The sequence below is a fragment of the Phalacrocorax aristotelis genome, chromosome 1, assembly GCF_949628215.1.
Source record: "Phalacrocorax aristotelis chromosome 1, bGulAri2.1, whole genome shotgun sequence".
Classification (NCBI taxonomy): domain Eukaryota; kingdom Metazoa; phylum Chordata; class Aves; order Suliformes; family Phalacrocoracidae; genus Phalacrocorax; species Phalacrocorax aristotelis.
In genome coordinates, this window is record NC_134276.1 from 161,969,184 (window position 1) to 162,038,369 (window position 69,186).

The 69,186-nt window shown below is 50.7% G+C and overlaps 3 protein-coding genes and 1 non-coding gene across 7 annotated transcripts; 2 read left to right on the forward strand and 2 right to left on the reverse strand.

Annotated features, from left to right (window-relative positions):
• Positions 1–2,088: 2,088 nt before the first annotated feature.
• RPL3 (ribosomal protein L3) lies at positions 2,089–21,199 on the reverse strand. Of its 2 annotated transcripts, none has more exons than XM_075077582.1 (10): positions 21,192–21,199; positions 8,129–8,321; positions 7,355–7,523; positions 6,316–6,451; positions 4,966–5,152; positions 4,391–4,551; positions 4,065–4,166; positions 3,477–3,572; positions 2,880–2,999; positions 2,089–2,197 (listed from the first exon to the last, which is right to left on the reverse strand). In XM_075077582.1, the coding sequence occupies exons 1-10, from the start codon at positions 21,192–21,194 to the stop codon at positions 2,153–2,155; spliced, it is 1,212 nt and encodes a 403-aa protein (XP_074933683.1). In that variant the 5' UTR covers positions 21,195–21,199; the 3' UTR covers positions 2,089–2,152. The 2 variants fall into 2 exon arrangements, with proteins under 2 accessions (XP_074933683.1, XP_074933693.1); XM_075077592.1 differs by lacking the exon at positions 21,192–21,199 and adding an exon at positions 9,650–9,728.
• Positions 4,758–4,849, reverse strand: LOC142052207 (small nucleolar RNA U83B). The gene has a single exon (XR_012658776.1). It is a non-coding gene; the product is annotated as a small nucleolar RNA U83B (small nucleolar RNA).
• SYNGR1 (synaptogyrin 1) lies at positions 13,134–29,901 on the forward strand. Of its 3 annotated transcripts, none has more exons than XM_075077599.1 (4): positions 13,134–13,378; positions 24,903–25,140; positions 26,578–26,723; positions 29,490–29,901. In XM_075077599.1, exons 1-4 carry the CDS (start codon positions 13,280–13,282, stop codon positions 29,706–29,708), a joined length of 702 nt encoding a protein of 233 aa, XP_074933700.1. In that variant the 5' UTR covers positions 13,134–13,279; the 3' UTR covers positions 29,709–29,901. The 3 variants fall into 3 exon arrangements, with proteins under 3 accessions (XP_074933700.1, XP_074933701.1, XP_074933703.1); XM_075077600.1 differs by having other exon boundaries at positions 13,137–13,378; positions 29,556–29,901; XM_075077602.1 differs by having other exon boundaries at positions 13,154–13,378; positions 28,223–29,901.
• A 9,717-nt stretch (positions 29,902–39,618) lies between these two features.
• TAB1 (TGF-beta activated kinase 1 (MAP3K7) binding protein 1) lies at positions 39,619–48,533 on the forward strand. Its single transcript, XM_075077573.1, has 11 exons — positions 39,619–39,760; positions 40,582–40,718; positions 40,911–41,064; positions 41,695–41,781; positions 42,315–42,453; positions 42,936–43,049; positions 45,358–45,469; positions 45,578–45,722; positions 46,132–46,354; positions 46,642–46,798; positions 47,838–48,533. Exons 1-11 carry the CDS (start codon positions 39,728–39,730, stop codon positions 48,043–48,045), a joined length of 1,509 nt encoding a protein of 502 aa, XP_074933674.1. The 5' UTR covers positions 39,619–39,727; the 3' UTR covers positions 48,046–48,533.
• Positions 48,534–69,186: the final 20,653 nt, after the last annotated feature.

A 69,186-nucleotide genomic window follows, 5' to 3' on the forward strand; every position in this document is an offset into this window, starting at 1 on the left:
CCAGGCCAGCCCCACCAGCAAGCCCTTGGGGACAAGTGTCCCAAACACCATCTACAGAGGGAGGAGCGCCACCTCCTGACGTTGGGTGTCCTCTTGTTCCCAGGATTCCAGGATGGAAAAGGATTAAAAACTGATTTTGTGGGCTTTTCCCCCCTATCCAGTGTTCTATCAGTCAGCAACCATCACTTCAAGAATAAACAAACCCAAGTCCGGCAGCGGGTCCCAAGCTGAAGCAGCTCCTGCTGCTAGACACCCACTGAGCGTCGTCAAGGACAATGTTTCTTCAGGACTGCTTCATTCTGCTTAGGTGCTAATTTGACTAAAAATTCTCTCCACTACCATTGCTGCTTCAAAGTACACTCACCAGCCCTCCAGCCTCCACTGGAGCCCTCACCACAAGGTTTGATTCGATAGAATAGGGTGCCTTTACCGATTTTCATCAAGGTGGCACATGGTTCATCGTGGATGCCCATCCCCAACCCCCCGCCTTTTATCCCAATAATCCCAGTTCCCCCTGACACACCTGACTGGTTTGACTGAAGCAGCAGCAGCAGACAGGGCTGGCTCAGAGCCAGGCACTTTCTAGCTAGCACATACGTGGTTTAAAATGTCCAGCTCGGAGCCAAGCAAAAAAACCACCTAAGGCTCCTGAATGGGCAGGAAAACCTCCATCTCCAGAGCTTCTTATAACACTCTGGCCTCAAGATGGACCAAGGTTGGAAGTTCCACTTTCCTGCATTGGGGGGAATATTAATTTGAGGCTCTTCTCTACCTAGCTGCTGATTTGAGACTTGTGAAAAAAACAAAACAAAACTAGTGGGTGAGACCTCTCTGGTTACACTTGGCTGAAATCAAGCAGCAGGTTCATGTGTTAGGCAAGGCTGTCCGGGAGCCAGCCTGCTTGTGCAGTCTCGGAGTCTGGTTTCTAAGGGAACAAGGTAAATGTTTTTCCTCCTTCTTGCCACCTTTTAACACTTAAAAGGTTCTCACAAATCACCACAGGAAATATTCTCTACATCCACCTTTCCCCATTTCAGTTACAGCAAATAGCATCAAACTGGGTCGGTCTCGGAGCAGCACTACACATCGGTGCGTAGATCTGGAGGGTTATTGCCTCAATCGCTGCCCTGTGTCTCCAATTATGGTCAGGGAAGGATACACCAGCGCAGTTATCTAAATTTACACAAGCCTCAGCCAGGCTATGGCCCGGAGCACAAGTGATCTCACTACTGCGGCTGGAGGCAGACAAGCGCTTGGGGCCGCCACTGCCTTTCTTGGTATAACGCCTCAGCAGCCCCCCTGACTGCAAGGCTTCAGTCAGGACTGGCGCTGCACTGAGCCTGTCCCACGCACAGGCGCGGCATCTCGCCTGCCCTTCACCGTCAGACTCTGCGGGCAACACCACACCGGCCAAACCACCTCCCCAGGAGCTGATGGAGCATTTTGAGCCCTGCAGTACACACCACCAGCAGCACTCGCAGCTCCACCTTGGAGGGTGTGAGGAAGAGGAGTCACCCTCCTCCCCTCCCAGGCAGAGCCTTTCAGCCAGGCTGGGAAATGGATTGAGGAGCTCCGAGCTGTTGCCAGGTAGGGATTTGTCACTTTGCTCTCAAGAACAATAACAAACTGCATTTGCAGACAGCCTGCAGGTTACATGCCCTCTGACATACAGACACTGGAGGGTTTCCATGGCAACAGCCAGCAGCAGCCACCTACCTAAGATTTAGTGACATTTCAACTGTCTGAAGTAGTTTCATGGATTTCAAAACCTGTTCGATTCAAAGGAGCTCTCTGGCCACCCAGCAGAGGGTTAACATGTGAAATAATACCTCAGTAACTGCAAACATATTGAGGACTCCTGCTGCTTTACTATTTCACACAACCAGGGGAGCCTTGCTCTGCCCCAAATATCTCTGCATGCCAAAACCAGCAATGGCAGCTTCTTCCTCATTACAGGAACCCGACTAGGAGTTGGACGCTCATGAATTTGAGCTTTACTTGCTGCTTTGGTTTGGTTGGTCCCATGCATAGCGCCTGCAGGGCAAGTACCAGGCTTGACACAGCTATGTATAAACCAAGAGGCAAAGGTAATGTCTTTAAAATATTTATTTTTTGGTCTGGGAGCACACAGGCCACAGGACTGTTCCACACATTAAGCTGTCTCCTCTTTTGCAATACGATCTTTCTTGAGTGGTCCCTGAAAAAAAAAAGAAAAGAAGCTGTGTGAACAGCAGTCTGGACCAAAGACCGCATCACATCCCGATTACGGAGCTGTAGTTCCTTCTCTTACTGCAAGGAAATGAAGGCAAAAAAAATCCCTTCAATGTTACAGCCCATTGGAAATCCCAAGCCCCATCTCCACAGCTACAGAGTTCAGGGGAAAGCTGAACTTGGCACAGCCACGTTGCACCAAATCGATGACTTCAAATGCAACTGAGAAGCAATGCTGGTGCCACCTGGCGGGGAAGCTCCGGTGCAGCCCCCAAGCAGCTGAACCGCACTCTGACCCGGCGAGGGCCTCACACCCAGCACTCCCCACAACCCTCCGGAGCGGAGAAGCGCAGTGCAGAGCCACTCCCTGTGTCAGATACGGTTCAGCTCACCACTTGTTCCATACCTCTTCACTGAATGGCTTGTGCCCAAACGTGGCAACACCCCTCAGGCATCAAGTGCTGCCAAGGAATGCAAGACCCCAGCCCCCCCACCATGCTTATAGCCAAGCTGGCAGGACCAACCCTCTCGACTGAAGCTACACACTTGGTTTCACAGAAATTTTGGCCCTGTGGCAAGCCCGAAGGTCAAGCTTCCAACTGCCATTAGCTGAAAGACAATACAGAGAGATGCAATACAAAGCTGCCAGCTTCAGAAAGCATCCTTACCATGAAAGCCTTCTTCTCCTCGGCTGTCTGGAAGCGGCCATGACCAAATTTGGAAGTTGTGTCAATGAACTTCAAGTCAATCTTCTCCAGGGCCCGGCGTTTGGTCTGCACCAGCAGGGACTACAAGAGAGGTGCCAGGTGAGCAGGCGGCAGCAGCACCCTTTCAGCCTGCCAGTACACTGGCTACTTCTTATCACCTCCACAGCTAACACCTCCCAAGTCACCCCAACCTCATACTTCAGCTGCTACTGTGTGCAAGGAGCACTTGCCAGTAAGCCAGACTGCACCTTCAGCCTTCGAGGCTGAAGACTGGTCAGCTCATACCAAGCAAACCCCAGGCTGCCTGCCAGCATCCTTACTGTCACCGAGGATTCCCAATGCTAAAGCGTGTCCTTACAAACCTACCTGGAACTGAATTAACCAGAGAAAGTACCTCAGGCTACCCCCGAGGTCATTAACATGAGGTGGGTTTCTGTGCCCGTCTACAGCAATGGTCTTCCGGGCTTTTCTTTCTAGCTGACTACGTGAATCCCCACAGCAGCAAGCAATACCTGCGCCAGAGGTAGCGCAGCCAGCTTAAGCTGCTGTGCTACTCACCTTGCGCAGGGTTAGGACCCTCTTCTTGGTCCCAACAACACAGCCTTTCAGCATGATGAAGTCATTGGTCACCTCACCGTAGTGGACAAAGCCTCCCTGAGCAAGGAGAGAACAGTCAGTGCTCTGTATAAAGCAGGACCAGTCATCACATCTGCCTACAGCCTGATGTTCTCACAGCACTTCTGGGTCTTGGGCCTTCCCACATTCATTGAAGTCCCCTTCCCATCACTACCTTTTGCTGGTCAAGTTTCTTGATACAATTTACTTGCTGCCTTAAGACTTTTGGTAAGAACAGCAGCCATAAGAGGAGGCCGACAAAACAGCAAAAGCTGCTCTCCCTGCTAGGTTAGTCCTTATTTACAAGTATAATTTCTAGGTTTGTAACATCCCTCTATACTATTCCCACACAAATGCAATTAGCAAGTTACACAAGTCAGTACGAAGAATGACTAAGCACCATCACCTCCCACAGCAGCCAAGTCTTTCCTCAAGAGCAATTCATTCATTTTGCACCTTGTACCAGGCTCATTTGCCTCTGAAGACAGCAACTCACAACCAGGCTCTCACCATACAGCTGCAAAAACTCACCAGAGGGTTAATGCTCTTGTCAGACAAGTCATAATCAGTTGATGCGTTGTTTTTAATCAGCTTTCCATCCTTGATTTGGTAACCCTGGCCGATCTTGTAGATCTAGAAGTGTCAGAGTGGAGAAAAATGTCTGTTGCACTTTGAAAACACAAGGCCATGCAAGAATTTTATGGTTATCCAACATAACGGACTATGATTGCTGCCCCCAAGATTATATCCAAACAAAGAGAGCAAAACTGCCAAAGCAAAACTCTCCATTTATTCACTGTCATGCAGCAAATGACCTTGGCCAGCTCACTTCCTCCCAGCAGTTCAGAGACACAAACCTTCTTATTGATTTCAGTCCGATGATGATACCCCTTCTGACCAGCCCGGGCCACCGAGAAAGCCACACGAGCGGGGTGCCAGGCGCCGATGCAGGCCACTTTGCGCAGACCCCTGTGAGTCTTGCGGGGCAGCTTTTTGGTGTGCCAACGGCTGGTAACACCTGAAAGAAACCAAAGCAGTGTTGCAAACTAATGTCAAGCTGAGATGTTGCCAAATTGTTTAACCAGAATTTAAGCCACCTTTCAAGCTGCTATCCCTGGACAACAAAAGGGAAGCCCAGACCCAGCATCCCAGGAACTAACCACATTTCCTGGTGAAGCACCCTGCCCCTGAACCGCCCATGCTCCCTCCCCGCTGTCCCTGGGTTGTGTTCTCAGAAGGAAGGCAGCATGGAATGACTCCTCACAGATGTCAGGCGCTGTGCCCAGCGCTCATTCCATGGTCTCATCATTGAACCATGACAGCACTATGGATTTACCTCCTCAGCTCTTAGCCCACACACTTGCCAAAACTCAAGGCTTGGTTTTCATTAAAATCTATATCCCAATCACAAAGAGAACTTCCATGTGTTTACCTTTGTACCCTTTGCCCTTGGTGACACCAATGACATCTATCATCTCATCCTGGCCAAAGACAGATGACACAGGCACCTGCTGTTCCAGCTTCTCCCGGGCCCAATCCACTTTCTCAGCAACAGTGCCACCGTTCACCTGGATCTCCATCAGGTGAGACTTCTTCTGCCTCAGGGGAAGCAAACGCATCTAGGAAGCAAAGGATAAGATTTAGCTCATGCTCTTCCAAGAAGGACCTCATTAACTAGCCCAGTATCATTCTAGCCCTGCACTAATCTGTTTTTCTTACTAAACATACCATTTTCCAAGATAAACAACTTCAACATACTGAAGTATAAGGCCCTACACTAAGGGGAAAGGCTGTGCTGTGGCTTAAATGACAAGTCACAGTATCTGGAAGTTCTTCAACACCCACAGGAATGCAGAATTAACAACTGTCTCTAATCCCAGAGCCTCCAACAAAACTCCATCCAGGAAGGACAGAAGATAACATGGGGCAATGGTTTTCAATTGAAAGAAGGTAGATTTAGATTGGACATAAGGAAGAAGTTTTATTATGTGGGTGGTAAAATGCTCTAAGAGGCCACCCAGAGAAGGTGTGGAGGTCCATCCTTGAAAGCATTGAAGATCAGGGTGGATGGGGCTTTGACAAACCTGATATGGTAAGACATCCCCACCCATGGCAGTGGGTTGGACTAGATGATCTTTAAAGGTGCCTTCCAACCCAAATCAAGCTACGATAAAGCCTGCTACTGTGAAGGACATGTTGGGCAGGGTCATGTTTACAGTTACTTGACCATATTTAGCAGACGGGCTGATACAATGAAAATCAACAGCAGCTACAATACTGCCTTTGCTGGCTAGTATGGGAAATTAATTCTAGTAGTATGTCTGGCAGACAACTGGTGTTTACAATAGACACCGCCACACCACTCAGCAGCGATACTCCTCTTTCAGCTGAGCAGAAGCCACCAAAGGCCTCTGAGTGTTTGCAGTCCCTACAGGACACAGCCCAAAACAATGCTGACCACACAAACCCGAGTTAAAGTTCAGGATGTAGAGCCCAGGTCTACATGGTATCAGCATAGGACTGAGTCCAAGAAGTTCCTATTATGGTGCAATCTCTCTCAAACTCTGCTTCAGAGGAGTGCCAGCAGTTGCCCTCAAGGCTCCTCAGGCATCCTGTGAGAACACGCTTTGTATAGGATGAACAGCATGATTATTTGTATAGTGTTTAACAGTTCATGTGAGGCTGCAGGTGAGGCCAGAAATCTCCCTGGATCATTGGATTGAGCCTTATGCTTGCTGTCTTAGTTTTTTCCACTGTACACCACAGTCCTGCAGTTGCTTACCTGAGTGTGAGCCATGACTCTAATAACCTGGCAGTACTTCTTCATGCTATTGAAATCTTTCTCCAACTGCTTTTTGCCTTCCTCATCCTGCCATTTCTTGCAGTACTTGGTGAAGGCCTTCTTCTTGGACTTGTGCCTTCAGGAGCAGAGCAGAGACAAGGTTTGGCTAAGCCCTTCATCAATCCCCCGGGAAGTGGGGACGAGCGGAAGGAGCTGCCACCTCAGCTGGTTTTGGCTCATTGCCAGCTTCTAAAGACTCTTTTCCACTGGCAAGCGGAGCCTGGAGCTCATCAGACAGAGGCAAAGTTGCCAGAGCTGAGCGGAGCTGCCATGAATTCGAAAGCACATTAACATTCACAGTACAGAAGACAAAAGACTGTAGAGAGATGTCAAACAATAACAGAAAAAAACAGATCTTTAAAGCAATTGTCAGATGACTGCTATCCACTTCAGAATACTGTTATTTCCCACCTTATAAGCCCAAGCTATGCCTGACAGTAAGGTTGTTACTGTAACACCTTTGAGATCATTATTGCCCAGCTCTGACGTCTTCTCAGCCTGCAAAGTTCATAAACAGGCTGTAAGCTCTAGACACGCTGGAGCCACACTTGGGCAAATGCACATACTTTGATTCACAACAGTGCCTGGAACAGTAATCAGAAGGAACACTTGTCTTCCCCTTTCCTGAGAAAACAGGGCTACAGTCAGGACTCGACATTCAACAACAAGCGCCACAGGCGATTTCCTTATGTCCGCCCGTCGAAGTATCATCACGTGTAGCCTCTTAAGCAGATCTCAGGCAAAAACCAACACCATCACCCCCATGCCAAGAAAGGCACTAAATAACATTATGCTGTCACCCTCCCAGAGCCATTCCTACGGCCTATCCCATTATTAGGACAGTTCATCAAGGCCAAACACTAATTGCTGAAAAGCCTCTTCAAAAAGCTGTACAAGGATAACCTGCAACCCAGCAGACAAAAAAAAACCCCAAACACCAGGGCATGAGATTAAGGCAACAAAAGCCCTGATTTCTTACCAGTTCTTGTAGAAGCGACGCTTACACTCATCGCTGATGTGCTCAGCAAAGATGGTCTTGAAGCTGCGGAGACCACGAGGAGTCTGCACATAGCCCACGATGCCCACAATGACCATGGGAGGAGTCTCTACTATTGTGACTGCCTCAACCACCTCTTTCTTGTTCACCTCTGGATAATGAGGACAGAAATACAGCACAACAATTAACACCTGCATCAGCTACTATACATCATCTGTTCTTTCTCACTCACAAATCCTTCATGTGAAAGTTAAATGGCTCAAGATCTTCTCACAAAGGCAAAGACGACGCATGATAAAGTGACCAACTCTAAGTTATAATTTAATGCCTTGCAATATTTGAGGCTAGCTCAGTGGGAAGCACAAAGCCTGATATGCAAAATGGACGGTAGTAAGAGAACTACATTCAGGACTCTACAATCAGCCAAAAAAAAGCCAAAGGTGATTTACTTATGTCTGCGCATTGTAAGCAGCCTGTTACAGTGCGGGTAAACCAAACCACCAAGTCACTGCGCATCTCAGAAACAGGACCATTAACAAAACAGCCACCGCTAGACATGAAGTCTTGCTGCTAGGACATCGCTCACATTGAAGAGGGAGGGGTTTGGGTACTTTATACCCCACCACTCAAGGGCTTTAAATAGGCTGAAGTCAAGCCAGAACTAAAATCCAGAGCTACTAACAAACAGGTCACCTTCCACCATTCATAAAGGAAAACAGAACTACCTCCTCTGTTCAGAGGAACATTAATACATACTGGATCCAGGTCTGTCAACTTCACGGACAATATGGGTCATGCCAGCTTTGTACCCCAAGAAGGCAGTGAGATGGACAGGCTTGCTAGGGTCATCTTTGGGAAAGCTCTTCACCTTGCCCCTGTGCCTGCTGCTGCGCTTGCGGGGCAGGAAACCCAGAGACCCGTGCCTCGGAGCTGAGAACTTGCGGTGAGACTAGAGAGGAAGAATAAACATTTAGTGTTTGCTATAGAGATTCGCTTATACCCACTTAAGGGCCAAGGCCAATTTTCTTCTTGCCTTGAAGCACGAATACCACATATATACAAGACATTTTCTGTTCTAGAAATTCGTCTCAGCATCTGCTACTTGGCTTCCGATTTCCATTATGTTTAAGAACATAACCCTCATGCCTCAGCCACATTCCTCCTAGATTCCTTCAATGTCCCCTCCCTCCCTTTCAAGCTTATTTTAAGACATCACCAAGTCCCATGCTAGTCAGGAAACCACACAAGCTGTGGTTTGGCCACAGCATGCCATGAGAATTTCAATGCCCCCCAGAAGACTTGAAAATGGACACGGCAGAGATAACTTTACAAAATGTTTCAACGAATCAATAACACTATGAAAACAAGCGTTATAAAAACAATCTCAGTTTGAAAAGCTGCAGTATTCTAACATCCACCTTTGCATCAGTCACTCTGGGTGGAAACCCATTTTTTCATCTGAGCTGTTCTCTTCAACTACCAGCCCTGCAGCCTCCCTCTGCAACCTGAGGGCCAAGGAAGGCTGGGCTCTACCCAGAGAACTCTCAGCCCAACAAAGAATTACCCAGCCAAACTTAAGACAAATACTGTACAGCTAAGCACGGAGCTAACAAATAACAGCTAAGAGATGTCTTAGCTTTCGAAAAATACTCAAGTTGCCTTAAGCAGAACAAGTTTACCCGCCCAGAAAGGGCGTTTTGTTAGGATTATGAGTCTCGTGGCAGGGCCCAGCAGAACTAAATTTTGACAGCTACATAAGACTGAAGGCTGCCAGCACCATACCTTATCATCTGAGTGACATAATTAAACACGAAATTGGATCCTACAAATGAAAAGCGGTTTACTGCCTTATGACACTGGCTGCTCCGCGCCCCGGGCCCACCACCCCAGCAGGGCCGAGCAGAGCAGCCGAGTCCGCTCCGGCCGCGCTCCTGGCCTTCAACGCGCCGTGCCCCAACTGCCAGGGCCTCTCGAGAAAAGACACCCCCTCCTCCTAAACCAGGGGAGAGCAAACCCCGCCGGGGACAAAGCGCCCTTCTGCGAGCACGCGCCCGCCCGCCCCACCGAGACCCCGAGCGCCCAACAGGCCCGGCCGGCGCCCCCATGGCAAAGCCTCGCCCACCCACGGCTGAGCCCCGAAATAAGCCCCACGCCGCCTCCCTCAGGGGTCAGGGGACGGCGGGAGCGGGGCCGGGCAGCGGGCGGGGGCGGGATGGCGCTGATACCCGAGGGATGGCGCGGCCGGGCCTGGGCGGCGCCGCCGGCTGTAGCACCCACCATCTTCTCCCCGCGCCGCACCGGAAGGACCGAGAGCTCCGCGCTCCAAGCTTTTATATGTGCCCCGCCCCCGGGCCGGTCTCGCGAGAGGTCGGTTGGGCGGTGCGCGCGTGGCGCTACGGGTGGGGAGCGGGGCCGAAAGAGTGCGGCGGCGGCTGCGCCGGTGCGGCTGGGCCACGGGATAAAATCAGCCGTAAAAGTTACTCGGCGGAGTTACTTGAAAATATAAGCGTCTGCACTTACAGGTCGTGACGGATACCGTTATAGTGGAGTTTAAAAAAGAAAAAGGAAAGGGAGAAACGCAATAAAATCCATGCAGCTCCTTACATAAGCATTTAGCTGCAGTTCTTCATTGTGTTACACAAAACCATGATGTCCCCATGTCGTCGTTCAGACATACATAACGTCAGAAACTGTCTCCTACTGCGGTCCTCCTCCTTGAGTAGGCTAGATGCTTCCATTCCATGACAGTGATGTGCTCAATGCAAGCCAGGGGTGAGCACCTGCCCGGACAGAGCAGCCCAGTGCAGCATTTAACTGGTTTTATTAAACTGCTGCAGGTGGTTGAGATGGTATTAGATATACCCACGAGGCTGTCTGTGGAAAATATCCAAACTGCTGAATAAAAAGATCCACCCCCATCACATCCAGAGGCTGAATAAATTGAGAATAAGTAGGTAGTTTTGTGCTGTTATAAGGAATTTAATCCACCGCTGCCTGTGGTACAGAAAGGGCTGCAAACCCGAGGCCATGAGGATGACAGTACCCGCAGCTGGGTGGGCTGGAGCTGCCCCCCAACACACACACAGCACCCAGAGTTTGCCCTCAGGATCTCCTGGGGCGTACAGAGAGGGATGTGTTGGACAAATACAGCGCTGTGGGGGAGATGGGTGCCCCCTGGGGACGACTCCTGCCCTGTGTCCTCCCTCCCCGCCAGGGACCGTGGCACTGCACAGAAACCATCTGAATTCCCGACGTGGGGGTGCTGACCTGTAACGTGCGATGTAAGTGCGGCACATTATGGTTATATCAAGTTATTGCAAACATTAATTAAACAGTTCAAGCAAACACCTACCTATAGAGCCAAATCCTGCTGCCAGCTGTGCAGCTGTAATGCAGCTAAGCCATTCAGTGTGGGGAGGCTAGCGTGAAATAATTAAGGAGGGCATATCTAAGAGTTAAACACGCTTAATCAACTCCCAGAAACCTTCCACCTCCCCTCCCCAACTCCAGTCCCTGCAGGTTAAGTAAAACCCAATGCTGGAGGCTTTGCTGGAGGGGCTTTGTGGGCAAACCTGCATGAAAAAGCCCATACAGACCGTGAGGGCTTCGTTTGGAGGACATTTCTTTGCCTGCCCTAACCTGGCGGATGGTGGGAAGGGAACCAGCACGAACCGGAGGGCTGAGGGTCCAGCTGTGCTGGCGCTGCAGCTCATCCTCCCAAAAGAGAACTGCCCAATCCCTGGAAAGATTCCAGGCCAGGTTGGATGGGGCTCTGAGCAACCTGACCTAGGCAAAGATGTCCCAGCTCACTGTGGGGGGTGGGTGGGGGTTGAACTAGGTGACCTTTAAATGTCCCTTCTAACCCAACCATTGTGTTATTCTATGGCTGGATGTGATGGGGAAGTGCCCAACCCCTACCTCCAACCTGCCCTCTCAGAAGATGCCCCACAAAGGATGGCTGCTCACTTTTTAGGGTGCTACTTCTAATGGGTGACCAACGGTGGGCTTTAAATGCTCTTTTATCTCCCCCATGCATTTGCCTCTAGCTCCTGCACTGAGATCTTGAGGAGCTGATTCATAGACTCTGCCAAGAAAATGAATTCAGACTTGGGCATAATGAAATGGTGCTAGAGGGGGTAGAACATATTCCCCATCCTGTTCTGCCCTTTGCTCCCTTACTGCTAACCTGACTCTCTGCATAGGTGTGACCCGGAGGCGAGCAGGATGTAAGCCACCCAGCCGGTCATTCTGCTTCGTCAGCCTCCATGCCGATGGTCGGGTGCAGCACCATCACCCCGCCTGGGTCTGGGGCGGGAGCAGCTGGTTTTGCTGCGTACCTGGTCCAAACCCTGTTCATCCAGAGCACCGGCGCATTTCAGGCACCTATTCAGCAAAACCAAACCCCTCCCCTCTTCATTTATCTCCCTTCTTCCATTCATCTCCTCCAGTTCATGGGGATTTAGCTTTCAATGGGGGACTTTTGTATTTCTGGGTCCTTTGAAGTTGTCCTGGCACTGTAAGACTTCACAGAGTGCTCACAGTGTTCCCACCTCACCTTTTTGCAGGCTGCTTCCAGCAACGCTGCTGCCTGGTTTGAGCTGAGTATCCCCATAATGAAGAGATGTCCTGTGGTATTCCCGGTAGAAATCCGGTGCATGCAGAGCATCTTGCTCAGCTGAAGCATCTGAGCAGTTGGGCTTCAGTTGTGTTCACGCTGAAGTGGAGGAGCAGACTCAAAACAGTTTTGGCTTCCATTGCCGAGCTTAGGGAACCATGTTACAACTCAAGGGTTTGCTTTTCATTTCAGTCCTATTGATATAGACTATCAGAGACTGCAGAAGGCAGCGGACCACTGGTATGGAGCTACGCTGCACAAAAGGCACAGGCCAAGGAGCTTGAGCCACCCCTCAGGCTGGGTGGCCTCTCCTCAGGCATCCCTTCCTGGCTGTGCCAGCGGCCACGGTGGATGCTGGGAAGCCCAGGTGACTCCCAAGGCTGTATCCTCAGGAATGTGAGGTTCGTATCTTGCAGTCTCTGCCTCACAGAGTCAGGGGGTCTCCGTAAAATCTGGACTCCCATGTTCACAAAGGACCTTTTTCCTGCTGCCCCCTCCCAGGGACGTGGTGTCTGGAGGATGAGGGATGTTAATAATGACAGCCCAAGGCTTTGCTGCAGCGTGATTTTGAGGCTCACCAGGCAGCGGTGCCCAGTGGGGGTGCCTGCACCCAGGGAGCACCACTGGCTGCCCCCTTGGATAGCTGAGTCTCACCCAAGGGTGCCAGCCTTACCCCTCTATGGGGGCTGCAAGTAGCGAAATACTCATGTTGGGCTGTGTGGCAGGGGGGTGACGGGAGTAGAGGATGTGAGTGGGTGAGGGGGCAGGCCCTGTACTTCTGCTAGGCCCTACTGAAACACAGCAGGGCTGAACACCTGCCTTCCTCTCCCTTTGTGGTGGTGGTGGGGTGCCTTTGTACTGGGTGCTGTTCACCCCCCCAGAGCACACCCCACACCCCCATGCTGCACCTGCCGTGCCCTCACCCTCCCACACCCCCACACACGCCCCCCAAGCACCCCTCCTCACATTCCTGCCCCACGGACACCCCACGCCTTCCCCTCCCACCACCCCCAGACATGTCCACTCCTTTCCTCCCTCCCACCCCCCGCGATGTGGCGTGGGAGGTGGCGGCGGGAGGAAGGGGGTGGGTGCGCGCTCCCGGCGCCGCGCGTGGCCGTGGGCGGGAGCGCGCGGCTCGTCGCCGCCGCCGCCGGGCTGCCAGGCACGGCTCGGCTCGGCGCGGCTCGGCTCGGCTCGGCTCGGCTCGGCTCGGCTGGGCTCGGCACGGCTCGGCGCAGCCCGGCACCGCCCGCCGAGCCCCCCGCCCGCCTCCCGCCCACCCCCGCGCCGCCATGGACGGGGGCGCCTTCGGAGCGGGGAAAGCCGGCGGCGCCTTCGACCCGCAAGCCTTCATCCGGCAGCCGCACACCCTCCTGCGGCTCGTCTCCTGGGTAAGGCCCCGCCGGCACCGGGGGCTGCCGCCGGCACCGGGGCGGGGGGCGTCCCGCCGGGCTGCGGGGGGCGCGGGGCTCCCCCGGGGCGGGCGGCCGCCGCCGGCCCTACCCCGACCTCACAACATACCTGCGTGTATATATATATATATAAAAATCATTACGTTATATGCCATTATATATTATTATATATTATAATAATTCTGTGCTATCATGTATTATATATTATTATATATTTTATATATGCTTGTGTATGCATATGTATCCACATATATAGCCGTGCATATGTCCATTGATATGTTTCCATGTACCCAGATCCATACACACACAGATACATATGTAAGCACCATAAGCATTTATGGATATATCTCCATATATATATATGCACATATGTTTGGATATATGGATCTATCTCTGGATTTATATGTCTCCATATGTATATATCTCCATATATATCCACATACATGTGCACACAGATGTGCAGCCGTGTGTACGTGTATATCTGCGTGTATGGATATAGGGCCATATATATATACGGCCATATGGGCTGAGAGTGTTCTGGTTTGGGGGTTCTTCCCTGGGGAGGGAAGGGTTGAGCTGAGTTGGACTGTGACCCTGCCTCCATCTCTGCTGTTTTGGGGGTGGTGGTGGGTCTTCTCCCCCACCCCATGTCTCCCCCATGCCGGTGGGTTTATGGCAGGCACGGGGAGGCAGCGGGATGTGGGGTGACGGGGGGAACTGGGGGTGATGCTGCACTCCTGGTGTGGTCCTCTGGCTGGTCGGGGCTTGGGGGGCGCTGGGCTCTGGCCCTGCTGGGGTGAGCTGGGGGCTGCAGGGGCTGGACGTCACTCTGTGGTTTATCCTCATCCTTCCCCCCCCCTACAGCCTCCTTTCCCTGTAATGCTTTCCTCCCAGTAATTTGTCACGAAGGCGGGCAGGGGAAAAGGGGGGGTCTAACGAGGGTGGTAGGGAGGGTGCGGGGTGCCAGTGGGAAGGTCTCTCCCTCTTCCCGTGACGCTGATCCCATGGCTGCCCGTGGGGCCGGCGCGTTTGTGCAAGAAGGTCATTGGGATTAAGGGAGCGAGAGCTACAGCGCAGAGCCGAGCCGGTGGGGGAGAGATTGAGGTCTCGGCCTGGAGCAGAGAAGGGAGGGCAGGGAGAGAGAGCGGAGGAGACACATGCGCACCGGGGCTGGGAGGAGAGGCGTCAGGCTGGCTTTGGGAAAATAAAATAAAAGCAGTGCCAGGTGGAGGAAATGAGGAGGGAAAGGGAAGGTGGCCCGGCTTGCTGCTGCTGGCGGGGAGGCAGCCCTTGTGCTCCTGGCCGGGTGGGTGGGTGATGTCCCCTCTGGGTGATGTGACTCGGAGGGCGGCTGGAGAGCCCCAAGACAGCTGAGGACGTGATTAATGTGGACAGGCTGTCTGTCTGTCCGTCCACCCGAGCTTGTTTACAGTACAGCACATCATGCTAGGAGCAGGCTGGCCGTGCCAGGGCTGCCGCTGCACGCCGGGTGAGGGGGTACGTGCGGCCCCCACTCCTGGGCGGGTGGAGAGGAGCCAGCCTGCATGGCCAGGGATGATGGACGTGATGTGACCTACAAAGGCTCTCCCGTTTCTAATCTCTGTGGCAGAATTTTCTCATTCTCTCTCTCCCTCTCAGTCTGGTGGGGGTTTTTTTTTGTCCCCTTCATCTGAGCACTGCAGGATTTTGGCTTCCCAGAGCTGCCAGGTGAGGGAGAGAGAACAGGAAATATGTTTATTTTTTGATTAGGCACCTATTCTGCTTTGGAGTGTCTCAGACACTATCGGCTGCTCGCCAAGCTCAGCTCTGCACCCTGCAAGGTCTCCCCAGGCAAGGAGAGCTTCCTGGGGACTGGCATCTCCTTGGGACCCAGTGTTGTATAGCCCTGCCCATCTGACCTTGACAGAGGACAGGACGGGATTTACCCCAGGCACTTCACTTGGCCATGGAAATTTAAGTCCTTTTGCAGGAGCTGGAGGCGCTCCAGGTGAGCGGTCCAGCACAGGGGGCTGGCCTGGCCATCGTGACACAAGGCTACGCACATACCTCTTCCCTCCCGAAATATGAGTTCCTTCTGCTTTTCTTTCTCTTTTACTGGCTTGGTCTTGTCTGTCCTCCTGAACATCTCTCCCTCTGCAGAGGTGGAGAGCCACAAGCTCTCCCCAGATATTTAATTGTGGTGTTGGTCTTTAACTTGAGACCAAGAGGGGACCTCATGGGTATTGAAGTCCTATCTCAGGCTGTCACAAGCATCAGAACCTTTATGGCCCCTTCCATAAATTGGTTGAACTTTGCTGAAAAAAAGACTAGTTCATGGGGTTTTTGCCCTTCTCACTCCCTCTGGGAGAGGGTTCAGTGGCTCCATAAGTCAGGGCCTTCCACCATAAATCTATTCATGGCTGGGTTTTTATCCATTTGCTTTTGTGCTCTTGTGCCCTTCAGTTTAAATGGTGCTTTTCCCTCCCTGGTGTTTTCCCCTGGGTGTATTTATAGACTGCAGTCACATCCGCACTTACCCTTTCTATCTCCAGGCTCTAAAAGCCAAACTCTTCCAGTGGCGAAGGGCTCTCCCTCCCCGTGGTCTCTCTGAGAGTCCTTCCTTTCACCCACTCTGGCATGCACTGGAAGCACCTTGCCTGCCATCTCCTGAGATCTCATTTGCCTTTATCCTGCTTGTGGCGTGGGTGGTCCATCGTCTTCCCAGGGCAAGCTGGAGACTCCTTTTGTCATGTTTCACGTGATGAGCTTTCACTGAAATTCTCATGATCACTTCCCCAGGCAGTGACCTTGTGCTCAGGTCATGATGCCTTTTTGCAGACTTTATGATGGCACGGAGGTGCATATGGCTTTCTACCAACAGGCAGCAAAACTGGCTCCTGCCCAGGGAGTTTGCAACCCAGTTGAGGTGGTGGCAAACCTCCAGGGAGAGCTGCAGGATCAGGAGCAGATGGGGTGACCAAAGATTATTTATGTTGCTCCTTGCTGAGGAGGATATGGGATAAGTTTGACAAAGAGGATGCTAAACTATGGAAAGAGGTTAGCAATTCTGGAGCATCTGTCCACTGTGACAGTGTTGCAAGGCAGCTCAGGTTTCTTGGGTGCTTCAGAGGCTGGGCACAGCAGAGTAAGTATGCATCTCCCCACAGAAAGGTTGCCTGGCATGGGTGCTGCCGAGTGGTGACGGTCCTGCAGAGCACTCGTTTCAGGTTTGGATGTTCTGGCTCACTGTGAGCCATTTCTCTGACGCTGCCAGCTCCAGATACACTTGTCTGGATGAAGCAGCACCTTGTAGCAGAGGGAGGCAGCCCTAGGGAGCAGTCCCTCCTGAACATCTGTGCTGAGGATGCCTCCAAGGGCATCTGGATCTTGCAGTGAGGGGACTTCTCCAATTCGGCTGGACTGAGGCTTGCTGACGGAAGCAATGCGCTGCTGGAAGATCCTGGACACTTCTCCACTTGTCTGTGGGAAAAGGTTGAACAACTACCTCCCTATTCCCAGCAGCAGCAAAGAGAAGAGAAGTCAAGCAACTTGCCCTGTTGTGATGGGTGGTTGGGGTTTACTTTCAGTCCTGGTCTTTCAAGGCATTGCTCCACGCTGTGCCGCTTTGCTTGCCACCAGCTGCAACATGGATGCGTGTTCTGAGCTGAGCTGCATCGCACAACTGGTGCTCCACAGTAGACAAGACATGGGTGCATGGGTGGATTTTTTACCACCTTGACTTGCAGACTTGCCTTCAGCCTTCTTATGTGACCCAACAGCTGGAGCTGGTGGAGCTGTGACCCACACTGAGCTAGAGCTGTGCTACAGTGCGTGATTCCAGGATCAATCTTGACATAAAGCAGGCAAGCGTGGGCACATCCCTGTGTAATCCTGTCACGCCCTGACCTGCAGTGGTCTCCGCAGCCGGCGCGGGGGAGCTGGGAGGCTCCTTTGCAACCCGCAGGCGTTGGATATACTGCTGGCTCCATAAATAAGTAAAATGCTAATTGAAACAGGTTGTTCCAGGCACTCCTGACTGCTTGGAAACCTGCTTGCTGGAAAAACTGAAGCGGTGCTTGATGTAAAAGCCTAACAAGGCAAAAGTAACTTGCTTTTTTGAAACAGGCCCAGCTAGGTGGCTTGAGTGAGGGTATTTCCAACCACAGCCACACAAGCAAAGCAGCCCATTAAAACTTGCCACATAGACTGAGACACCAAATCTCTCTCTGACACCAAGGGCACTGCCCCTCTGGAGGGAGGTTTAGTGAGGAGAGGTGCTGCCTGTCCTCCATCTCCTCCTCCATCACCTGCTGCCTTTGCCACCATGTTCCCTGGCTGGTGGGAGCATGCAGGTGTTCTGAGCCAGGATGAGAAGCACTGTCCCATCTCTGCAGGGATGGCACATCCCAAGCAACTCCAGCTGAGTGGACAGGGCAGGTGACGGATTGGAACCGCATCCCTGGTCTTGCCATGACATGTGAGGATGGGGACAAGTCCCGGCATGGCAGGGAGCCTCGTCTCCTGCCTTGACAGCGGGTCCTGACTTGCCGCACTGACGCCTTGCTTACGACACCCTTTGCCTCTTCCCCCCACACCACCTTTCACCGTATGGAAAGGACACCGGTGTGGGCTTGCGGTGGCACTTAAACCAAGCCTTAGAGCTCAGGGGCCACATTAGTCTGAAACCAGCTGCAACCTCCACCTTCTTTCTGTTCCAGCTAAATTTAGCTGAGACATTCCCTGTGTTCGGGGACCACAGCTCATGCTCTCTGCCTCTGCTCCTCCATGTGATTTTTGCCCCAGCCACCATGCTCGTTGGCTGCATGCTTGCAAGATACGTTGGCGCTTGATGAAAGAAACGCAGCTGTTCAAAGCAAGTGCTTTTGGTCAAGTCCTAGGTACAGTTCTTCATGGGATCCACTCCCTTGGGTCAGCTTCAAAAGAGGTTTTTGGAGTCGCTGTCACTAGGATTGGCTGAGAGGCCACATCAGAAGTCGAGCAATAGATGTGCAGAGCCAGGGGGTGATTCAGGGCTGGATACAGCAGGTCATGTTGTTTCCAGCATAGCATTTCCAGAAAAGATCTTGGAGCGGGAACAAACCTCTCATTAATGACATTTGCAGGTAAAACTCTCAGAAATAGCACACAGGGACCAAAGGCAGTCAGAAATATGAGAAAAAGAATAAGATAATTGTATGTAGTCTGCTATTTCAAAACATGAGAGGGACACAGGTGAGGAACAGAGAAACTGCATGGAGATGAGACATGGCTAAGGCAAACATTTGTGGCAAGACAAGGCAGCAGAGAGGACTAGTGTGGCTGTGAGAGGAGCAGATGCAGGTGGCAGTTAGATGTGGTCCTCCAAATAGGTTGGCACAGCCAAACCAAGGAGGGAGAAATGTGTTGCTAGGAAGAAAATGGAACTCTTCCTTATGGAAAAAGATGTGGCTTTTGGGTGGTCACTTCGCTGAGCAGCGACATGGTGATGTAGGGACCATCTGGAAAGCACAGAAGGAGCTGGATATCACTGCGGAGGTGTGGCCTTGGGGAGCTGACACTAGCAGTGGTGGGACAGAAGAAGCTGTTTGACCACAAGAAGAGCATGAGACCTGCGGGACTGGACAGAGCTGTCTGAAGTTGCCCTCTGGGACACAGCCTTCTGTTACACCAGTGGGCATCTTCCCCCAGCAAAGCTCTTCCTTCCTCCCTGGGGTGGCAGGCAGCGCTGCTCAGCCAAGACCTGGCTGTCATCAGAGGCTTCCCGACTCCTGGCTGCTGGGGTGCCCCAGCATCACCCGGGGCTTTGGCTGCTGTGGGAGGGAAGTTTGACCCGGGTACAGGTCTGGCAGCAGGCGGAAGGGTTAATAGTCAGCCTGTCGGCTGCCAAGCCATGTGTGAAAAAAAGTGGGCCGGCCAGGAAAGCCTGTCCCAGATCCCGTGGTAGGAATTAGGGATGCGGAGCCTTTCTCCCCTCCATCACCTGCCCCGGCTCAGCCCTGGCTGGGGGGCTGGTGCCACGTGGGCTGCTGGCCTGGGAGGGTGGTGCTGGTGTACCCATGCTCTTCCCCTGTCTCTTGCTCAGGGGAATTGGGTACAAATGGGTACGGGGAGGCTGGCCCCCTCCAGCACCCGCACAGGGCTCAGACACGCCATCCAGACCGTGGGAGTCGTTTGCTGTCTGCATGGTGCCGGCTGGAGGGAATAAATAAAGGCTGCCTGTTTCCAAGCTGCCAGTCCCATGTGTATCAAAAGCTGCATGTGTTTTCTTCAAAACGAACTAAATGCAAGTAGATATAATAATAATAATAATAATAATAATAATAATAATAATACATGTCTGTGCAGGGCTCTCAGCAGCTTTCCAGAGACTCCATTTGCAAGTGGCTGAATGAAAATGAAAGCCAGATCATCTCTGCCAGTTTATCGTCTGCACTCTCTCCTGCTCTTGCTTTCTTTTTAAACAGATTTATTCCTGGTCATTACCAGATCAGACACAGAAGAGGTTATTGCTTCATTCTGCCTGAGATGGATTTGATTTGAAGTCCCACAAGGACTATTATGTCACCAAACTATTTCCTCTCTATAACAGAATAAAAATAGGGTTTGGGAGAGGGAGAGGCAACATGCAGTGTGACAGAGCCTGTGACTGGAGGGCACTGCAGTGAGCCCAAGCAGGAGGCTCAACAAAAGCCCTCTTCAGCCTTATCCCTGCTACACCATTGTGAGTATCTCGGGGATGAAGTCAGGAGGCAGTGTGACAAACTCCTGGGATGAGGTACAGGAAAATCCTAGTGGACCGCCGGAGGCTGGCCGTGCTTTGCATCCATCACATGATGCTCAGGAGCATCTGATGCATGGCAGTGTGGTGGAAAGCCTCACATGATGCTCAGGAGGTTTCGCTGGGTTTTCTGTGGGGCTGAGCCTGCAGCAGGGAGGTGGGAAGGGACCAGAGAGCCTCTCCTCTAAGGGCTCATCTCTCACCTTTGCCTCTGGCAAAATCAGATCACCAACAATGAGAATCTCTCAATTCAATGAGAGAAAAAAAAAAAAAGATTTTTTACAGTGGGATGCAGCCTTTTGCCTGATCTGCACTTTTCTTGCTGTAGTGAGGCTTTACATGCCTGTAATGGCCAGCATGAGCCACTTGAGAAACGGGTACAGGGAAACTGTCAGCCTCTCCCTGTCTCCTCCCCACAGTGCTTAGCATTATGTTCATTTCGCTGCATCTTTCAGCAAGTTGCTCTGTCTCTGTCAGCTTTGCAAAGTGCCTGGCTCTGGGCTTCACTTGGTGTCTTGGAGATCTTTGATGAAAACAGAAATCTAGGAAATCATTGCAACAACCTGTGTGGATGTGATGTTTAAGGAGCGGTGAAGTTGAGAAAAGCCGGGTCCCAGCAGCAGCGCTGAGTTGGTCAGATCTTCTCTACATGCTGTTTTCTGTCCCTTTTTTTAAACGTAGCTGAATATATAACTGCTTATTAAACGTGCACCTCCAGACAGGCTGCACACCTGCCCAATTAACATTGCTCTAAGGAAACCCTCTCAGCCTAAAAATCTAGTTATTTCAAGTCCTGTTAACTGACTTAAACAGCCTCATTGAAGAAATGAGGCCACTGAGGTGCACAAAGCTGGGGATGGCTGGCTGGTTTTTGTTACCGAGCATAGGAAAGCGGCTAATGATCTACCTCTGTAGAGTGGAAGGATGGGCTGTGTTTGGGGGTGTTGGGATGCAGTGCTTTGCACCCGCCTCCTGTCTGTCTTCTGACAAGTCACTTCCCTGCATCTCAGTGCTCAGTCAGGAGAAGACTCCTGCCATCTTCTCGCCTCCTCTTCGCAGCTGATACGTATTTTGGACCATTTTGTTAGTGGCTGTAGGTGAGGCCTTGTGCAGCGAGGATTCGCAATGCCAAACAGGCGGAAGGAAGAAGCGGCGGTAACACAGAGGGGCAAGAGGCTCGTGCCTACCAGTTCTGCTGGTAGCTGGCATTTCTTCAGAAGTGCTGCAGTTGTGGTGGGGATGGGAACGTAAATGCTTCATCCTTGGAGACTTGGTGCTTTGTTTATAATCCAAGCAGCATTTATACTGTACCTGCTGCCTGGATAATTTTTGCACGGAATCAAGGAAATAAAAAATACTTGCTCTTTCTAAGATGACTTGCTACGTCAGTGAGCTTCCACCCACCTGCCCCCTGAACTACAAGAAGCAGCTGCCATGGATTAAGTGTGCAACAGTTCTCAACCCACTCTCCTGAGGGCTGCAAGATCTGGGCTGTCATAATTATAATTTTTTCTAGAAAACTGTGTGCCTGTGCACCTGTCGCAACAGCTTCTGGTTACAGGCATCAAGGAGGTAAAATGGGTGACGCTGCCTGTAGGCAGCAGCAGCGATTGCCTCTTCTGCTGCTGTCCAGCTCTGCCTGTCGGACTGAAACCTCTGGTTTGAGCCTGCCTGTTCTTGCCCAGTCTCTGTTATTCAGTCCAGCTCAAGGCTTCTGTGCACAGCAGATCCTCACAGCATTTTGCTGTGCTATGAGGGTGGTGGTAGGCTGGCAAAGGGAGCAAACTGCCACTAACCTTGTCCTCTCTGCAGCACCAGGCAGTGGAGCATGGACCAGAGGTGACACCAGTAGTGAGGAAAACATGGATAGGAGACAACCCTTAAGCTACTGTGCTTTGGTCCGTAGAAGGCTTTCCTAAGGACAAAGAGTACTTTGGGGTGGCTGTTTCAGGGCACAGAAGATAAGCATCTGCAGTGACTTGTTCTGCTCACAAGTGAGAATACCCTGAGTGGAATCTCCCCAGAAAAATCCTAAGATCAGATGCTTGCCAGTAAATCATACCTTGGGCACCTCCAGGCTGTAAAACGTTTTTCTCTTCATAGGAGAGAAGTTGTGGCATCTTGGCTGACCGAAGATGGAGAAAGGAAGTTAGGAATGCCACCTCTGCTTGAAATTTTAGGGAGAGGGAGATGTCCCTCTGATCTATGACTCTGAGCTGTGTCTTCACAAAGGGGCAACGTAGCTAGGTATAAAGGGACAAATGCAAAAAGGAATTATTCTGCTTCTTCACTTGTAGATAAGAGCCCTTAAAGGCCAGAAGCAAACCCAAAGATAAGAGCAGAAGGAAGATGTGTATCAGGATATGAACAGAGTAAACAGAGGTGTCTCTGTGGAGAGGCCATTACAGCAGTTCATTCATGCCAAATGAGTAAGCAGAAACTTGCAAAGCAGCTTGTTGCAAGGGTTGACCTGGCTCAGGGAATCGACATGTTACCAGTTTTGAGCCCTAAACCAAAACTGAACACCAGGCTATGCCACTTTGAAGGCTGTTTCTCGTCTTCCAAAGAGAAGCTACATTTTTGATCTAATGCTGTGGAAAACGGGGCACCCACTTTGTAATCCCAGTACAAGGAGGTTGGCACTTCAGGTGGCAGCATCAGTGCTGGTCACAACCTCACATCAGATGTCACTTCAAGGAGTCTGACAGCTCCCCCTCAGGTTAGAGGAACACGGTGTTACTGCCAATGGTCCTAGGCAGACCTGTCAGCCCAGCCTGTTGAGAAGGTATGTGAGACTTCCCACTGAAAAAGCCTGGCTATAATTGTGTGCAATTTTGCTGCCTTTCCCAACCACGTGGGCTCAAATTTTGAAGACCAAGCCTTTGCTTCAGGAAGAAGAGATTTTTGTTTAATTTTGTTTTTCATGGGTAATTTCTGCAAAGTATGATCAATCTTTATTCTCAGGAAGAAGAAGGAGAAGGAGGAGAAGTCAGTTGGTTTATTTCCAAGCTTAAAAAGCTCTTGTGAACTTTCAGAGAACCCATACAGTTCCCATGCTCACCAGCGACAGCTTCTAGCTTTTTTAGTTTGCTCTAATGTGTAAAAAATAAGCCCAATGTCAGCAACCCAAGTGTGACCCAGTTATGAGCCTTGGGGTGAAAAAATAGTATTGGTGTCAGTGGATACTTTTTGGAGTTTGGCAGCTGAAATTTAGTCAGTATTGGGTATCTGCCCAAGGGCTGTTGAGGACCATGAGTAAGGTTTTTCCTCTGGTTCTTGATGCCACAGAGGTCTGCGCTGTGGATCTTGGGCATCCAGCCCCAGTGATGATAAATGGTATATCAGGTTGGTGTTAATCAACAGTTTAGTTTTCCCTGCATTCACAAAGCTGCTTCTCCACTTTCTCGGTTGTCTGCCTGTGGTCTCCTAGTGCCTGGCTGGTTAAAGTGGTACTGGGGTCCTTCTGACCTAGCAAACCCTCAGACTTATCTGTGCACCCTATGGGCCACATCACCTTCTTGTGTGCTGCTTCTCCTTGGGGTGGTGGTTCCAAGGATGCCAGGCTTCTGTTGTGCAGACAACTCCCAGGCTAGCAGAGTGCTCCGGTGACGTCCTAGTGCATGTCATATGTATGTTCACCCCATGCTTGAGGTCCTATTTCCTGTCTGCCTGGGGCCCTTACAGGCAGCCTGCAGACGAGCTGTTCCTACGAAGGGTCTCAAGGTGCCCTGCAAAGAGAAATCTGTACATGATGCCTTAATCTTCCCCTCTTTCTCCTGTGGCTGTGAGGTGAAGCAGTTTATTTGAGATGCAGGACTGGGGCTGCTGTAAATAGCTCTCTGCTTTGGTGAACTTGCTGTGTCAAAGAGGGATGGCCTTGTGGCAGGTGTTGAAGGCTAAGCCTGTGAGCAAAGATTAGACAGGCAACTGCGGATTATGGCATTTCTACCTGGACTCATCCTTAATTCTACCTGATTTAAAATAACATGCAGTGGCAGTGGCAGTGAGGGGTAGGAAAGACTCATGGTGGTCCTGCCAGGTGGACCTGGAGGAGGGATACTTGGCTCGTGAAATCCTTGGGGAAGGTTAGAGGGTGTCGGCGTGCAGGTGAGTGGGCAGAAGGATAGGTGGTGTCATGGGCTGGGCTGATGGAAAACCGGTGGATAGAGAGGTGTGTGATGTGTAGGGAGATGGGAAGAGCGGAAGCATGGCAGAACGGAGCCACAGAGCTGTGGATTGTGGGAGGGTGGAGGGGAAAAGAGTGTGGTAGCTGGATAGACAAAATTAATGAACAAATGCGTGGTAGAAACAATAAATTCCTAGAAGGGAAAGGAGTGGGTGGGAGAATAAGTGTAGACTAAGAGGATTTCCACTACTTGAAGCCCCAGTAGGCAGGCACCCGCACCAAAACCATATCCCAATATACACTCCATGTCACCTCCCTGTGTGTCTGCGGGAAGCTACTCTTACTCCAGACTGCGACTGCTGTACATCGCTTTAGATCAGACGGATAAAAAGTCTCAGTCTAAAAGTGTCCTATTTTAAGTTAATCCTCAGAAATAAAATGAGACCGTCTCCCCAGTAAATTCCCTGTGGCTAGAGCCCAGGCACGGCAGTGGGACAGGAGCTCAGCAGAGCAGAGGGTGCCCACGAAGGGCAGCTGTCCTGCGCAAAGCTCAGCTCCTTTGTGCTGGTCCATAGAGATGGGGCTTGCCCTGACGTGTCTCCTGCCTCCCTTCCCACCAGGTGTTCTCCATTGTGGTGTTTGGCTCCATTGTCAATGAAGGATATGTGAACCGCCTAGACGAGACACAAGAGCACTGCATTTTCAACCGCAATCACAATGCCTGCAACTATGGCATTACCGTGGGTGTCCTCGCCTTCCTCAGCTGCCTTCTTTACCTGGCTCTAGATGCCTACTTCCCGCAGATCAGCAGCGTCAAGGACCGCAAAAAGGCAGTGCTCTCAGACATCGGAGTCTCTGGTGAGTTTCCTGGCTGCTTGGCCATAGTGCCCCTCTCCTCTGCTGCCAAAGGAGAGGGAGGGGGCTTCTGCCACCTTGCAGGCCAGGTTCCTGCTAACAGGAAGGTCTTTGGGTTCTTTACTTCTCTCAGCCAGCCTGGCTGATGCCTCTCTGCTGTTCTCCATAGGAGAACATAGGTTCTCAGGGAGCCCTTTAGGTTCAGCAGGTGTTGCCTCCCTGCACACTTGTCCTTACTAAGGCCAAGTGTTGATGCCTCTGGAGATAGTACTTCCTTCTTTTCCAGCTCTAGGTGATTGAACCCCATATATTTTAACATAAAAAAACGTTGAGGATTTCATTCAGGCTGACTAAACCAGTCCTGCTAGGTTACCTGGAGTCCCCACATAAATAGCTGTGCAGGACCTCATTAAGCCCTGAGGCTTATTCTAACTTACAGTCAGGTCTCTCCATTCCCAGTAGCGTGTTGAAGTGACAGACGGAGTGATGGTACATGTGTGCATGTGCATGTGTAAAGCCAGCAGCGGCGTGAGGAGGCGCTTTGCTCTCATGCTGTGATCCTGAATCGTGCTCTTGGCTTACTCCTGGCATACAGGTAAAGTTCTCCACATCACGCTCCCCCCACAGTTTGTCAAAGGGGCCACGAGTGGAGTGAGAGCAGGATCAGGTGCAGCATCTGAACTTGTATAGGACTTCTGGCTTGCAAGTTTGTTCACAGTTAGACACTTCCCTAGCAGTCCTGTGTACAGCTAACAAGAGGAGGGGAAGGACTGAGCCCCATTTTCCTGCCACTTAAGAATGCCCATTTCCCTCGCTACCAGGCATCTGGGTGCAGCTGCCAGAGAGGGTGAGTCCCACTCCTCCCCACCAACTGCCAATCTGGATTTGGGGCCCCCCCCACCTTTACCCCTTCCCTGGAGGTACAGCATGTTAATGATCCTTCAGCACCTTTCCTCAGTGTGAGTCCCTTAGCCTGTGCTGTCCTGAGCAAAAGTCGGTCTCTGTACAACTGCAGGCCGGCTGCTTCCCGTTCTTCTGCAGCTCTCTTGGAAGGAATTGCTCTTCGCAAGACAGAGTTGCAAAGCAGTGGCTGTTTCAGAGAGCCCAGGTGATTGCTCCTGTACTGAAAGCCCTTCAGGCTCCCTCCCAAGGCCAAATGAAAGTCCTGTGATCGATCCAAACACAATCAAATTAACTCTCCTGAGGTACTTTCTGCAGACACCTATTGTCACCTTGACAATTTAGCCATCAGTGAGCCTGCCAGCTTGCTTGGGCTTAGACAGGCTGTGCAATCAGAGCTTGGCCCAGTCTGCAACACACTGGTGGGTCTTGTAGGGTTGAAGCTTCCAGAAATATGTGATGTGTTTATGTTCTATTCACACATACCTTCTTGATGTCTCTTCTCTTCCCGTTTGGCATGCTGGTGGTGTTCCATCCCAGCCTTTTGGGCATTCCTCTGGTTTGTTGGCTTCTGCTTTCTGACCAACCAGTGGCAAGCTTCAAAAGAAGAGGACAACCCAATGAATGAGGGAGGGGATGCAGCCCGAGCAGCCATCACATTCTCATTCTTCTCCATCTTCACCTGGGTGAGTACAGAACACCATGATGTTGGATCAGGTGTTCTCTGCACTGTATTAGCTTGCGGGGAATGGAAGGTGACTGGCTAAGAGTGATTTCCTCTGAAATCTCAGTTCACATGGCTTCTGAGAGGAAAAGCAGGAGGGGAGGTAGTTAGGAGGTAAACCTGGGAAACAAGGACTCAAAAACTTACATGGAAGAAGGTGCTAGAGCATTAATAAGCACAATCAGAGTCATAGAATCATAGAGTCATTAAGGTTGGAAAAGACCTCTAGGATCATCAAGTCCAACTGTCAACCCAACACTACCTTGTCTCCTAAACCATTCCCTGAAGTGCCACATCTACACGTCTTTTAAATACCTCCAGGGATGGCGACTCCACCACCTCTCTGGGCAGCCTGTTCCAATGCCTGACCACTCTTTCAGTAAAGAAATTTTTCCTAATATCCAATCTAAACCTCCCCTGATGCAGCTTGAAGCCGTTTCCTCTCATTCTATCGCTATTGACCTGGGAGAAGAGACTAACACCCATCTCAGTACAACCTCCATTCAGGGAATGGGAAAGAGGGTCCCATATCCCAGTAAGGAGTGTCCTTGACAAACCTCTAATATGACCTTGGACGAGCCAGCTCCCCAGACATCATTTTCCCTGTGCATCAGAGGACCTTAACAGCATTTTCACCTCACAGATGCTAAGCAGAGAAGGGAGCTCCAGACTGAGGGTTGCACTCATCTCCCTCCCTGTTTTGCTCCCATCATGTGAAATGTCATCAGTGGCCACAAGAGGCTGCAATTGGCATCCCTCTGGGCTCTCCGCCTGCACCCATGACTACAGCACCGCCTCACTGGGTCGCCTCTTAGGAAGGTGATAGCGCTGTCTCTTAAGACTGCCCTTTCCCCAACAGTTCTTTATTGCTAGTTTCCTGGAAAAACTGTGATGTGCAATATAAATATCCCCCACGATTTCCTCCCATCTCTGAAAGCACCAAGCCTGAGTGATTTTTGTCTGAAGTGACAGGATAGTGCCAAACAGGAAAGCATTTTAGGCCAGTCTCCATGTGTAAGTCCTTGTGGCTTTATCTTCTCCTCTCCCTACAGGCCGTAACAATGGGCAGGGGCCAGGTGGGAAGGGTGCTGTAAGACCACAAAGTTATCAGAGAGGAAGAGGGGCTGCAAAGGGTTGTGCAGTCAGCACCCTCACCAAGGTGGGGCAAGGGACGGCAGCATGTGTGTGTCCCCACAAGTGGCATTCTGCACTCGAGTGCTCTGAAGGCCCCTTGCAAGCTCCAGCAGATGGTGCGATGAGGAGCAAGGCTTTTTGCAATGGGTCCCCCAGGACCCTTTCTGAGGTGCTACCACCTGCAGTGGTCCTCCACGATGTATGGGCTTGCAAGTGCTAAATAGGCATCCTCTTCCTCCAGTTCCTTGGGGTTTTTATTTCAATCAAATGCTCTGGTTTGCTCTTCCTTACTGATTCTCCTCCCCACACCCCTCTCTCTCCTCACAGGGCTTGCTCACATTTCTGGCTTTCCGGAGACTCAGAGACATTACTTTTCAGGAAGAATACAGCACCTTGTTCCCTAACTCCCCATCCTTGCTGCCTTAGTGCCCCTTGCTGACAAGGGAATTTAGGGGAGGAGGTGGAGGGATGCAGCTGGAGGAGGTTACTGAGCTCAGACAGTTCCAATGCCCCAACCACAGGTGTCCATGTGTGGTCACAGCAGGGCATGGCGTGGGAAGAGAGGAGCCATCGAGCTGGAGTGGGCCAGGTTGTCCACTGAATGGGGGATCTCCCTATGGGGAGTTGGAACTGGCAATTTCTCCTCCTCCTCTGCCCCCTTCTCTCCCTCACCCACACCCTAACTAATGCTGCGTAACACCACTGTGCCTTTCTTTTGGTGACTGCTCAGACCTAATACTTCAGCCAGGAGATGCCCTCTGCCCCTACCTTTATATCTCCCCCGTTTTGCCCAGACCTCATTCCCCCAAAACCTCTAACCCATCACCTACTAGACCACTTACCTCTATCAGGGATGCTCTGGGATGACGAGCTGTGCCTGCTGGGGTCCGTGATGCTGAACCCTGTGCCCGGACTCCCTCAGTCCACCAAAGGGCATCCTGCCTGCAGTGCCTGGGGCAGGAAGCAGCAGTTGCTCACCGTCCCCTGCTCTGGGAAGCAACCACCTTGTCTCTTGCTGCTCCTTCCCAAGGTCTGTGCTGCTGGATGTTGGCCGGTGAAGAGGTTACAGGGGGGTAACCACTACCTCGCTACTCTGGGTCAAATCCTGCTCTCCTTCCTGTCTGCTGCAGGCAAAATGGCTGCATACATCCAGCCTGGCAGACGAGCCTTCTGCAGTAGAGCTGAAGCAGATTGCCTTTCTCAGGGGCAGGAGGGTCTGAATGGGATTAACCACAGGCTGCCTGAGCCTCTGCAACCTGCGCCATGTCAGTGAAACCCCACTGCCCGGCAGGAGGTGCCCAGTGTACCCCAGAGGCAGCAGGGAGCCCCGGCAGGCTGCATGCAGCCAGCTGGGCTCGCAGCCACCCCTGCCCAGCCCTCCTCTCTGGGTGGGCTTGCGCTCTCTGTGGGGCAACCTGAACCTCCATGCTTTCGGGGCTTTTTCACCAGCAATCTTCCAGGCGGGCTTCACACACTAATCCGTAACCACTACTAACCCCACTTTTGTTTGTTTCTCTTTCTCGGTATGTTCTCCCTCTCTTTCTCCCCTCCCCTCTCTGCTTCCCATCTCTTCCCTCCACCCCCTCCCTTAAAGGTGGGCCAGGCATTCCTGGCATATCAGCGTTTCCAGCTGGGTGCCGATTCGGCCCTCTTCTCCCAGGACTACATGGACCCAAGCCAGGACTCCGGCATGCCTTATGCTCCCTACACGAACGAGGAGGATGCTACAGATGCGGTCGGGACATACCAGCAGCCCCCTCCAGCAGATGCTTTTGAGACCGAGACACAGGGGTACCAAACGCAGAACTACTGAGCCACCGACGCCCCTTCTCCCTTCTCCCTTCCCTTTTGCCCCCTTTCCCACTGCCGGCAGAAAGCCGAGGCACAAACCAGACATGTGCGTAGTGGCACAAGAGGTAGCTCTCAGCTATGCTCCGGCCTTCTGGGTCATCTGTTTTTATTTATCATTTGTAAAAAAGGAAAAAAAAGAAAAAAAGGTTTCCCCATCACCTTTTCCTTCTCCTCCCCCCCAAAACTACCTGCCAGAACCAAATTCTTCCCAAATCTGTCACCATGTTGCAACAGGAAGGTTCCACCTTCCCTCCTCTCCCTCCTGCCTTGCTGTGGAGGGCAGAGTCTGGCTGGTGGGCAGGAGAGGGGCAATGGCACCAGCAGGGCAGGGGAGAGGGTGCTGGAGCCAGAAGGGGTGAGAGGGACTGGGGACCTTCCTAGAAGAGACGGTATTGCTAAAGGCTGGAGTAGACATGGGAGCATCCAAATCAGGCCAGAGGGCCTGGTGGCTCAGGGAGGGGGATGGTGTTGGAGTCAGCATGCAGGCGTGCAAGGGTGGAGGGGGGCTTGAGGGGAGCGGGAATGTTGTTCCCTGTGCAAAGACAGGGGGACTTTTCTCTCCCACTCACTAGTGAGGGAGGGGTGCTTTATTTTTAGAGGGTTTGGGGAGAAGTGGTAATGGGGAGGGAGTACAAAGAGATAAAATGGGAAGGAAAGGAGGAAGATTTGCAGGTACAATCAAAAACCACAGGCATGTGTGTAGGTTGTAGCAGGAGACTCAGCAGAGCAGAAGGGCAGTGCCATGAGAGTCACTCCTTCCCCAGCCCCCTTGGATTGAGGTGGAAGTGGTTCTCCTCATCAGTATGTCCTGCTTGCCCCTCTTCTCAGACCAGTGTTTGGTGAGGCGGGAGGGGAGCTGTGCCCAGTCCCTGGCCCCCAGGCACAGTCCCTGTGGGAGGAAGGATGGGCTTCTGGGGGGCCATGAGAGCCCTCATTCCTAGCTGGACTGGTTCGAGGGGCAGAGTGGAGCTTTGCCATTTCACCCTGGGCAGGTGGAGGAGAAGAAAGCCAGTTTCGCTTCTTGGATCCTGCTGAACCCTCCTCTGTTCCTCTGCTACCACAGTGCAAAACCTCTTGCTGACACCATCTTTGTAGCACACAGGAACGGAGCAGGACTCCTCCTGGAAAGAAATACCGCTGCTGGGACAGCCAGTATGCATCTGACTCTTGCACAGGGGTGCAACCAAGCAAGGAAGGGTCCTGCCCTGCATGGCTACACTTTGCCTCCCACTTGGATGGGGAGGAGGTCTTAGTGTGCAGAGAATTGTTTGGGACCAGACTGAGCTCTCTGAAAACTGGTCTTACTGTACTTGCTATAGACTATACCTTAGTGCATCTTCTGCAGCGTCTCAAATCCTGGCTGTCTTTAAAGCCTCACCTAGGTGGCAGTAGTGACTCTTGGATAGAGCTTGCATGGACATCATTCCACACTCCTCACAATTTTGCTTCAGGTAAAGACACAGCTCTGGAAGCACACTGTTTAATCCAGGATAGAAGTAATGTGCCTGCATGAAGACGGTCCCTAAGGGGAATAATTCAGCAATAGCCACCTGAACAATTCTCCCCAGCACAAGACATCTCTCAGAGCACAAGAAGCAGGGAAGGCCTTGCAGCAGTGAGGAGCTCCATCCGCTGGGCAGCCATCCTGCTACACACAACGCTGGCCCCAGTAACAAGAGATTGGGAGGAGATCCAAAAACCATAGCTGCTTCTCTTGAGCATCCAGCCTATTCCCTGTAGCACCCTTAGGAATCAGGAAGATGGGACACAGGTCTGGTCTCTGGTTGTGTAAACATCTCATCTGGAGGACACTGAGGTTACCAGTCCTTCCCCTCATCCCAGCACAACTCCTCTGCACCTGACCCACAACGATAGGGAAGGGGAAGAAAAACATAGCGCTGCAGGCCCCGAAGGGAAGGAGGGGGGCAGTTGTTCTCTGCTGTATACCGGCACCATTTCTACCTGCTCCCACCAGCAGACTTGTGCTGCTGGTGGCTCTCCCCATGGCTTGGCCCGTCCTCTCCATGGCTTGGCCCCCCCTTGCCAGTGGTTAACCACTGGTGAGGTTGGATGAAGGGGACCAGCCAGCCCCATGGACACACCAGGAGGGACTGGGCATACATCCCTTGCTCTGTGGCTACAAGTGAAAGCAATACTGTAAATAGGAGGGGTATTTTTTTGGAGGGAAGCCTCAGGCTTCTTTTTCTGTGTGCTTAGCCTAATATTTAGGCTTGGGAGGGGTTTACTTTATTGAGAGAGGTTTGTTATGGCTGTGGCTGTGGGGGAGCTCCCTCCAGTCCGTCTCTCCTGCCAGGGGAGAGAAAAGAATACATGACAAGGTGGAGGAGGAGAAAAACTAGTTGTACTCACTCAGCCTCACCTGTGTAATCCTTCGTGCTTTTGTTTTGGGTGTGTGGAGGGAACCAAGAGGAGGAAAAGGCTATAAATAGCCATCTCTCAGTACAAAAATGTGTCGTACTTTTTGGGAGGAACTGTCCATCACCTGTCCCGTCTCCTCAGTGAGGGGGTGAGGGACCAGGCATATGAGGGGAGGTACGGACCATACTTGGGAGGTCTACCTGGGGCTCTGTTTTGGGAAGTAGCACAGAAGCATCTTACATGCCACTTCTCCCATCAGAGCTACATAGATGGCTGAACACCATTTGGGGCTGTCTAAGGAGCAAGCTTTTCTTTATCCTCTTTGGCTTGCTTCCCTCATGTAACCAGCTGATCAGCTGTGGTGGACTGGAGGTAGGAATGAGCCTACCCCTCAGATCCAGCACTTCAGTAAGAGATGACCCAGCTGGCTTCCTCCTGGGTTACTGCCCTTCTCTCTGTCCCTTTCCTCCTTACTTTGTGTCATAGGAAAGGCATTGAAGTGGCAGGGGACACTGTAACAGTAGATAGTCAGGCAACTTCTTGCTTTTGCTCATGGGAGAAGGCTTACTCTCCTTGGGTTGACTTGCTTTTAGCCTTTGCAGTGGAATGTTGGTGGTGACAGACCTTGGGGTGGGACTCTCCTTGTTTGCATGTAGCTCTTTAAAATGCAATTTCCAGAGGCATTTGGCTGGTTCTGCAGCTGATGAGAGATACAGACCTACCCAAAGGGTTGCTTATCTTATCTTAGGCACTTCTGATAAGGTGCTCTCTATTTCTGGTGATGATAGGCAAGACCTGAGCAGCTGGCTGGAACATGTCCCTTTTAGATCCTAAACGTAGGTGAGATCAGCCCCACTCTAGGGATTAGGAGATCAGAGGGAAGGCTGTATAAGCAAAATGATAAGGTGGCTTTCTTGCCCTTCTGCCATTTGTCCAGATTACAGAGGATTACACATCCCCTGTTGGGAGAAATGGCCCCTTGATGTCTTCTTACCTTATGAAGCCCCCAAGTAAAAGACTGTTTTGTGGAAGCAGGGGCTGTGAAGGGCAAAGGGATGATGAAACTTTGCCCCAATTCTACCTGTGGCTTCAGTCTACTGATGTGTCCCCATCCCTTGCTTATTCACATCCCTACCACACCGTTCATCACCTCATCACACACCCTTCCCCTGCCTGTTATTCCTGGCCGTTCCCTTAGGGGAGGAGGTGTCTTTGTCCCTGCACCCTCGCAAGCACTTGGGAGGACCTGGGGAGGCAGCATTTCGGGGTAGTTCCCACAGGAGTCTCGGCTCCGGTCCCCAGAGCAAGTACAAGGCAAGTAGCCCAGTGAGTCCACCACATGCAGCAAGTCCAAACCATCCATCCAGACAACTCCCTGCTGCCTGCGTGGCATCTATAACACCACCTGGGCTGCCCTGCCCCTTCCCCTGCTGCATTACTGCCTGTGTATAGTATATATATTATATATATATATATTTAAAGAGATGTATAATATAAAGCTATACATATATACGTATATACGATGACTCATGGATGGCCTGCCGCATACAGGGTCCCCTGAGTGGTCTTGTCTAAGCCCGAGTGTCCCTTCACCCCTCTTCCCCTCCACCCCTTGCCCCTGTCCATTCCGAAATCCAACTACAGCGAACCCCGCCAACTTGGCACCTGTGTTTACAATGTCCTATATATTTGTGGTTAACAAAGTGAAGGTGGTAACTACTGGTGTCTCAATAAAGTTATGACGTTCAAAATAACCAAACTATATGAAAAAAAATTGTCTGGATTTTCTTCTTTGTGGGAGGGTTGGCTTTTATAACTTGGTTTGCTACGATAGCGTGGCTCATGTGCTCCTGCATGGCCGGCCAGTTTAGTGACAATCGGTGGCTTGAATGGAGGAAAGAGACCTCAAGAACTGTCCTGATTGAGATATATATTTTGAGGTGGGACTAATGGTTGCTTGTTTTGCTTGGCCCAAGTTTTGAATCACACACACCGTCAAATGTCTCTTAACTAATCAGTAAGAAAACATGAGAAGCGGCTTAACGTGCCATATTAGAAGTGGACTCTTATTGCGAAAGGGATATGGCTATAGGAGGTGTGGATGCAGGACATGCAGGAATATAGGATACAAACCTATATGAAAATAAACATCAGTATTTCCACACTCAGGGAAGCAGATCAGTTTATTCCTTTGATGTACCTTTAACTTTATTCATCTATGTGTGATCATTGCTCAGGTGTCTAACATAGTACACCTTTTCAAAACATAATGAAATTCTGGGAAACGAGCTCTTGGGGCACTGCTGACAGTAGGTGTCCGTCATTGATAGCCCACCATTAAAAAGGATCCCATTTCAACTGGCTCTGCAATAAAAATAAAATTCAAAATCCCACCCTGTGCCGATGCGTAGGTAAAGCTTCCTTCTCATCCCTTTTTAATGAGCCTGTCACCTGAGTGCATTTCCCGACCCTTGTGCAGTTTGGGGATGGGAAACGGACGGTAAGCGGGCTGTATCCAGTCCTCCAAATTGCCTCTCCTCTTGGGGACACCACTGAGCGCACACACACTGTAGCTTCACATCACATTATATGCAAAAGTGTTGAAATACCCATTTGTTTCTTGATTAGTCTTTGTTTTGGACAAAGACTCTTCCTACAGTCCCAGCTTTTGGGGCGGAAGTGTTGCGGAGGTATCATGCCCACAGAAAGGAAAATGTCAGTGTTGGCGACAGGTGGAGTTAAAAGCTGGTAAGACAAAACATGTAAGATGAATAAGACTCCAACACCACCAGTTTGTTTGTTTGTTTCTTCTAATCTGAAATATCTTTAATTTTGCTTTCTGGTATTTCAAGCTCTTATGAGTCAAGTTTTGAAGCATCTCCCTGCAGCCATGACATCTAGAAACATAGTTCTATTATAAAGTTGTTTTTTAAAAAAAAGTTCACATGATCCCAGGACTAAAGATGAGACATTGTTTAGTGTATCATAGAATTAAATAAAATCATATGCTTTGTCATAACTGAAACAACCCCATTTCCTGCCCTCAAAAGCCCAACTGGCCTAAAGCTCTGTACAAACTCTGTTTTGCAGTGATATTTGGCTCTCTTGTGGGGGGATCAGCACCCCCTCACCACTTCCCCTTCCCCTGGCAGCAGCTCTCCACGTTGGCTCTCTGACTCTCTGGAGGGTGCTAGGGGAAGGAAGCTGCTGTCTCCTTCTCTGTCCTCAGCTCTTTCTTCCCTTAATGCTTTTTCTCTCTACTGCTCCATCTCTATTTCTTTGCCTTTCCAGCCCTGGAAGCAGTAGCCTGTAGAGGAGCCAGGAGCATCAGGGCACCTGCGCCTGTGGGCAGCATCAGGCCGAAGTTGGTGGAGGTAGCTGAGGAGAGCTCGGGACAGAGCTGTGTGAGGGTTTGCAATGCCACCCCCTCCACCGCCCCTTTCTGTAGGGGTCTACCATAGGAGCAGAGCCAATGCAGCAAGCTGGCTTCGTCAGAGAGCCCCTTCTTTTTTCCCGTATCACCTCATGCGAGCCCTGCCAAAAATCATTACTTTCCTTTCCAGTCCCAGCCTCCATTATCATGAAAACAAGGCAGAAAAAAAATCTCCCAAAACATATCTCACTTGTGATCAGTAGGGAGAAACTAAATGATGTGATGGCTTCTGCCAGCGATCCTGTAATTGCTTCCCATTGTGTGTGGTTTCCCAGTGCCTGTAAGAGCCCTGCGCTGGCGCTGCCCGATGCTCCCTGCTCCCCACCGCACCTTGTTCGATCACATTGTTCACCTTTTACCCAGCAGCCCAGCGGAGTGATCATACTTCTTCCTTTTCTAAGGAGAAAACATTAGTGAGAACAGGAAGGCAGCAGTACAGCTTGGCACCTGAAATACCATGTGTATAATCCCTAGCATCAGGGATGGAGAAGCAATAAGAAGCAATAAATATACAAAGGCTGGAGGGAGGAATGAGAAATATGGGAGTTTAACATGAGAGAGGGAGCTGTGGATCTGGTAGTCACTGAAACGTGTAATTCATTTATTGGTGCGTGGATGATGAGGTTCAGTGACCAATATCCTGCATTCTCTGGCTGTATGAGAATACAGCGTGGTAATTTCTGAGAGGATTTGCTGAAGGTAAGAAGCATAAATAAAATGAAGGAAAAAATAAGCTTGATCAATACAGCCAACAAAAACTCTGTTGGTGCAGTGTTTCATCTTGCAAGTGCTGCATAAAGCTGTTGGTCTCTGTGAGCGGATATTCATAAAGCAGCACACAGCTTTGGTAGCACTTTCCTTTGGAGGGCTGCAAAATGCTGGATAAATAATCATTTAGCACTGCAAGCAGCCTCGTTTGGTAAATCTTACCATTCACTTTTCGCAGACCAAGTAGCTAATTGCTTCGCTCAAGGATAGGGCAGAGGCTCAGTAGCAGAACCATAGGAATATCCAGACAGGATCTGGCACAAATATTTTCACCAAGAAAAAAAAATGTTTTGCACCAGGTCTGTGTTCCAGCCCAAACAGGCATGAAAAAGATGAACCAGAATGACAATGATGAGTGACTGTGAGCTGAACCCAGATATTTAAATTAGGAACAGGGCACATTTTTAACTGCAAGAGGTGACTAGCCATTGTATAAACAAGAAAAGTGGCAGCTTTTTCTCTCTCATATCTTTAGGAAAGTTGTTTTCTTCTCTCATTGAGATCACATTCTGCCCTATCACACCCACACACGCACTCGCTCTTGTTAGTCTCGGACTCACTTATGGGTAGAAGAAACAGAAATTAATCCTAAATCCCCAATCCTGCAATGCGTTACACACTAGCAGTCTCCGAGCTCACCCGGAGCCTTGCTGATTTCAGCAGTGCTCTGAGCAAGGACAGGGTCTGCCTGCGCTCATCAAGGTGCACAACTGCAACCTTGAATGTCATTAAATAAGCATCAGCTTCTGCTGCAATGCTGAAAAAGTGACATCGTGTTTTAAAGTGGAGAAACTCGCCTGTTGCTTTTTAATGACATGAACAATGCTGTCCTACATAGATTTCTGCAGCACTGGCGATTCTTCTTGATACTGGTAAGAAAATAAATCTTCATTAGTGCTAAATCTGTCCATCCTACTTTTGATTTTAATGCAGACTCGAGATCCATTCCTGTAATTACTTGTACCCACTCACAGCTTTACCTACAGGAACACTCCAAATGACATTGGTGAGACCAAGCTTGTACATAAAGCTAAACATGTGGAAACTTGTTTGTAGACTGAGGCTCTAAAATTTAGCATTTTCTTCTATCTTTGGCCAATATCACCTTTAAAAATGTAATTCTGCCTGTGCCCCTAAGTCTGCTTGGATGACTGAATATTTGTGAGCCTTGCACGAAGGGGAAGGACCTGGAATCTTTGTATTTTTGGAAGAAAGATGTAACAAAACAATAGAAAAAGGATTTACAGGAAAGGGAGCTGGAATCGCCTGGCAGGAACCCCTGTAGCAAAAACCATCGTTCCATAGAATAAGGTTAATTAACTGGCAATTATTTCTGAAGTGCATCTGAATCTAATATATTTGCCACAAAGATGTCATTAAAAGAGCATCAAGCCACTGCTGGAAGTCAAGACTACTTAACGCTCCCACCCTCACCACAATTGCACTGCTACACATGACTGAAACGGCACGCCTCTCATGTTGGATCCCCTTCAGGCTCGATTCACACAGGGAAACATGCTCTTCCCCAAGCCCCCCGCTGCTGCAGCCTGTCTGCCAACCAACGCTTACTCCAGGATATGCCACTCACACACCTGGAGGGCTCTTCAGCTGACTTATATGAAAGCAGTGGCAAAGATTCTTTTGTCTTCCTTCCTGCTCCAGCTGAGCTGGTTCAGGAGAAACTGTTCCTCTAAAACAGCCTACCTCAGCCTAGAAAGGTTCTTAAAGAAGAGTAAAATCAGTCCTCTCTGGTTTTGTCCATACCATTCATGCAGGCACACAAGCAATTTTACTGTTGTGCCTGACTCTAGATGACCATGTACTGCTGCAAACTGCTGGCCTGAGGGTATGGTCCTACTACATCCTTGTTATGGCCTTGCAAAAAGAGGGTGGGAAAGGGCTGTGGAGTACCTCGGTGGGAGACTAACTCCAAGCTGAGATAAAGGGAGGCCTCTTGTTGTGTCTACGGAGCAGCAGCGCAGCGGAGAGCTGGTATCTTCGGTTTTCCTGGGCTTGGTCTTATCTAGAGGTTGTACAGAACATCTTGTGGTGCTAAGGAAAACATTTCAATGGGAACTCCCTCAGGGCTCTTTGAAGGTGACCCCATTTCACTTGATCATGGGGACCCTGCCCCCCTTCCCTCCCCCTTCACAAATACCTGCTGTGGTGGTTCTCAGGGAACTGAAGGCATCAAGGTAAGATATGGAGATATCTCCATCCCCCCTAGACAAGAGGAAGGGGTAACAACTGGGGCATTTTAAAGTATCTGTCACTTCAGTGGGATTTCTCTCCTCACAGAGGTGAGCTGGCCACACTTTGTGCTCTGGCCATGCAGGTAGGCTGCAGGGCACCTACACCCAACACCCCTGGGCCTGCAGGGGGGTGCACACCTCCCCAGGGTATCACTTCGGGAGCCCCAGAGGGCTCCACAGCAACGCTCTGTTATCCCAAAAAGCGCGTCTGTTCGCCCAGCATGCAAAACGTCAAACTACACACGGAGCGGAGTTATTTTATTTAATTCATTTTTGCACACAGATGGGTGCTAGGTGGTAACCCCACAGAGCCAGCATGCTGCACTGAGAAACTACAAAGTATTTATACAGCTAAATGTGTTGGTCATAGCTAATATTAACACCCTCAGCTAATAATTGGTTAATTTCTCTCTCATTTCAGCTTAAAGGTACAGCTCCCTTTGAATTTACCATGCATGCTCAGAGAATGAGTGGCTTATTTGAGTGTGGGGGGTTTCTGGCCTATGGGTGTGAATTTTAGTCTTATGAGGATAGTTCACCTAAAGAGCACTTAGTTTTAGTTCTTATCAACATCCCAATTAGTTATTCTCCTTGGCTATACACTTTATCACCCTGTTCTCAGCGTCTTCTGAGGCAGGATGTTCCCTTCCATCAGTCTCTCAGCTCTCTTCAAGGATATAGTTGTAAAACAAACACTTCCCTATCTCTCAGCTCCTTTCTCTGGCCGCCACGTTCTGTTTTTCCAGGCTCACGTGGAGCACTGTTATTACTTAGAATAAAATTCTATTTTCTTTGGGATATCAGCTCCGGGCACGTTAGAAACCACCTTCAAAACCCGGCCGCATCGCGGCTCCACAGCTCGAACCCGACACCCCCTCAGCCCGGGGGCGGAGCCTAGAGGGGGAGTGGGAAATGTACACACACGCGCATGCGCCTAGGCTCGAGAGTGCCCCGCCGCTCCCCCTCAATGGACGAGGGAGGTGTGGTGGGTAGGTAGGGGCGTGGCCATCCCGCGCTGGTGGGTGGAGCCGGCCGCCGCCAGGGAGCGGCGGGGGGGGGGGAGGCGGGTTTCTGAGGAGCGGCCGCTCTATCCGGTGGACTCTGCTGCTCTGGAGGAGAAGGGAGGGAGGAGGTGGCTCCTGCTCTAAGATGGCGGCGCAGAGGAGGAGTCTGCTGCAGAGTGTGAGTGGCACCTTTCCCCCCTCCATGCACACGCACCCCCCAGGTGGGTGCGAGGGGACACCCAGGCATCTTCCTCGTCCGCCCCCCGCAGTGCCCTGTGGGAAGGCGGAGGGTAGGGAGCGTCCCCCCTCAGCGGGGAGGCGGGGTGCTGCCCGCCGCCCCTTGCGCTGCCTGAGGGCAGGGGGTCCCAGCTTGCGGGGGGAGAACACGCACGGCCCTGCGTGCTCATCGATCCGCAGCCTGGGCTGGCTCGGCTGACCCGTGGGGCTGGTTTGGGGCGGCAGGTGTTTGGGGGGGTCCTGCCTCTGCTCCCTGCCTCGGGGTGCTCCGCTGCTTGAGGGGGCAGCTGGCGTTTGCAGGCTCTGTGTGTGTGTACACGGACTGCGTGGGGGATGGCGGCCCCAGGGGTGCCCATCTCATGGCTGGCAGCAGCAGGGCCTGGCCCCCTTGTCCTGGGTGAGCGTACTACAGCGGGGAACCAGAGCCTTCCCTGTACTGCCGTGCCACGGATGCGTGAGGGTCTGATTCACCACAGGAATAGCTAGTGCTGTGCTGTATCGAGTGTAGAACTCGGGTGCAAATTTCACTTCTTGTCTCTGGTTAGCAAGAGCTGGAGGTGCAGCCAGAGCTCAGCTTCAGAGGGAAAGGAGGTGCGAAGTGATCCAGTTCTGGAGCAGGGAATATGAAGTTATTGGCTGGGGTTGTGTGATACCCTGTTAGCAAAGGGAGAAGGGCTGAAAAGAGGGTGGAGATGGACTTGTAACCCATACTGGACCAGCATCCTCACTTCAGGCTGCACGGTCTCTTTTTCTGTCTCTCAGGAACAGCAGCCCAGTTGGACAGATGACTTACCATCCTGCCATCTCTCTGGAGTGGGCTCAGCTCCAAACCGTTCCTACAGTGCGGATGGCAAGGGGACAGAGGGTCACCCCTTGGAAGATAACTGGTTAAAATTCAGGTAAGTGGGTTGCACCTGGGACATGGACTCCTGCAGACACAAGGGCAGTTAAAAGTGATATTTAGTTTGTCACACAGGACTCGGAGGAAGAGGGTGGGGCGTGAGCATGCAGGAGGTGTCTGGACGAACTTGTTACGTACGTCTGTACCTCACAGGCATCTGTGACCTCTTTGCTTCTGCCTTCCTTCACAGGAGTGAGAACAACTGCTACCTCTATGGTGTCTTCAATGGCTATGATGGCAATCGAGTCACCAACTTTGTGGGCCAGAGGCTTTCTGCAGAATTGCTGCTGGGCCAGCTACATGCAGATCACAGCGATGCTGATGTGCGTCGAGTTCTGCTGCAGGTAAAGAAGCTTTGGCTGAAAACAGCTCCTGCTTCTCACGCTACCCACCTCCTCTTTTTGTCACCAGGGGAGCAGCATCTGGTTTCTGTGGGGGTTGGAAACATCTGCCAATGGTTGTGATTGTACTCATCGTGATCGGCTGTAGTGCTTTGTTTCACTCCCGCCTCATACCCATCTGTCCCCCTGGCTCTGTCAGCACACTGCTGAGAGCTCTCCAGGAAGCTGCAGCTGGCCTTCACTGGACATGTAGGAACAAGTCAGCCTGTGAAGGAGATGGCAGTGAGTGAAGGGGGGAAATTAATGTGTGGGGAGATGGATTTATGAGTGCGCTTTCTTGAGTGATAGACAAGTTCTTGCAATCAACGCACAAAATCAGATAGGTCTCTGACATCACTTTGAATGTAATTTTTATGTATTTGTCTCCTGTTTTGAATAATTGCAGATTGTTTTTACAAGGTGTTAATTAGTTGTGCTAAAGTAATTATGTTTCAATGTGACGTGGTGATCCTTGAATGTCTGTATGTACAGTGATCAACCACCATAAGCCAGTCTTAGGGAGGTGGGGATGGATAGCCTGTAGGCCTGTAGATATTGGATAAGAGCTTAGTTTCTTTTTATGGCCTTTTTTAGGCTTTTGATGTGGTAGAAAGAAGTTTCCTGGAGTCCATTGATGATGCCTTGGCAGAGAAGGCCAGCCTGCAGTCCCAGCTACCAGAGGTAATATAGCCGTAAGAATAGAGATTGCTGGGTGCATCTTGGGCATATTAGTCAGTCTGGTCCAAGGGATGCTGTAACTGAAAATTTTTTCTCTGTGGTTATCTTCTGGGAGCTTGCATGAAATAAAGCAAGTGCCTTGGTTCATTTCCCAGAGTTCCCACTGTTCACACTGGCACTAATTAGACCCATCATTAGTAAGCAACGGAACATATCGTGGAGAGGATTTCAACCTGTACGTGTGGCTCTTCCAGGACAAAGCCATGTGATGCAGATGAGAGGCAAGGCCTCAAGTTTGCATGGCATCTGGGCAGATGTGGATTCTGTTCATCAGATGAACGGGACTGTCATCTCCAGAATCTTATTGGAGCCATTTAATTTGTTAGGATTGAATAAATAATTGTTTGTCTTGCACAGTCTTGGCTTGAGGCTAAGACATGCCAAGACGAGTCCCCTCTCAACAGAATTTTGATTCCAGCTGTCGTTTCTGTGTTGTGGACTGTGTGTTTAAGCTTGCCCCTCATTTTGGGTTCCAGGGTGTCCCTCACCACCAGCTGCCACCTCAATACCAGAAGATTGTGGAGAGATTGAAAGCTGTAGAACAGGAGATCTCTGGAGGAGCCATGGCTATCGTGGCTGTTGTTCTCAACAACAAGCTCTATATCGCCAATGTGGGTGAGTTGTTTTTTTGTCAGCACCTCAGTCTAGGTGTTTCCAAGGATGGCTGGTGTTCTAGGAAGTGAAAGAAATTTGAATGTGGGGGACAGTTTGCTTGGTCTGTGGACAAGGAATGATCTGCTTGTTGCTTATAGGAGCACGTGAAATCAGCCTGGCTCTTTATCTCTGCAGATGTTGGCTGATGCAATGTGTATGACCAAAGAACTGAGGGAAAATGGGTTGCGAGGCAGTAGTGCAGGTTCAGTGAGAAGTGGAAAGCTTTCATGTGAGGTGCCAGCTCAGGCCTGGATGAAGAGCTGCCTAGCAGGCCTACTGTGCTGCTAGCAAGGCTATGTTTTGGAGATCATGATGAGACAGTACATGAGCCTTTCTCTTCTTTTCTGTCTTTATTCCCCTCTCCTGTTCCTTTTCCATTTGGATATGTTCTCCCTCTTAACGGCAGAGCTATCTGGTGCCTCATCTCGCTGCTCCCACTGCAGGTACCAATCGGGCACTGTTATGCAAGTCCACGGTGGATGGGCTGCAGGTGACTCAGCTCAATGTGGACCATACAACAGAGAACGAGGATGAACTTTTTCGCTTCTCCCAGCTGGGTGAGTGTTGGATTTCATTTTCTTATCTGAGCGCATTGTATACCTCCATTTATCTGGGGCACCAGGAATGACTTAAGCCACTGGAAACAATAAATGACCACAAAAAGCAGCTTACTGTGGTTTCAGATGACAAGTTCAGTACTGCCTTTTCCTGCATAGCTAGCCACTGTGAGGCTACAGAGTGAGCTCAGCTCACTGAACCAGCAGAAAACTGTCTCCCCCCCCCCCCAAGTTTTGAGAGTTAATTTTGTGTCCGACTGCCAAGCTGACATTGATTTGCCCTCCAGCTGTGTGATTGCTGGAGTTGATAGGAAGGCAGGCATGGAAGTACGCAGCCAGAGGGTAGAAGCGGGATGGGCAGTGTATGACTGCTCCTTTGGAGGCAAACCACAGTTATGCTGGGTTAAGTTCTGTGTGATGCCGCACCCTCAGGATAGTGCGCTTCAATATGCCTTTATACAAGCTGCTGCAAAAAAAGCAGCTATGCTTCAGACAGAGCCAGGCCAAGTACTGACATTTACTGCTCTCACATTGGTAACTATTGAACTGTAATGCTGGCATTTTGCTTTAGGCAATTTCCCTTTTCCTTTACAGTGTTTGACATATTTTCTTTCTTGGTCTAGAACTAGCCCAGGCCACTTGTGTGATTGCTAGTCCTGAATTATTCTTATTGAGGTACTTCTGTTCTATACCTTTGTTTAGGTAGATCAAGGTTCACCTGGTAGATGTATTCTTATCTGCTGAGGCTGTTGACGTGGTAATTTTCTGCTGTTGGGTCTTGTTTTATTCTATTTCTCTTCAATTTCGTCTGTTATTCATACTCTTGCAGTAGGGGTATGTGCTATGAAACAGAAGACTGAATACAAGAATTCAGGGAAAGAGACCCTTTGGCTGCCTTTCTACTGCCAAAAACGGGGAATTTAGCTGCAGTCCATGGCAGAACAGCGATCTGCTAGAAATACCAACCTTAATCTGGCACAGCAGCAGCTCTCCTGCTGGCAATCCTATCAGAAGAAGGAGCCCGTGGAACAAGCCAGTGTGCACAGGCTGTTTTGGGGGCCCAGAGGAGGATGTTATAGGGCTAGGTTGAAGCACAGTGATAAGAGGTAGTGGGGATAGTGTTTGTCATGATGGTGCCTGTGTCGTGCTCTCCTGGGGGAAGGGAGGGAGAGGTCTTACGCCTTCTTTGCACATTGCAGCTTGTTCAGTGCTCCAGGAGAGTTGCTGTGATTTAGACACGACCTCTCTGGCGCACTGCGAGCCTCCCTGTGTTTGTGTCTGTCGATAGCGTGTATCCCCCTGCCAGGACCTGGCAAATGAGCCAGGCCATGTTGATGAGTCAGCTTTGGACTGCAGCAGATGGCAGAGTTGTGTCTTACTGCTGGGGTAGGTGTGGAGCCATCTGTGCAGTGAGGCTTGGTTTGACTCAGAGGGAGAGTTTCAGTTGGACCCCTGCCTTCACCTTGTACTGAGGACAGTCATCCCTAGATAAAAATCTCAAAATAACATTTTCTGCCTGCTAGCACTAGGTATAAGCAGGAAAGGGGAATTGCCAGACTAGACCAGGTAAGTGTCTTGTCTGCTCTGAGTCCTGCATCAAGTAGTAGCTGCACCAGATGGTCCCTGTTAGAACCTTCTTCAAGATTCCTTTCTAGCCCCTTCCAGAGGTATATCCCCTTAAATTTATTTAAATAAATACTTGTTTGGTCATTGTTCTTATTTTAGGCGTAGCCCACATCAGTTTGACCACTTGAGCAAATTCAGTGCCTTTTAAAGACCTCCTTTTCTCCCTCTGCAGTCTAGTGTATTAGTGGACTTGCCATGTGGAGTTTAGGAGCAGGGATCAATAATAGGCGGAAAAAAAAGCAGAATTCTTCATGTACATCTTCCTCCTTCCTGCATTCGCCTCCCATTGCACAGTCCAGAGCTGACAGGCGTAGATTTTTCCCTACCTTCTCAGTGAACACCTGTGTGCCCGGGCCAGCTGCTGCTGGTGGCTTTGGACCAGGATGTGGGCTTTGTCTCAGGGCCAGCCATTGCATTCAGAGTGCACGTGTCGGGCTGTGTGCATCTCTCTTCTCCTCTCTCCTTCCCAGATTACAGGTAATGAAAAGGTGTCCCTTGGAACACAGCAAACTGCTCTTCCTTTTCTTCCTGTTGGGCTCCTGATGACGTTTTGGCATCTCATTTTGGCTTAGAATTCTCTTCAGCTGTGGATATTTCTTTTCACATTCGTGATGATGTAACTAGAGGAAGTCCTGCAAGTTTCCCAAACTCAGTTAAGCTTTTTTGGTTTTCAATCTGGCAGGCTTGGATGCAGGGAAAATAAAACAAGTGGGAACTATTCGTGGGCAGGAAAGCACTCGGCGCATTGGAGATTACAAAGTCAAATACGGCTATACTGATATTGAACTGCTCAGGTCAGAAAAACTCAACTTTGTGGTTTCAAGCTCTACTTTTCTTCATGACCCCTCCCTTCTCACCTACTATGTCACCATTAAATACTAAATAACCCTGTTTCTTTCCAGTGCTGCTAAATCTAAGCCCATCATAGCAGAACCGGAAATCCACGGAGGGCACTCACTGGATGGGGTGACTGGCTTCTTGGTGCTCATGTCTGAAGGGCTCTACAAAGCACTGGAGGCAGCTCATGGGCCGGGGCAGGCCAACCAGGTGAGCCTGCTCACACGGGCAGTGTCCCCTTGGCTATTGACTCACTGCAGCGGTGGCAGCTGCTCTGATACAGACTTTCCTCCTCATCTGTCCTGTGAGTGCTGGCCAGGTTGAATGCCTGTGCCACCCCATTCCACTTGGTAATAATACAGGAGCTGCTTTGCCAAGCCAGTTCTTCTAGGCAGCTGCCTGTCCCGTAGGAGTGGCCCGTTAAAGGGAATGGGATGATTCAAGGCACAAGGGCACATATCGGCAGGTGAGACTGGCAACCATCGCAGTCAGATGAGTTGTCATAAAAACTCTTAGATCAGATGGCAGGAAAAGGTTTCCTCCAAAATCTCCTAAACTTCCTTCTTCTTTTTTCTTTTTTTTTTTTTCTCTTTTTTTTCCCCCTTCCTCCTCTGCTCAGGAAATTGCAGCCATGATAGCCACAGAGTTTGCCAAGCAGACGTCGCTGGATGCTGTGGCACAAGCAGTAGTGGACCGGGTAAAGCGGATCCACTGTGACACTTTTGCCAGTGGTGGGGAGCGGTCCAAGTTCTGTCCCCGGCATGAAGACATGACATTGCTTGTGAGGAATTTTGGGTACCCCCTGGGTGAGATGAGCCAGCCCACGCTGACACCAACGCAAGGTATGTCGGGGAGGGAATGAAAGCAAACTGAGGGTGGAAGATAAAATCTCTGGATCAATCCATCACTGACCTAACACTGGGAGAGGAGATACTTGGTGTAGAAGGAATTTTCTTATTAAAGGGATTATTGGCTTCTGAGATATAAATTTGACAGAATACAGTACAGCATCTAAAAAAGGCAGTTTAATATAAATCCTTGGGTTCTTTGGCCCTTTCTTTGCTGCTGTGTACACCCAGTCACTCATGTCTCAAGCAGATGATGTAACTGTTGTTTTCTCCCCTCTCAGGAGGCCGTGTCTACCCAGTGTCTGTGCCGTATTCCAGCTCTCAAAGCACGAGCAAGACGAGTGTCACGCTGTCTCTTGTCATGCCTTCCCAAGGCCAGATGGTCAATGGTGCCCACAGCAGCTCAACTCTGGATGAAGCCACCCCCACCCTCACTAAGTAAAAGTCCTGCTCTCTTGCTACCCACGGTTTTTCCCTGCACCTCACACTGTGTAAAGCATTTGAAAAGCAAAGAGACACCTGTCAGTTACCTGTCAATCATTCCCTTATCTGGAGTGTGGCCATCCTGACTGCAGTATTGACAGCCAGCATAACGTGTTAGCTGGAAAGAGATTTGTGTGAGGAATGGGAATGAGCAAAGTGAGCAGCTCTGAAGCCAGCTCTGTGAACATGCCTTGGGAGCAGCCTCTGCTGCTGTTTGCGGAGGGCACTCTGGCAGCGCGCGGCCCTTCTCTTTGGATCTGGTGTGCCAAGCGTGTTGGGTGCTGTGCGTGGGGCGAGTGTGGGTGCCTTTCATTTTAATAAGGAAGAGGGGCTGTGCAAGTCACCTCTAAGGCTGCTGGAGAGGCTGTGGTGCACAAGTTGGCTTGCTCAGAGGCCAGGGTAGAAAAAAGGGTAAAGGTTAGAAGTGGGTCCTGTTTGGATCCAATTTGCAGGACCATACTAGTTAGCGGCTCTGGTTTAGGTTCAGACTTTGGCACAGGGTGGGGGGTGTACACACTGCAAAGTGAAGAAGCTCTCTGGTTATTGTGTTCTGGTAGCTCCAGAAACAATGAAGCTGACGCACCAGAGCTTTGGCTGCAAGGCAGGTCACGCAAGAATAGCTTTCGTTGCTGCCAGACTCTTCCTGTAAAGCTCATACTGTACGGGTATGGGGAGGCCAGCAGAGTGCATGCCTCTCTCTTTCTTTTTTTTCTTTTAATCCCTGCCTCCTCTCATCTGTTCCTTAGACGCCTGGTTGTGCTTAAGGCCTTCCAGTTAAATGTGAATCAGATATCTTTGGTGTTCAGCAATTCCAAGCAGTTCTCAACACTTTTAGTGCTCTGATAGAACAAGAGACTGCAACTTTTTATCTGTTCGCTAAGGGTAGCTTGATCCGTGAAGAAGCTGGCACTTGTTCTGGTGCTTTTCTTGTCCAAAGCATCAGGTGGGGAAAAATAAAGATGCTTGTGTTCTCTCTCTCTTTTTCTGTCCATAGCCAAAGCCCAACTGTGACGCTCCAGTCAACTAATACTCACACGCAGAGTAGCAGCTCAAGTTCAGATGGGGGTCTCTTCCGCTCCCGACCCACCCACTCGCTCCAGCCAGATGAAGATGGGCGTGTGGAGCCCTACGTCGATTTTGCAGAATTTTACCGGCTTTGGAACATGGACCATGGCGAGCAGGCAGCACTGACTGTGTCCTAACGTGGAAATCTGCCTCCTCCAAACACCCTGTGCTCTGCTGTGTGAGCAAAGACTGAGGCAAGAATGAGAGCGCTCCACCGAGGGCTGTGTTCTGCTGAGAGTTAACTCCTATCCAGGATGTGCTGAACGCTGGGCTGGGGAGCGCGTGCAGCGCCCTCCACACACGTGTTGCCTGTGCCATCCACCCGATCTTGACCAGCCTTGTTTCCTCAGAAGCCCTGTGAATAGGGGAAGGGGTCTTGAATGCAACCCTCACTGCAGGTTTTTGCAACTAAAGATGCAGAGAGGGCTCCCTCCGGATGATGCAAGAGTAGGGACCTGTACAAAGGCTGTGTGTGTGCGCGTGTGTAGGTGTACGCGTGTGTGCCTGCGTGTGTGCGTGCTGTCATAATGTTTCCACAATTCAGTTCATAATGCTGTGATTCCAGTGTTCAACTCCATAGAAGATACCTCTATTTTGCAGAATAAATAACTTATAGCTACACTCAGTGGCGCCTATGTGGCTTGCTCTTTTCCTTACAATGTTGTGTGTGGGTGTGACAGCTCTTCCTGGTGAAGCCCTCTGTTCCTCTAGAATAGGGGGCTGCACCTTGTAGCAGGCAAACTTCTGTTGTAAATGTGGCCTGAGCCCTTGGAGGTGACTTAAAAGCGTAAGGTCTTTGTCTGATGCTTACTTATTCGCTGAGCTTTAGCACTGGATTATGGCTTGGAGTTAATCTATAAATTCAGATTATTGGTTTTTGTAGGCAAAATGCACGTTGTTTCCCTTTAATGCAGGCCATCTGGGAAGTTGCAGAGGGCAGGTGGAGTTTGTAACACCGTTTTCCTGTAGAGGCTTCTGGTAGTCACGTGGATAGAACCACAACTGTGTCGTGATGCAGCTGCCTTGAAGCTGCGGATGTGCACCCTCATGTGGGAGCAGAGAGGTGGGGAGCGAGGAGGGGTCCTGGTGGTCAGCCGTGGGCCAGCCGAGGCCTGGACTAGCTGGCGGAGGCATCAGGATCACTGCGGTCTCTTCAGTTCAGGCTTCTGACAGCAGGCGGCAAGCGAGCCTCTTCCCTCCCTGCTCCAGCCTTCCCCTTCAGCTTGCCTCGCTGGTTCCTTGGGGAGGGAGCCTGCCTTTCCCCAGCAAACGTGGGGAGGCCTCGAGGATGACGTCGTGCCGCAGCGCTTGATGCCTCTGTGGGGGGTTACATCAGGCAAAGCCACAAGATGGCTAGAGGAGGTCACAGGAGACAGGGCAAGTGAGGGAAGTGGCCCGGGTTCTTTTTGGGATATGTTTTTGCTTCCAGGCTAGTTACCTTAGAGAGGAAAAAGGGAATGGGAAGGGATCAGGATGAAGTAGCAGGGAATGCTACAGTCAAGGCCAGTGTGTAGCTAAGCCTTGGTGCGTGTGGGTTCAAGGCACTTGTGGTGTGCGGGCTTAGAAACAGCTGAGGGGGATTTATCCAAAGAGATAAATCAGACAGCACTGAGGGCCCCGAGGCAAGATCCGAGTTCACTGAGAAATACGTGGGCAGGATCAGCGTGGTGAGAAACGCCTGTTTCCTCAGAAGGCACAACAGGGTTCCCTTGCACATAGGTGGGTGCCGCTCTGCTGCTGCCGCCTCTAGGTCCCACTGGCACAGCTTTGCCCTGTGGGGTTTCCTGTGAATCGTGTGGGGCTCTTGGTTGCTGGGCTGCCTGCAGAAGCTCGCATCTTCCTGTCCTCCTGTAGTTCCCAGGAAGGCTGGCTGTGCTGAACGTGCCAGAGCAGGAACCTACCGTTGAGACCCTTCCAATCCTGCCAGGGAAGTGGTGTTTAGTGGTGTGGAGGGAAAGGCAAGAGAGTTGTGTGCGGTTTGGTGCCTTGTCCCCGAGGCTGACCGAGGCAGGGGCTGGCAGTCCCTTGCCCGTGTCCTCTGCCCTGTGAGGAGCAGAGAGTTCAGGTCTCTGAGCTCAGCCTGGCCATGTCCAGGACTGCTCCGAAATGTTGTTTGACCTGGGGATCCTATCCTTTCCTCCAGGTTGTTTTGTGGCTATTTAATAGGATGGTGCGATCCTGGTATGAACTGAAATGGAGCTGAAGAGGTTTTATCCTATTCTGCGTTCCCTAACCTGGCACGGATTTTGATGGCTGTATAAACAAGTCTTTCTTGCTTATTCCCCCATCCCATTTATCTATGGTATTTGCTAACTTAAAGTGAGAACAGTTCCAGTGGGAAATGTTCCAGCATGTGGATGCTCCAGATAAAAGTTTAAGAATTGCCAAATGCACTTAAATAAAGCAGATCACGCAAAACAAACTTACTCTTTGGCAAAATTACCTGTTTGTGGAGTTTGAAAAAATAAAGTGGATAGGATCGGGTGGGTCACACTAAACTGTGTCTGTACAGCCACTGGAAAAAAGACGAGGAAAATAGGTTTTCTGTACACACTATGTAAACCATGGCTTAGGAGTCTAGGTCAAAGAAACACTGAATGTTGTGTATGGGGGAAGGGGACTTGTGAGCGAATGTCGGTATTAAATACTGTCCTTAGGGAGCGATAGGAAGATGCTGGCTGTAACGACAGTGGAAAAACCTCCTCTCCCCTGCCCCTTTAAAATGAAGGAGTGGATGGAAGAGGACAGAACCAGAGTGATTTGGAGAACAAGAACAGGGGCCTTTTTGCAGTGTAGTGAAATTCAAAACTACTAGAAACGTAAAGTCCTAGGCAGAAAGAGAGAAAAACAGTGCAGCTATGCACCACAAGGCTGCTGGAGAGGAGCTGGCAAATTAAGATCTCAATATGCAGAATAAGTCTGCTGTAAAGGCAGCTAATCTTATTTCTGAAGAGCTATCCCCAAGCCTGATGGGTAGAAATGAGAAGCCCTATCCCTGGAACAGGAGCAGGGGGGAGACTCTGCATGTCCCTGAGCCGCTGGTGCTGGCTGAGGGTCGTTAGCTGGTGATACAGGCTGAGAGAAGGTCCCAACCTCTTGGGCAGGCAGCTGAGCTGAAGCACTGTACTGAGAATTCATCAGGGCTAAAGATGATGGAAGGGCTTCAGATGCTTTTGGAGAAGACCAAAGCCATGTGTGCCTCGCTGCACACCAGGGGCATGGAGAAAACCCAGCAAAGACTGGAAAGAGATTTGTAGGCTCCCCACTGCCTTTGAGAGCCTCCGGAAAGAGCTGACCGAAAGCGAAGGCCGTGTGGGAGCTGGGTCTTGCATTGCTCCAGAGTCAAAGTTGTGCCCCTGTCCTGAGCCATCCCCAAAAGCCTTCTCTCGGCTTGTACTCTTGCTCCTCCCCCAACCACCATTATCCCCTCACCAGGTGGAGGTGCCTGAGTGGGAGACAGGAGTCGCCCCATTGTCCCACCCATCCTAATTTTATGTCCCTCCTTGCTTCTCACACCGAGAAACCTTTCCAGCAGCCCAGTGGGGAGCATCCAGCACCAGTGGAGGGGACTCATCAGGTGTTGGTGAGATGCCCTTGCTGGCAGCTGCCTGCCTTCTGCCCCCCCATACATCTTGCAGTCCTAGGACAAGCAGGGGGTTCTCTGCAGCACTGGGAAAGGGTGGTTTCCAAAAAATGCTTGGCAAGGTTGTGTCCACTCCAGCCTGGGGTGGAAATAATCCATCAGAGGGAGACCTGGAAACTCCTGAGCTGCCTTGGAGTATGGGGGTCTGTGGCCATAGGGGACGCTTAAAACTGAGGAGGTCTTCACCATCTCTGCCACTGAAGGATCATAAGGGATTTTTTTATTTTAAGCTCTCCATTAGCTGAGCAGCTCACCCATTTATAACAAAATCTTTAAATAGCGGAAGGATAGCCAGGCAGGGTCATGGCCGGCAGTTAGTGCTGAGCTCTGGTACACAGTCTGTGGGCAAGTCATGCAAGGCTTGGGTTTTCTTTATCAGCTGAGGCATCAGCTGAAGCTAACATGGGCTGGTTTGTTCCCAGTCACCTCTTCACACTTGGTTGCTTTTGGCACACATGGACTTTACAACAGGGAAGAAGCACATGGTGAGTAAGTGCTTCTCGGTGCTGCCAATGCTCCCTGGACCATGCAAGGGAAGTGCAGCATCCTCAGAGTCTCTCTGCTCCCTCAGCTGCCACGCTCTGAAGAGGAAGGAATGTGTTCCTCTCCCCTCTCCCTTTTTTTTTTACCACATTAAGGTTTTGAGAGTGTTAGGAGCTAGCAGAAGGGTTTGTGGCACTGCTAGAAAAAATGCTGCAGCTGGCTTCCTGTCATCATGGGGCAGAGGTAGCCACAGCTGAAGGGTGAAGCTGCCTAAAATATTTATATATTTTTAATTTGATAGTTAATAGATAGTTGTTTATATTAATAGCCTGATTTTTCCTTCACTAGAAATTCCGAGGAAGGGCTTTAGAGTTACCTTGTGTAGTTCATTATTCAAGCTTTCCTCCAGTTAAGAGCATTGCTGGCATCCTAAAATATCAGTGCTGTTAACGTGAGTTGTAAGTAAACCACCAGGGATGGGTTAGGTATTTTAAATCCTATAGCTCTTTCTGTAAGCATAAGAATGCTATTTGGAGTATTCTGGCTAAAATTCAGCACGAGTACTTATATTCTGCCAACTCCAATCCCCTCCTGGAGTTTCAAATGGATACGATATTTATCTTCACTTCCTGTCTTAACTATTGTGTGTTGTCGCTGTAGGTTGCTAAACAACTGCTGTCTCATCGGTGGCTGTATTTTGCTGGCAAATAAACTGAGCCCCATGTGCATATGAACTGTAAAGCTATTTGGAGTCCTTGCATAAGAACCCCAAGATACATGTAAGCTGTTAATATTTATTATGTGGAGCTGAGAACATCACTGAAGATGGAGGGATTAGAGTAACTGAGTTCAGGCTGTTGAACAGCCAGACAGAATGGAAGAGAAAACAGATGCCCTGGAGGAATAACAGCAAAAAGCATGAGGAATTTTTTGCATGCAGGATTAGACTCCAGTGGAGCATGGAAAGAAAATGCCTGGGAATGCTCCGGAGAGCCAGGGTGGATAGGATGGATGCAGCATTACGGCTTCTCACTTGGAGGTGAATCTTCCCCTCTCTGCTTCCCCAAACAAGCAGCAGCTTAACCACGGGCTTGCTGGGCTGCAAACGGCAAGAGTCCTGGGAGATGGGATGTGGTCGCAGCAGGAGGCAGGTCGGTTGAGGTGTTTCCAAGGCGCATGAGAAAGGACTGGATCTTCTGGGCTATGCAATGCTTGGGCCTGGCCCTCTCTCTGCTAGGTGTTTCAAGAGTCTCCTGTTTTCTCTTTTTGCCTCATCTCTCAAGAACAGTGTGACCTAGAAACTCTGCATTTCTTCTGCTGGTTTTGCCTGAGCTGGCGAAGAGCTTTTCTCTACCTTACAAAACCCAGGCGGCAGCGGGGAGCAACACCAGCCCCTTTCTGTGGAGCAAGGTCCTCAGCAAACCAGCTGCTTTGATGCGTAAAGAACTGGTAGCAAGTAAAGGCAAGGCTTGGAGAGTCAGAGGCTCTGGAAGGGTGGCCAACCTTACACCTCTGCATTCAGAAGCTATGGAAATGCTTCTCCAGAAAGCCCTTCTGGTTACTGTGGCAGTAAGGTGGCCAACAGCCACCAAAACATCTTGGGAAGCCGCTGTGGTTTGTTTCCAAATGCACCCACAAGCCCAGTCATCCAAAACTGAGGTTCCTAGAGGTAGCTGGGCATTTCCGAACATGCAGTTCAGAGCTCCCAACCGAAGCAAAATCGGGCAAACCTGGCTGCCTCCAACCTCTGTTGAGTCGGTTGCTTTGGAGAATTCAGGACTCCTTTCAAAGTATAGGGATCAAAGTCAAGCTGTTAGTGGTTTCATGCATCAGCGGTTCGGAAAGTCCCTTGCTCCAGCCAACGGCAACTGGCAGTCGAAACAAAACAGGTAGCGGCTCTCATTTGCCTGTGTGCTGCAGGCTCCTCCTGCCCTCATCACTGCCTCAGCCACTCGACACCTGTCCTGGCTGCAAACCTGCTCAGCGAAATGGCCAAAAAACTAGTGTATGCATCACCTTCAACGCAGCTGGGCAGGGTCCCTCTCCCATGACCAGGGAGAGGGTGGTTTCACATTGCCATCATGCAGATGGAGACTGTACAAGGGAGGGGAAGAGCCCCAGTGTTTTATCGTGACCAAATCTCAACCCCAGAGTGGCTGCGCGATCCCTGTGCAGGGGGCTCCAGCCGCCCGTGTCAGGAAAGGGATGCCTCTGTGCCTAGTTTTAGGCAACGCAGAGCAAACCGGCCAGGCCACCCCGTTTAGTCTTGGTTAAGGGTTTGCTGTGTGTGCCCGCCACAGCATGGGTGTGAGGGCAGAAATGAAAACTTACCTCTGAGCAGGGGTGCTGGGCGCTGCTCATCAGTTCAGCATGGGGGCCTGGCCTCAGCCGGCCCTCCCGTGACATACAGCGTTTTTTACCTGCAGCCATGTGCTGTATGAAAAGGGAAGAGGCTTTTCCCTCTGAAGCAAGAAATACACAGAGAAGCAGCTTCAGAGCTCCTCCCTAAAACACTAACAGCTCTTAAATGTAAATAAGAGTCAGGCACTAAGGTGAAATAGCTTTTGGATATGAATTTTTCATCCAGGTAGTTCAATAATTCACTGCCCTCTCCCCCCTAATCCCAATGTATTCTGGAGTCAACTCTGCTTTTCCTTATTGCTCCTGTCATTAGCTCTTCCAGGACTTCTCAGCTGCTGTGGTGAGAAATATCCAAAATAGCTCCACAAGGGACTTCTTGGAGATCTGAAGCCTTGAAACAACAACAGGAAAAAAAAAAAAAAAAAGGCTAGATGGGAAATGGAAAAGGTGAGGAGACAAAACCAACATGCAGTCAATAAAAGCTTTCAGAGAAGAGATAAGAGCAACAAAACACAGAACGGCTTACTGCTTGCTAAAGGTGTGATGGGAATGAAAAGAGCTTTTGCAAATGACTGGAGGGGGAAAGAAATTAGAGGCAAAGCGTATCCATTAGTAAATGAATATGTGAGTGTATTATTCATGGCTACAAACATCTGAGCTGCAAAACTGTGACATTTTTATTTTTATCTGCCTTAGTGGCAAATTTAAGAATTTTGGATAGCAAGGAAGTAATTAAGACCTAATAAAGCAGCTTGTGCCTGCCGCTGCAAGAGAGGAACATGACAGCATGCCTCCCGAACTCCACATGGCTGTTCACCTGGATAAAGTTACTCCATGTTTGCAGAACTGCAGCTTGAGTCAGCAAGAAAAAACCCAGATACAGCACCTTGACATAAATAAGGTGCAATATTCAATGATTTAGCTGAGACACATATCAGCAGGTACCCTTGACCATGGGACTTCATTTTTGGTAAGTCACTGAGGTCCTGCAGCTGTTTGACACCAAGGTACCCTCCCTGTCATCTCCTTGACCCTTGGAGGGGTGCAAGAGGACTATGCTGCGCCTGGAAGCAAGGTGGGCGGCCAAATGTGCCTGCGATTTGCAGCTGCCTTTGCCAATCCCACCACAAAGCGGCTGTTAATTGTTATGCTTGGCACCTCCAGACAGCCTGGCTACATCTGGTCGGCCGCCTGCCAAGCGTGCGAGCAAATGCGTAGTTCTGGGGAGACACGTTGTCGCACTAATGGTCTTATGCAGAGCTTTAAGTAGGCTGGGGACCTGCAGCTCTCCAAGCAGGAGAAGCATTTTACTCTCCTCTAATTAGACCAATTTCTCAAACCAGGGCATTGGAGCGGGGCTGTGATTCCTGGAGAAAGGGACGGCTCCGCAGGCTGTTAGCCAAACACTCTGTGGGCAAGGGAGGGACGTGACTTAGCAGAACCCCCTGTGCAAGGGAGCTGGGAGGCAAGCTGCCACACTGAGCCTTTTGCCACAGCCTCTCCCACACCCCATGGCTGGACGCGTGCCAGTTTTGTGGTTTTCAGAGCAGCCAATACCCCATGACACAAACCAAGTCATGGGGCAGGGGAGAGATGTGGGGTCCAAGTGTTAGCCAGGCTCTGCATCCACTGGGAAAGCCAACTTCATGCCAGTAGCAGAGAAATGAGGGTAGTTCCTAGAAAAAGAGCATCCACAGCTAGTGGAGGTCAAGGGATGAGAGAAGAATATATTGTGACAAACTTTGTTTGAGAGGTGGCTGATGTTTATTGAACCACAGGAGCGTGGCAGCTTCGATAGGAAATGTCAGTAGAGGATATAAGTATTTCTGTATTTCTGAAAAAAAAAAAAAAGAAAAAAGAAAATTGGCATGGCTATAAATACAGCCATGCAAAAGCATGCTGCCTGGAGGTCCTGGACTACAGTGATAAATGACTGCTGAGCGCTATTTAGGGCACAGAGGCCTAAGAGAGTGCCAGCAAACTAAATTTCTAGTCAAGTGTTGGCATCTTCACTAATAAGTTCAAAGGAGGATGGGAAAGGGAGCTGCTCCAGGCTCCCTACTTATCTGGGGCTGGTGAAGTCCCCACGCTGGAAAACAGATCTGAGAGGCACAAGCTGCAGCAGTGTCGCTGCAGAAACTCCCCCAGGCAGCAACACCAGGGTCATGACGGCCTCATTAGAAGGCATGTTCACTAAACTGCATTAAGTGGATCATCTCAGGTAGGGGTAGGGACGAGGCCAGGAGGTAGCACAAAAGCAGGCTATGCCGTGTGGACTTGGTGGGGACAACCCACAGAAATGTTAGGGAAATACAATAAGCATCAAAACCAAAAGGGTTTGGTGGGTCTCACCGCGCCGGACAGCCCCCAGTGAGAAAGCCCTATGGAGCTGGGCTCTCCAAGCAGCCTGGTCTACCAATCGCTCCATGCCTGTTTGAGTCCTCCTATTTATTTCTGCTAGCATGATCAAAAAAACAAGTCATGGAAGTGTTTTCAAATCGGAATGATTCCCTGGCCAGCAGGGAAATTTTGACTTTTTATCCCCGTCTGGTATGTAAACATATTTCAAAGGGCTGCAGCAGGGGAGGGGAAAGAATCTCTGCTCCAAGCCAGCTCCTGCTAGCCAGGAGCAGTGGCCACGCTCCCCAGGCACCTGCCCTTCTGTGGGAAGGTGCCAATCCTGGTTTGTGGGGCAGGAGGGAAGGAAATGGCTCCGGAGTTTGGTATTTAAACTTGTCTCAGACCGCTGACGTTGCAGTTTTATCGCTAGCGGACTGAACTCTGCAGCATCCTTGTTGTCCGCCTGCTCCCGGGCTGCCCTTCAGCTCTTTTGGAGGAGCCAGAGGAAACCAGGTCAAGGAGCTGAGCTGGACAAAATAATAACCCAAGTGAAAAAAGAAATTTTTTAAAAAAGTTATTTTTTCAGGCAGATCAGTTCCCCAGCTGGGCTCGGCGAATGGACTCACATGCAGCTGAGCTGTTTGCGGCACTCAGTTTTGGAGTCATTCCCACCGTGGGGGTTGTACTGTGGACAGGAGACTGGAGAGGTGCAAGGGGAGCCTGAGAAACACAAGCAAGATACAGCAAACTCCACTCAGCCTTGCCAAGCTGGTACGTTGCAGGGTCCACTTGTGGGAGGAGGCAGAATGAGATACTCATCTCTGAGGAGCAGGGAAACTAGAGAAGAGACAGCACGAGTGATGGCAGGGTGGTGTTGTGAGCAAAACTGGATTTTGCTACCCTGAGGGTAGGAAAGGTTTGAAGAAAGGGAGGGTAGAGAGGGATAGCGTGGGCACAGAGAGCAGAGGAGGGCCTGAATGACTGCACTGCTTGCCCTGCTCCCAGCTGCTTTTGGCAGTAGCTGAGGTGCCCAAAGCTTCCTGATCCAACAGCTCCGAGAGCCGGTGCTTGCCTGGAAGCCAGCAGCTGGGGAGGACTGCAGTGTGCTAGCATGGGCTTGGCAGGTCGCGGACTATAAAATGGATCCAGTCCCTTTCTAACAGCTGAGATCTGAGGAAAGATATGCAGACCATCCCACCAGTGGTGGCCCTGTTTCTGCAGAGCCAAGGACAGGGCTCCCTGGTCTCCTGAACTTCTCAGCTCCCATGCACTCTTGGTGTCTCTTCGCAGCGATATACAGAAATGACTCGCTCATCCCCAGCTCCTTTGCTCTTTTGAATCCCCAAATACCTCCAGTTTATCACTCCAGCAGCAGTGGCGTTCCCACGAGGAAGCAAGCGCCATCGTTTGCTAACTGAGGCATGTCAGAGAGACGCTTTTGCTCCCCCTTGCTTCAGATACGCTGAGTGCGCGGGCTGGCTGGCAGCGAGAGGGACCGGGGAGATGGGCCCCGTGGGGAGCATATCCTCCCCACAGCACTGACCTGCTGCTCCTGGGGAGGATCGGCAACGGGGATAGAGTCAATTCTCCATTATCCGCAGAGCAGGGAAGGCAGCCGGGGCTTGCGGGGAGCTGACAGGAAGATCGAGGAGCTGAAGGCATACAGCAGAGTTTGCAATACGTTTACTAAACATTTCTAAAACATGAGGCCAAACCATTTATTTATGGTCTGGCTGATGTGCAAAATTTTGACCACAGTGACTGCTGCTAGAGAGACACCAGATGCCTTTAGAAAGGCCGCCAGCGTAAACCCACTGTCACATCCCTCCTATGCCGGTGCAAAAGGCTGCTGTGGCCTTACAGGAGCGGCACTGCTGCATGGAAAAGCGTGGTGCAAAAGCATGAGGGTGCAAGCACCAGCAGAAGGAAACTGCCCTGAGAACTGCTTTCAACTGTTTCGCAGGAGCCTAAGCCTGTGTGCGTGTCCTGCACCAAAACGTCATTGCTTGTTCTCAAGTACCTGCAAAACACCATACCTGGCCACTGCATTAAGCAGATACCTGAAGGCAGGAGAGGATGATCTATGTAAGGGGGTATGTGGGTAGAATGAGGGAGCCATAAAACCACCACCACCACCACCAACAACAACAACAACAACAACATGAATCTTGCTAATTTAACTAAGCCTCTATATTTACTCACTGATCCATAAGGCCTTGATTAGAGATTGGCTAGGAGGACATTTGTTTTAGATTATATGCAGGGAAAATCTCGTGCCTCTGACAAGGCTCTGCTGTGTATCACTCCCAGGTGTTCAAACACCATGATGCAGATCCCTTAATATTCTTGTGTTTGGCTTAAAATAAAAAGAAAATAACACCAGCTCCTTTCCATTTGTGTTCTGCTCTTCCAGCTTCTGAGGTGCCTCGGGTGGCTTCTTCAGCTGGTTCTTTGCAAACCCTATGGCCCAAAGCATCCAGAAAAGCAAAAGGGCAGAGCAGGGAGGCTGCAGCTGGAGGACATTGCCTCCTTGCCTTCCTCCCCAGCTCGGCACTTTCCCCCATCCCACCGATGCTGTAGGCAACTTCACCAGGCCTGAGCTTGTTCTGTCTGTAAGGCATCTGTGGTATTTTGGACACATGCATGTTCCTCTCATCCTCCAGTCCCTGTGACCCATCTAAGGGGCTGGGGAGGGGGCTGCAGCGCTGGTTGGCAGTAGCTCCCGCAGCTGCTGCTTGGCCCCGGGTCGGTGAGGCACCAGCACATCTGCTTGGCCTTGGCTGTGAGCAACGGGCTTTGCATGAGCGATCCAGCAGCCCGGGGGGACCGAAACTAAAACTGAACCACAGGAACATCCCTCCGCATACTGACCAGCCACAACCAGGGGAGCACGGGCTGGGGAAGACCTTTTTAAATAGTCTGCTGATCCCTCTTAAATCTGGAGGAAAGTTCCGCCAACATCCAAAACCTGCCTCCTTTCACCTGCAAGGATTGTTCACTACAGGAAAAACAGGTTTAAATAAGCAAAATGAAAAATAAAAGAGCACTTGAAAGGGAAATAGTTCTGCAAATTGAGACCCAAAGAATCCCGGAGGTATTTGATGCTTGAACGGCTGAATGAGATGCCATTCTGCAGGGTGAAGCATTCGGACTCATTTATTTATTTAAATTGGCATCGAGATGCTGCTCAAATTTGCTGCCTGCAGCTATCCGTCAGCTGGGATCCAGCGAGCTGACAAGGCCACCGCAGCCACGGTGGATGCAGAACCCTCCTCGCTCAGTGTCTTCCTTGGGAGGCTTTTCTTCCACACGGTGGGCACTGGAGTGAGGGTAGGTGAAGCAGGGGACCACATGCCCCCCAGCACCTCAGAAATGCATTGCCCTCTACTCCAGCCACAATTTCCCAAGCTGGATACTGTGGCATGGGTGGCACTGGGGTGAACCATGGGGATGGGACCATCCTTTACTCCCTCAGGCTGTGTCATTTCTGATATCACGGTGGATGGTGTTAAAACAGCCCAGCAGCAAGAAGAGCAATAATTCACTGAGTGGTTTGGCCCTCAGCCAACAGTATGTAAGCACACCAGGGAAACCCAGCTCTGGGGTGCCTGCAAGATGGGGCCGCCTGTGGCCAGTTGCCCCAAATGAATTTGGGAGAGGGAGTTAGCAAAAGGCAGGAGTGGCCTGTCAAACCAGTTCCTCCTGAAGGTCTTTCTTACTTATAGCGCTGGTAACACCCATATGTGCCCTGCCAAGTTGTCAGCAGGCGCAGGGATGGGATGTAGACCCCATGCAGTGACATGGGCTGGTGCTGGTGCCTCAAGCACACTGCTGTCTCCCTACACAGGGTGCACCCACTTGGGATAACTGCTTTTTCCTCTCCATGGTAAGCAGGGACAGAGCAGTTTTCTTTTTTTTGTTGTCCCTGGCTTGGGACGACAGCTGAGGGAAGGAGTCAATAGCTCTCCCGACCATCTTTGCTTTCCAGGGGCAAGACCCCTTGCCAGGCAGGAGAGCCCCCAACACCAACCTGCAGGTGGATAAAGTGCTAGTTTGGAAGTACCCACCAGCCCCTCTCCTGCTCCATGACACAGACACAACCTCTGCAGCTGGTGAGGACAAATGGCTGTTGGGGCAGGAAGCAGCAGGAAATGGGAATTAATTGCATGAGGTTTGATGGGTCCACACAGGACTAGACCACCTAATTTTTGGCCACCAGCCTCTTCCTGGCCTCTTGTGGCTCAGGATGTATAAAACAGCCCGTGGGTTACTGCAGCCTGTCAGGACCAACCCGCAAACCAGGCAGCTAAGAAAGCAAGGAGAATTTTGTTTCCCATCTCCAGTGGGCCCTGAGCTCAGCTGCATCAGAGGAGAGATTTGGTGGTTCAAGGTAGAAATAAAGGTGAGCTAAACCCAGTCCAGGCTTTGTTTAACCACGTTACGCTCCTCTCTCTAGGGCTTTGATGACATTGTACATTGTTTTTGGAACTAGTGCCAGATATTTTCTGTGGACACATTCCCAATGGCTTTCCAGATGAAGACCTGTGATAAAAACCTAACCTATTATGTTGTGGGGCACTTCCTCTTCACTCCTGTGAAAGCAGAGAAGGGTATTTATTTGGGATATTTACAGCTGCAAAGGAACAGCACCCGGGTAGAACATCTCACCAAACAAAAAGGAAAACCCCATAATTAAAATGCAGCTAAAGAAAACACGTGAAACCCGAGATATGGAACAAATCCCAGCTTGAATCATCTGGTTCCAAGACCTGCATGGAGCCCATTCAGCTTGAGTTAATATCTATTCACAACATGCAAGAAGCAAAGACAAATAGGAATGGCCCGGAGCTAAAGTTACACGGTGCTGCATCCAGAGATGATACCAGCCCCCTCTTCTGCTCCAATACTCAGTCAGGGCACGGGCCCCATCTATGTGCCTCCAGGATGCTGTCACTGTGCTGTCCTTGAACCTCAAAGTCTCTCTCCAGGGAGGGCAGGAGCACCACCAACAGGAGCACACAGCCCTCTGCAAACTCGGGAGCTTTTTGGCGACTAGACCTCAGGCTTGGAGGTATTCCTGGCCCTTCAGCAGCCCAGCAGTGCTGGTGCAAGTTGCACCCAGAGGGCCGGCGGCTGCCCGGAGCGCTTTCTGCTGTCCCAACCCCCAGCTCATCCCCACCAGAGAGCTGGCTGGGGACCCGGCAGCTCCCAGCCAGGTACCACTTCTGCAAGGACTAGCCAGAGGGGTAAAATGCAGCACCTTCTTAGGTGTTGCTCTCATGGAGGTGGCCCCAAGCACACCATTTAATTCCTGTGATGACACTGTGGGGAGAGACGGCACAAGCCTGGCAAGGCTTCACAGTTCCTAATGACAGGCTCATGGGGTGCTTTCCCTGCACCCTTCTAGCTCTGCTGCAGCATAAAATGAAAGTAGGTTGTGCCCATCCCCTTTTTTCTTCCTCCTGTATGCTCATTTGGTACTTTGGAGCATACATACTACCAAGGCCTTCTCTGCAACCCTAACTCACCCACAGGACTCCATCTGTGGGCAGCTGTGCCCTGACAAAAAGTTGCTGCTTCCTCTCTCCCCTTGGCCAGGACAGCACTGCTCCTGGCTGCCCTCCCCATGCAAAGCCCTGCCTGCACCCGTGCCGGCAATGCCAGCTGGGCGAGCAAAGCCTGGCTCATGCAACGGTCACACTTAACCTGAGTCACTTGAGCAAAATGGGTTACGGAGAGGCTGAGCCAGTAATTTTGAAAGTGCCCAGGAGAAGGCCAAGCCTGCTGGCAGGGAGGCTGGTGGTCACAGCTAGTCAGGCTTGGTTACCTTTTAACCTCACTCATCTGCAGGCAGCTCAGATGTGAGCAGACCTTTAGGTGTTTCTTTTCCAGGTCTCATTTTGCTTTCAGGGTGTTTTCCTAATTTTGCATTTCTGGGCTATCAGGAATCCGACCTGGTTTGGAAGATGAGTAAATCTCCGGCGAGGGCTCCGTGAAGGCTTACAGCATCCCAACAAGCTCAAGGGGGTTGCAAAGCCCCCCCACAGGCATGGACCGGGGGTCCTCGCAAGAGCGTGCCATGCTGGGCAGAGTGAGCAGCTCACTGCAGTGTAACATTAGCCCTGCAATAAGCTGTCACCCCGAGCAGGGTGTAATAGTTTAGTTAGATTAATGAGCCTGGGATAGCTGATCTGGTTCACATCCTAGCCACGTGGTTCAGTGACTGCAGCCAACAGTTAAGCCAACACAGCCAAATTTTACCAAATAAGAGGCTGTGAGGTCAGGGCAGTCCTGCTGCTGACGATCCCACTGGCTCTCCCGCCTGTGCCTGTCACCCCTCCCAAGACAGTCTGAATGGTTATCTCTGGGATGCTTTGATAAGCCTCTGTATCTCATGAATACTTCAGAAAAGAGCAATAAAATAAGGTGGGGGGCTGACAGGACAGGCACACAAGGGGAGAGCAAATGACGCACATGTTGTAGTTGCCGGTTGCCACACGTAGGCAACAGTCTCCTCTTCAGGGTCCCCTTTGAAGGGCCAGGCAGCTTTTTTGCCTCCAAGGTGTTTCTCTGCTCCGTGTCCCCATCTTCTCCTGGGATGGAGGAGCCATGAGTGAGTCAATATGACCCAGGTGCAACCAGGGATGAAGCAAGCAGCATACCAGCGCAGTGTGGGACAGGCTGAGGTCTCCCTCCTTGTCCTGACCACTGCCTCAGCCCACCCACGGGGCACTGGGCTGCCCTGGCTGCTCACTACTTGCAGTAGATGGTTTTTGGGTGCTGTAAACACTTGCTGGTACCTGACTCCAGCTCCCCTCTGCCAGCAGTGAGGGAGCCGTAGCTACGAGACAGCCCTTTCCAACATCGATAACTCTTCTCCACAATGTTATCAAAGGCCTTATCAACACATGCAGCTGGTGCTGGTTGCAATGAAATTGGTTTCAAGCCTGTTTTCTTTACAATTCCCTGGCTGGACATGCTTGTATTAGTTACAGGGGCCGGGGAAATCAATCCAGCCCCAGCTGAAGTGCGTTCTCAGCAGCATTTTAACTCGTTCAGCTGCAAATCCCATGCCTTTGCTCATGTCAGAGGTCAGACAAGGGAAGGCAGGGGTGTCAGCACCCACTGTGCTCCCAGGGGAGGTTGGCTGCAATGTGAACCAGCCTCTCCTTGCACAGAGCTGTGCTCATGGGGGCTACAGTGCTCCTGGCCCTACCCTCGTCCCCTCCCCAAACCCACTTGGCATGTCTCTGCATGGCTGGGTGGGTTAAAGTCCAGCCTGTGGCTTTTCAATAGACGTAATCCCAATGAGATAAGAAAAGATGCCAAATAGAGGGAACCTCAGATAATATCAAGGGCTAAGAGGGGAGGGCAAAGGAAAGCAGAAGGGATAACTGCGCTGGTGTCTCACCTGAGACCGCCGAGGCAAGGACGTGATTTCAGGGAGGCTGTGGTGGGATCCACACCATAGGAAAGACTTTGAAACAAACTCTGGAAAATGCCATCCCAGAGGCAACTCTGCAAGTGGGTGGTGACGGCTGTGGTTTAATATGGCTCCCCCTCCTCTGACTCATGGGAGGAAGAGTTGCAATTCAGAGGTGTTGGGGCCATCCCCGCACAACAGGCAGCCAGAGAAAATCCACCAGCTGAGGTGAGCCCACCTGGTCCTGGCCAACAGCCCCAACTCCCACAGAAAATGCCCAGGATCCCTTCCTGGGTGCCCCAAGGCAAACCCCTCCCACTCTCTGTGCTGCTGGTGAGCACTTCAAGTCCCTACAGCAGGCACCAAAGAGTTAAGTGCTGCTTCATGCAGCCACAGCAAGCTTCCTGTGGTTGCTCGGATTTTGTGCCATCCATCCCTTCACCACTTTTTCACCCGCTCGCTGACCCAGTGACTCTCCACATCCCTCTGCCTGCAGGCTGAGAGCGTGCTGCTTGCTGTGTGGCTTTGCGGCTAAACGGACAAGTTGCTGGTACATGCATGAGTTTTGCTGTGACTCAGGCTTTGTGTAATGGGGAGGACGTGGGCTCTTGCGTTTGGGCACCTCCAGTCCAATGGTACCATCATGCATTTCCCCAGGTTTCCTCCTTCAGCCTCACAAGCTACCGGCTGCATTAAACACTGAGCTTGGCCCCCCACCCCAGGTCAGGGCCCCAGGGAACAGACCTGCACAGCACTGCAGTGCTGTGGCACCGAGGCTTTTTCTCCTCTGTGGGTGCTGGTCGTGGCCAGCATCAGCAGCACCAGGGGTCACCCCAGAAGATGATGGAGGTGAGGATTCATCCAGAGTGAATGGAAACAATAAAATAAAACCCCTCCAGACTGTGGCACCAGGCAAAACACACCAGCATGCCATTTTCCTTCCCTCACATCATGGTAAAGTGACTCTAAGCCATGTCTCAGTACGCCCAAGGACACAGCTGCTGCTGCACTGGATGGGCCTTGGAAAGAAGGTGTTTCTCAACATATCGTTGTTTTAGCTGTGGTTATTGCCTGGGAAACTGCTGGGAGGAAATGATGTGCCTGGAGACACCACGTCCGTTGAGTAATGTGACATGGAGATGCTGAAACTCAGGTCTGGAAGGGGCCCTGGGGAGGATTAAGGACGGCAAGGCTGGGGAGAGCATGTGCTGGTTTTGTCTTCTCCCTCAGCATCCCTGTGGGACCAGCACTTCCTTCTCTGATGTGTAGGCACTGCTCCATTTTAGGGGATTTGGAAACTATACCCAAGTGACAAATGAGAAAACCCCCTTTGCTGCATCGTGCTGCCCCTCCTTTCCCACAGTACTTCTAAGCCCTCCCCAGGGAGCTCCCAGAGGGCCAGGACAGCAGCAAAGCGAGACGCAAGGGGCACACGAGATGGGGAGGCAGCAGGCTCAGAGAAGTGGGGAGGTAGGTCAGTTTGTCCTGAGCCTGGTTAAGCAGGGAGAAATACAGCGTTGATGCCTGCAACACTGCGAACTGGGGTCCAGAGAGGGGTGACAGGTGACAGCTGAGGGGTGGTGTGTGTGAGGAGTGGGAAGCATGATTCACTCTTCTCCAGGCTTTTTTTCCCCTCATGTTGTGATAATTATGTTTGCAAGACCAAGTTAACACTCTTAAGTGTGAAGAACAAAACTCAGCCTTCCGAAGGAAGGAGCAAACTGCATCCCTCCAGGAGGACACCTGCTTCTTGTTGACCACAGCAACCCGCCAAAGGAGGGCTGCAGCACCCAGCATCTTCCCAGAGCCCTTCCACCCCCTGTCATTGCATCACTCGTAGAGGTGCATTCCTTTTGACTTCTCTTTCATCTTTGTTTTGGCCAATTCTGCACACTGGGAGAAAAAAAAATCCTCTGGTTTATTTGTTTTCCAAGGCTGAGTAGTAATGATTTGTTGGCTCGTGTGTCCATCAATGGGACAGGTGCAGGGACCGACCCCCCCTGCAATCTGGAGGGTGCAGGCTCAAGCAGTGACAAGAGCTAGAGAAGCAAAGGCAGGTGATGTTCTCCTTTTCTGTTTGCTGTTGCTCCTGAGGGGAAGACACCAGAAAACGCCCAGCCAGGCAGCATTTCGTCTGCAAGAAGAGGTTTGCTGTCACATTCAGAACAGATGAGTCAGAATAAGAGTACCCAGCGGCACCAGGACCCTCAGTGCCCTCCACTGCTTATATGCAATTGCAGTTAGAGACCTCTTCTGCCTTGCTGCAGAAATGCCTCTGAAACCATTTCTGCATGTGCTTTTTCTTGACTGCATGGTGGGGTTTTTATCAGTTTTATGTAGAAACGTACTCTGTTGCTGCCAGGCCAAATTTTTGCTCAACTTTTCCTCACCCTTCTTCTGACAAGCCACCACTGACTTGCTATTATTTATATCACAGTTGTTCTTAGAGGAAGTGATGGAAGCTCCAATACATCAAGTGGTCTAAAACCATAGCAAAATATAGCTCCACGCTAAAGAGTTTGCGGTCTGGAGAGGCCTGACGTTAGCTGGTACAAGTGGCATGACCTGGGCCAGGCAGGACACTGGTGGCAGCAGCCACCCTCACCTCCATGTCCACCACCCAGGGCAACCGTGCTGCGGCTGCTGCTGTCCTTTGCCCTCCCAGCTGTGGAAAGATCAGATTTTTCATGCTGCCCAGAACTGCTCTGTAGTAGGAGATGAGGACGAAACTCGATCGCTTTGCCTTTAAGATTGCAAACTGAAAAAAAGCCAAATGCATTTCAGAAAATAATCCAAGGAGCAGGGCTGCCAAAAACCTTGAGTGAGAGCAAACAATCCTTATCTGGCAAAGTTTTACGTTTCTTAACACAAGTGCAAGTTTAAAGGCATTTTTTTGTTTCTGTTACACACAAAGCACCTTTTCTGGGTGGCTCCTGTTATTAGGGTTAGTCCATGAGTATTTGTATTAGCACTTGCTCATCTTCCCACTTGCTCGACTACAGCCTGATTGCTGGAAATGGTGATTGCCAGTGACTGTAAATTTTTTTTTTCAGATCTGAGGCCTCAGAGCACTCAAGGAGGAGATAAATATCATCGTCTTATGCCATTTGCCTGGTGACCGATGATAGAAATGTCACTTTGTTATTTTCCTCCCCGCCACCAGCAGTGCAAAATGAACAAGGGCATCGGATTTCAAGACTGGTTGGCTCAAAGGAGGACTTTGTTTGAGAAGTCTAGCTCCAAAGGGTGTTAAAAGGACTGTAATCCCAAAGAGGAGGGGGAAGAGGTGACCTTTTGGTGATCTTCTGGGGAAAGGGTGACAGTGAAAGTTCAGCTCTGCGACCATTAACTCGGCTCTGTAACTGGGTGTGATGGAGTTAACCAAATGTCAAATGAATTCCACACAGGGAGCCCGAGAATCACTTATCAGCAATAGCCACATGGTGGAAAAAAAAATCCAGGAAGTGTTTATAATTTCTCTTAGGAAAGGGACTGGCAGAATTACCTCTTTCTGTAGGAGCAAACCCTAAGGTACAGCCTCTTGGATGTGCACCAGGTTCACCCAGAACCGATGGAGAAGCGCCATTACACCCCCTGCCTTTGGCTGGCAAGTTGGAGCTACCCGGCTCCACTGGGGTTGGTAAAGCCCAGCACATGCCTGACACCCTGCCCAGAAGCTCTCGCCCACACCACCCACATTTGGTGCTGCTCAAGAGGAAGAAAATAGGGCCATGTCACAGATCCCAGCCACTAAAACCTAAAAACCCACAGAGAACAACGTTTTGCTTCAAAGCCTTGCACCTGGGAAGGCAGTAGCACAGGGTGGGGAGGTGCAAATCATCACGGGGCTGAGCGCATCGCCATGGAGTCCACCTTGGCTTCAGTCGCAAACACACAAGTGTCTTGGTTAGCAAACAAGCTGAGCTGAGGGCTCAGTTGTGGCTGGGCGGTGTTTTATCTCACTCCTTCCATCAGAGTTCATTTGCATGCAGAGGTCTGGATTTTTAGACCATTTAAGGTTAACTCATTGCAATACATTAATCAGCCGCTTTCCTGGAGGAAAGTTGGTGCAGGGTTAGGGAGCACAGACAGCAGAAGTTGATCTGCCAGCGGTGGGATGAATGGTCTCTGCCACATTCGTGGGTCGGGTCGCTGCACACCCAGGACATGCCCGAAGTGTGCTCAACTCCTTTGCAGCCTCCTCAGCCCCACATGTCATGCCCTGAGCTCAATCCCTCTCTCTCACCCCAGAGAGGGGCAGGAAGCGTCACATGCCATGCCAGGAGCAGTGTCCGGCTGCCCCACGGCCCGCAGGGGCAGACTCTGCTTTCTTCCTCTCTTCCCTCCCCTATTTCAGCTCATCATAGAGCTCATCCGAATTGCTTTGCTTTAAGATTATTCCTTCCTTGCTGCTGGGTTCGGTTGAAATTGGCCAGTGGATTCAAACTGTATCGTGGGCGGCTGATAGACAGGCAGATAGACAACATGATTGCAAGAGCTTCATTTCTGTAAGAAATTGGGCTAAAAATGACTCCTTATCCCAAGGGAGCTTGTCCAGCATGTCTCAGACTGAAGTATGCAAAGCAGAGAGAAAACACTACAGAGACAGCAATGGTTAGGGTGCTAATTCAGGACTCACAGTCAAATTTCTCCCCTACCACAGCCTCTCTGTTTGGCCTCCAGCAAATCACATAATTTTTCTAATCCTCTGTTCCTTTTACATAAAACAGAGCCAAAGGTTTGGGGTTTTTACCTTTTGGAGAGGGTATGACAGCTAAGTGAATTAGAAATCATGAGGTGTTTGGATACTACTTCTAAGCCTACAGCCACAGTCTGGTGCCATCAAAGCACATAATACCATTTAAAAAAAAAAAAAAAAAGAAAAAAAGAGACTTCTGCTGTCTGGTCCCAGCCTACAAACCCAGAACCACATGGGTCTGGAAACAAGGTCCTGCTTGGGAGGAGGTACAGATACGGCTGCGCTGGGGTGAAGGAGGTACCAGCATTCTCTTGCATTTGGTAAGGTAC

Coding starts and splice junctions, on each gene's coding strand:
- SYNGR1 (XM_075077599.1), top strand. CDS start 13,280: ATGGACGGGGGCGCCTTCGGAGCGGGGAAAGCCGGCGGCGCCTTCGAC. Junction 13,379..24,902: donor TCCTGCGGCTCGTCTCCTGG/GTAAGGCCCCGC, acceptor CCTTCCCACCAG/GTGTTCTCCATTGTGGTGTT. Junction 25,141..26,577: donor CTCAGACATCGGAGTCTCTG/GTGAGTTTCCTG, acceptor GTTCCATCCCAG/CCTTTTGGGCATTCCTCTGG.
- TAB1 (XM_075077573.1), top strand. CDS start 39,728: ATGGCGGCGCAGAGGAGGAGTCTGCTGCAGAGT. Junction 42,454..42,935: donor GCTCTATATCGCCAATGTGG/GTGAGTTGTTTT, acceptor CTCCCACTGCAG/GTACCAATCGGGCACTGTTA. Junction 46,355..46,641: donor CACGCTGACACCAACGCAAG/GTATGTCGGGGA, acceptor CTCCCCTCTCAG/GAGGCCGTGTCTACCCAGTG.
- RPL3 (XM_075077582.1), bottom strand. Junction 4,167..4,390: donor GGACTGAAATCAATAAGAAG/GTTTGTGTCTCT, acceptor TGACACTTCTAG/ATCTACAAGATCGGCCAGGG. Junction 3,573..4,064: donor ACAAGAGCATTAACCCTCTG/GTGAGTTTTTGC, acceptor CTCCTTGCTCAG/GGAGGCTTTGTCCACTACGG.